General features: G+C 33.4%; 2 protein-coding genes across 2 annotated transcripts; one reads left to right on the forward strand and one right to left on the reverse strand.

The window, feature by feature from the left end:
* Positions 1–4,909: 4,909 nt before the first annotated feature.
* On the reverse strand, positions 4,910–8,487 carry LOC25488415 (hexosyltransferase GAUT11). Its single transcript, XM_024776315.2, has 2 exons — positions 8,036–8,487; positions 4,910–6,498 (listed from the first exon to the last, which is right to left on the reverse strand). The coding sequence occupies exons 1-2, from the start codon at positions 8,186–8,188 to the stop codon at positions 5,044–5,046; spliced, it is 1,608 nt and encodes a 535-aa protein (XP_024632083.1). The 5' UTR covers positions 8,189–8,487; the 3' UTR covers positions 4,910–5,043.
* A 10,283-nt stretch (positions 8,488–18,770) lies between these two features.
* LOC25488419 (truncated transcription factor CAULIFLOWER A) lies at positions 18,771–38,138 on the forward strand. The gene is made up of 8 exons (XM_013608636.3): positions 18,771–19,256; positions 35,025–35,103; positions 35,414–35,478; positions 35,582–35,681; positions 35,764–35,805; positions 37,180–37,221; positions 37,333–37,439; positions 37,859–38,138. Exons 1-8 carry the CDS (start codon positions 19,072–19,074, stop codon positions 37,947–37,949), a joined length of 711 nt encoding a protein of 236 aa, XP_013464090.2. The 5' UTR covers positions 18,771–19,071; the 3' UTR covers positions 37,950–38,138.
* The last annotated feature ends 25,857 nt before the right edge of the window (positions 38,139–63,995 follow it).

The following is a 63,995-nucleotide window of genomic DNA, read 5'->3' on the forward strand; positions in this document are numbered from 1 at the left end:
ACACACACATTAGTAGTGTTTAAATTGCGGTATTTAATTTTAAATACTTGATAATGATAAAAATAATAGTAATTATTATTTTTATTCGAGAATATCACTTTCTATAAATTTAACTTATGGTGGTTGTGATAAGAATAAGAATTTAATTAAATTTCTTATATTTCCTTCATTCAAATCCAATAGTTTGTTTCCTCGACTTGTGTGGATTTGTTTCTTTTGATCCTATCTACAAGTGTTGTTGACTTGATTAATGAATAAACTTCATTTTAATCTTATCCATTAGAGTAACTGTTGTCGCAATTTGTGCTAAAACAATTTGCCGGAAACTCTTTCTCTCTTCTCCCTTTCTTGACTTGTGTTGACGAATCTTTCTTCTCTTCATCTCCTTTTTTCTGTCCCTTCGGAATTAAGAGTGTTCTTAAGACCTTAGTCCCTTTTCGGTTTAATGTCCCTTCGGAATTAAGAATGGTCTTAAAACATAGTCCCTTCGATAATATATGTCCCTTCAGAATAAAGAGTACTTTTAAGATCATAGTACTTATTTGGAATAACAATGTCACGTCGGAATTAAGAATGATTTTAACGGTATATATAAAAAGTATTTCAATATTTTTCTATTTGAGGAGAAATGGTGGTATCACCATATTTGAGGGGTCGTAGTGCCATATTGATGTTTTGGAGAAATTAAAGTTAGAATGGTGGTAACACCATATTTGAGTGGTCTCAACACCATAACAGAGTGGTAATAATACCATATTAAAGTGGTTTCAATATTAAAGAGTGGTCTTAGTATCATATTTGAGGGTGTAATTCTCGAACGGTTTTCTACAGTGCATAGTTAACCGCACAGTTGTAGCTGGGCTTGTTTTATCCTGGAGGCGGCGTGGTTGATAGTCTGACTTGCACAAATTTGGGCAGTGTTACGAAACGTCTTAAAGAGAGCGACCTGGTCGTGACTCAACCTAGTAACAATTTCGGTAGATAATAGAATGAGTTTGGAAATCTAAATACAATAGTTTGGAAATCCAAAAACAACACATTACATTGAGAATACTCGTCTTACATGCGAGGGAGTGAGATGAGAAAAGAATTACATATATAGATATAAGCGAAAGGCATGACACGCATGTCGTATTTTAAAACAAAACAAAAGAAAAGAAAAGACTAAGGCCATTTCCATTCTTCATGCTATTTAATAACAGTAAACACACAAATATTATTATTAAAAATTGAATTAATTAATTAAACATTGATGACTGATCACACTATACAGAGTTAGTCGGGGGTTCTACTACCCGGTAAACAGAGGGTGGTTCTGGGGCAGCGCCCCTTGCAGGGACTTCCGGGGCATCCCTCGAGAGGCTAATTCTTAATGAACACTTCATCAAGAATCTGCACCGTTGTGTAGCCTAATAACATCAACTTTTTTTATGATTGAGTAAACCCTAGCCGCATCATATTTTCCATAACAATACAACTCTTTTATAGGTATGAACCCTAATGCGACGATCAAACATCAATAGTTTCAAGGATTGTTCATTCAGTATGAACAATCGATTTGTTGATGCTTCCCTAGTATTGGTTCGGAAGCTCAAGCTATCGATCATCCAAATTCACACCAATCTCTTTAAAACAATTGAACAAAATGATGCAATATATATATATATATATATATATATATATATATATATATATATATATATATATATATATATATATATATATATATATATTGGGTCCCTCTAATATGGTCCTTTTGGTTAAGGGTCCAACCATGGACCTCTCCCATTTACTGGCTATAGCCTGTTCAATTTATTCAACTTTTATTTATTTATTTATTTTCTGCTTCTATCATCTCGAAGAAATCTCAGGTCCAACTGGTACTACTACTAGTACTTTTCTAGTTTTGATAAACATGTTTCTTTGTTTAATAACTATTAATTAAACAATATAAACTTTTAACAGTGATAATCAAAACTTTGAATGTGTGGTTTGGAGAAAGGGATACAAGAAAATGAGGTTTTATCATTTTTATTTTTATTTATAAATAAATCAGCCGGTTACATTACTTAGTGTGGCAGGTAGAAATTAAAGATCCATGGCTGAACCTTTTTCTAGAGGGTGCATATTAGAGGCTCCCATATATATATATATATATATATATATATATATATATATATATATATATATATATATATATGTCGCATCAGAATCATAAGTCACATATATGAGATCGATCAACCAATTTTTATTAATTTTTATTATTGTTATTATCCAGATTCAAAATCATATTAAAACTGTTATAACATAGAAACCGACTCATGGTTTCGTAAGTAGCTCTGATACCACTGAAGAGAAATCATATATCAAAATAGAATAGGCAACAGATAAAAAAAAGGTAGCTTTTTTTTCAATGGATCCTTAAGAGTGAACATGATTAAGAATCAAAGTATTTCCTCTTGTAGTGTAGTTTCTTTAATGTCGAATTTCTCTGATCATTCACGAGCACCCCTCAATCGGCAGCGCCTCTACTCAGCCCACACGAACAATTTCCGTTACTCACAAACCGCGTAACATTAGATAAATATTTTTTATTTTTTTTGGTACAACATTAGATAAATATTATACCATATAATTTGACATCTCCTTATCTCTCTCTCTATATATATAGACGAGTTCATCATCATCTGTCACCGTTATATTGTCTGTTGTGTGTTGAAAATTATGGATCTAGTTTGAATTCTAGAAGTTATTGCAAAGTTCTTGCGGTCATAAAGGCCTTAATTAGCTTTCATGAAGTATGATAAAGAAAAGACTTAACTGGCATTGATGTTTAGCTCTCCAACCACTACCTCTCATGACTAATAAAAACTTATTAATATTGTTTAGGAAGGACATAGAACTGGCATTGCGTTAGATACTGGCTATATCTTAGACAATGTTGTAAAAAAGGCTCTTGATTTAATTCCATTCACGTGAACATATAATGCAATGCAAGACAGAATAACTATACATGCCATTTTAAGAGATTGTCTTGTTTCTAAAAAGAAGAATGTGTATCTATAAAAAAGAATGTGTCAAATGGATCCGTCGAAGTAAGAATTCTATTCATCAAAAGAAATAGATTTTTTTCTTTTTACAAAAACAAAACGATATTTATTCATTCAAATTGATAGAGTACATCATATACAAACATCGGTAAAAACATAAACGATGAATCTGCGAACAAACTCACATCACCCAAGTTAATAACATACAACGGCAAAATGCCTACAAATAATACGATAAAATCTAAGTCATCGAAATACCCATGTTTCCGGATTTGCAACGTTGACGCCCAGATCATTGATTGAATTTGTAATTGACTGATGTTGATCTTTCAATGGGAACTAAACGAACACCGCGACAAGACACAAAATCAAACGTCGCACAAGACGAATAACAACACAACGCTGCAATTAGACGGAAATTACAAAACACAAAAGGAAAAACTTGATATATCTTAAAACCATTTATTTAGATTGAAAGAAAAGAGGAAAAAAATCTGTAGAGGGTGATTTTAGTACAAAAAAAAAGACCTAAAACCACCATTCCTCGATGAACGAAGAAGAAAGAAAGTTAGAGAAAAGTTTGAGTTTTTCTCACTAGAAAATTAGGGTCGGCTGTGTGCTATAAATGCATGAGAAACTTATCAAAAGAAATAGATATCTATAATGTAGATGTGAAATGATATACATTTCTAAAATTAGTGACAAAAAGTATTTATAACCTAAAACTATACTAGTAATGAAGCTCTCAATTTTATTTTATTTTTGGAAAATATAGAAGATGCCTACTTGTTCCTTAGAATGGTTTAAATCCCCCATTGAGTATGGATAAATATTGTCTCACTGTTAATTAGTGTGAGATATAAAGTAAAGAGAGAAACGAGAAAGAAGCAAAAAATGAGAGTGATGATGACAAAGAAAAAAGACATGGGAAGGGAAAATGAACAAACTTGATTGTCCAATGTTATACCAAAATTACTTTTCCAATTAATTCTTGTTGAAATATTTATTAAAACAAGCTGAAAGTGCTTGTCTATCCAACTTATTTTATGGCTTCGTCCGTCTTTTTAATTTTGTAGTAGTTACTAATTAATGAGATTATGAGGTTATTTGATATATATTAATTTTATTTGTTTTTTCTATTTTAAAATATCTATATTAATTAAATTTATTTGAATTTCACTTTTAACATTCTATTCATATGTTTTTAAATTTGAAAAAAAAATGTTAAGGATAAATTCATAACAAAAAAAGGTTCAACAAAAATATGTCGTTAGTTTTTTTTTTTTTTTTTTTTTGTAAGCTAGTAAAAAGGTTAAAAAAAATGTTCGAATCCCCGGCCTCTATATATTAGATGTTATGTCACTACCAATTGAGTTATGCTTACGATGACTGCACTTAGTTTTTAAACTCCTTATACTATGGTTTGAATTTAAATTGATAGAGAAACGAGTTACTAAGTGTAAATTTGTCCAAATAAGTCCGACTAAAAATTATTTAACAAGTGATTAACTCATTTGTTTTTTTTTTTTTTGGTAATAGACGAAATGACAAAGCCATTATAAATTCACACACAAGTGGAGGGGCGGGGGTTCGAACCTCCGTGAAGGCGTCCGGCCTAACAATTTCGGTATTTTACCAGTTGAGCTAGGACTTCTCGACACTCATTTATTATCTTTATATAGCGACAAATTAACTCTTAAGTACCTGTTTAATTAATTTTCCATATAAACCTGAAACAATCTAAACATGTAGATTTAAACTTAATCTTCTCACTTACTTGGTGTTAAGACATAACACGGGGAAAAATTTCTATTTCAAGAAACTGTATGTGACTGCAAAATCAAAGCTAAAAAGGAAAGAAAAAAACAACAATGGCAAAAACTTTATTCTTTTCTATTTGAAGATATTGTGATTTCAAGTCAAAAATATCTACTTCTGACTCTACAATAATTTGTGATTGCATAATCTATAAGCAATCAAGAAATTGTGCATTTTAACCTATAGCACATATTTGAAAATAAGGGTGACTTTGATTTATGTACTTGTGCCATAGTGGCCTATACCTGCTTATAGATAATCTCAACCATGGTTTCATGTTCCCATTGAAGTGAATAACAGCCGCACTTTCAATGAGTCGATTATCGATATTGAGGTCATGCCCTAATCCTAAAACATGCCATCTCCGGTCAAGTGGTTCGGCCAAACCATAAAAACTAAGAAGTGCAGGAGGAAGTGTACCGAGCTTCCAGAGTGAGCCGTCGGCATTCTTCTCTTGCCAATAATGATATATTGCGGTCACATTTGCTTTCTTCCATTGAATCAAGTCAAAAACATTCATGCCTAACGACCACGCGCATGCCTGTGGATCAAACTTTGAGCTTATGATTGAATTTGAGAAGTTGAAATATTTGTAGTACCGGTGAAATGCTTCAAGACAGGTTTCGACTGCACCGATTACGTTTCCATGCAATTCAAGTGAGAAAAGTGGTGTTAGGTCTTTTTGGACAACAACATCATCATCAAGGAAAACAATCTTCTCAAGTTGTGGATAAATCTCCGGGATGTAGAACCGAAGATGGTTTAGTAATAACAAAAATTTGGAGTTCCGCAGTTTCGGTTCAGCATTTACATCTGGATATGCCCCAAAATAAAAGGCTCGAGATTCTGAATCGAGCAGCTGTTTGACAATCGGAGAATAAGATTCATTCAGCCAATGAAATTCTTCAACATTCTGGATCTCTATCGTTGCTCCTTTAAAGTCATTACTGAGAAACCATGCTTGCATCGTTCCATAGTTGACACCATCAGTTACGATATGAAAAACTAACTTTATTGGAAATTCAGCATTGAGAACTGTTGAGTTAACAACAACCGATGTTGCCAGTACATTATCCGAAAAGATGCAGAAATGATATAGATGCTGATCTGTGAGCCGGAGGGAGTTTCTCGTCTCATCCGAGAGTTTCTGCAGGGAAGGTTTCTTAAGCCAATCAGAAGTAAGTTTCACATGTAAGCAGTGAAGACTCTTCGGTAGTGCTTCAGCCGATATTTGAGCAAACACGTTGCTTTGAACTGTAGCTGCAATCGCTCTCTCTTCAAGTGCTTGAATCTGTGATTTCATTGTAACGATAGTTGTTGCAATGTCATAATGGATATCTTGCGCCTTGAAAATTAAAGTTGATAGGCTTCTTATAATCGGTTCGGCTTCTTCCTTGTTAACAGGCATTCCAGTCATGGCGGCTTTTGAAAGCAAAAGCTGACAACTTCTAATCTTTGAGCTAAGCTCCCATGCTAGGTGAAGATTATTGTGTTCTTTTGCAATAACCACATAAGCCTTAGCAAGAACCATTTCCTCTGTTAATTGCCTTGAAAAAGATGTCGCACTTAAAATTTCTTCAGTAAAATTCAGCCTATCCTTAGGAAAATGTTCATCCTTTGTATTCCTCTCCTGCAATATGTCACTTACTCGGTAAGTACACACGAGGCATATGAGACAAAAATAGTTTAACTGTAAAAAGCAATATCACCAAAAGCGTAACAAGTAACAACAGTCGTTATTTTTATATAAGCAATGTCACCTAAGCCGTTACGGCAATGTAAAATTTTTGTAGAATTTACAGTTACAATTGCTTTGAGATATCAGGATTATTTTCTCATTTATCACTATAAAGCCACGCACTTGACCATGATTCCTACGTCACTATTTACGCCTCGAATGACAAATAATCAACTTCAATTTTTGATCCAGAAACACGGATATAAAAGCAAATCAGTATAACTAACACCATATTCATGAAGATTTCAAGAATATACTTCAAATATTTCCATTGTTGTTGCAAGACTGAAAAGGGAAAAAACTATAGAAGAGCTGTAATAATGAGAGCAATGATGTAATGTAATAATAAACACAAAATCTTTACAGTTGCAACACAATCTAGAAAGGTATATTTTCTATGCTACAGAAGAAAATCAGAAACCATCGGCAGATTCTACAAGGAATTGCGAGCGGTATAACCATTTCGCAGAATGGGATGTTCAAGTGTAATGATGTGTGTTAGTGAACACCTAATAGCTGCAAAATGTAACACTTAGTTCCTGTTTCACATAGTAGTAACAAATCACTAAAGATAAAACTATTTTAACAAGAAATTTTTTTCCCTTCCCTCTCTGTATGAACTTAAACCCCTAATGTTAAAGAACATGATTGAAACTGGTTCGGATTCATAATGAAAAAGAAATTATAACTAACATGTACACAAAATCATAAATTTAAATGGAAATTTGTGTTAACAAGTGATAAGAAAAAATCTCATTTTAAACATGAAACAAAATTACAAAAGCCACTTATAACAAAAATTATAAGTTGAAATCTGAAAATTACAAAATCAATTACTTATAAACAATGCATCCCTCTCACATCAAATTGTTATTGAAAAGAGTAAAAAAAAAAAATTGGGAAACAACAGTTGGAAGTTACTCCATCCAGTCTTAAATATAGACGAAATGTCAGATGTATTTACTCCAAATTTGGACCAAGTACATTTGACCTTTTGCTTAAATATGAAGGAGTAACACAGATAAAAACAACAAATACAATTATAAAACAAAACCATCCTGATAAATGAATTGAAATTTAAAACAAAACTATACATAAGATGAATAACATTAATTGAAAGAAAAAAAAATGTAAAAAATATTTCTGCAAAAATAGACTATCCTGCAACACCATAAGTCATAACATACCATATCACATCTATAGTTCTAAATTGTGGTCTGCAACCGCAATCAAAGCCGCGATATAAAGGTTTTAGAGGTGTCTGCAACGATATTAGAACTACAATTGCGGTCGCATTTGCTACAATATTAAGATTTATGCAATTTAGAACCATGATCACATCCCCAATTAAAAATCACCAATCAAAAACCAAAAAATTCATCAAAAGAACGAAAAAAACAAAAAACAAAAAGGGAGAATGTAATGTTACCATAAGGGTATGTTGGACCCGATCTTGATGGTAATTATGTTGAACAAAAACCATAACCAAACCGACAACAGAAAATGCTCCAAGAAGAAAACAGATCCCATAAGACAACTTTCGTCGAATCGGGCGCCGAAACTCGGCAGCCCGACGCCCCATTTCCTCCTTCTTCCACCACAACAAAAACAACTACTCAGCTCAAAATTCAAAATCAACAAAAACCCATGATTTTTATTTCATCAATGAATCATATGAATATATCTTTGTCTTGTATATATATATAATAACCAATGCTCTTCACTCACTCTTTTACTCACTAGGCGTTACTTGTGAAAGAAGTGAGAGCAAAAAAACAAATATAATTAAATGATGATGAGATCATCAAACATGAATTTCTGTGAGTAAATAGTGACAGTAAAAATTGAGTATAGTAGAGAATAATGAAGCCGACAAATGGAGAAAAAAGGGAGAGTGTGGTTTTTTCTCTTTTCTTATACAATGAGAATTAATTAATGCGATGTAAGGACAAGTGTACACGTAGGATGACAAAGTAACCAAAAAAGGAAAAAGGTGAAACTTGAAGGTATTGATAATGTTTGTTTTGTATCCACCGTTGGATGAATGAGGAACTGGAAAATTGACAAGATTGTATGAAAAACAAAATGTTGATGGAAGGTATAGATATGTCAGATGGATTCGCTGGTATATGATCGCACGTTAGTCTCATAAGGTATTGAGAATTGTTCTTGACACATCTTGTTAGGCTTAGAAACACAAGTAAAATACGTAAATATCCTTCGGCAGTTAATTGTCGAGGCATCCTGAAGCCATAAAATGGTAAAACCTCTTGAGGCAGAACCTGTTACATGTGTTTTTACACATTGTAAAAACATTGTTTCAATGCCAAATCATAAAGTTAATCAAAGAAATTACCAACATAATTGAAATTGAAAATATGATACGGAAACGAACAATTGTCATAAAAATATGTCATTGAAACAAAGTAACAACAAATGTCATGAAAATACAACGAAACGGCCAAATGTCATGAAAATATACATCAAGTCCTAAAAATATATCCTAAACATAAAATACTACTACTCCTGGTCCTGCTGATGCTGCCTCCTCGGCCTCTGGCCTCGCCTCCTGGCCAATATCGGCGCGATCTGCTCCATAACATAGCACATGGCCTCAGTCCATTGCTTAGGGCTCATCACTTCCTGAGGAGTCCCTGAACCATCCCCCCTCCAACCTCTTCCCCTCTTTGGGATGTGCCCGTCTTGCCTCTCATTCCGGTGGCTTTGTGTCATCGCACGCCTACCACCAATTATCTTAGATGGATCAATCGGTAGCCTTTCATCAGACATATCTACACAAAAATGTAAAGTGTCAACATCATTTCCATAACCTAATCAAAAACATTAAACCTAAACATAACCTAAACTTTCACATTCAACCAATTTATCAAACATTCACAATCAACCTAAACATTATCAAAAACACTACCATTCAAATTCAAACGTAAATAATCAAATGCATTATCATACACATTCGGTGAAAATCAAAACCACATTCAACCTAATTCAATATGCACTTTATCATACTAAAATCAACATCATTTCCATAACCTAAACTAACTCAATAATCAATATAATTCTCATTGAGGCATTTTATCAAACACTTTGTGTGCAAAGTATCAAACATACTCAAATCGTGCTCTTTGCCACCATTCAAAACCACATTATACTCTAACATCATTCAAACATCAACTAAAGCAACTACATTCAATTATAAACTACATGCAATCATCAAAATTTCAATTCCTACATCAACCCTAACCACATGCAAACTACTCAATTTTTTAAAAAAACTTAACCCAAACAAACTAACATTAAGATTACATTGATTAATGTTACTTACTTGTGATAATGTGGAGATGATTGCTTGCAAATCATGAAAATGAAAATTGGAGGAATTTGAGAGAAGTTTGGTAGTTTTTGAGCGATGAAGAAACTGGAAAACTGATGTTTCTGTTTCTGCCTATGTTTAGTTCGCATCGGAAGTTAACTACCGAAGTCTTCCTCGGTAGTTAACTGCAGTCGGTTCTGTTTTTTCCTTGTCACTTAACTACCGAGGGGTATTGTCGTCTTTTACTCATGTTTCTCAGCCAAACAAAATGTGTCAACAACAGTTTTCTAAGGTATTTGGGTGGTGACATTTGTTAGTTTTCTAAGGTATTTAATACATTTTAAATGTGGAGAAGTGGGGTGTCCGAAGTTCGAACTGCGATCCTGTATAAAATATGCAATGTCCCTGCCGACTGAACTAAATTAACGGGGATGACATTTGTTAATTTTATGATGATTACTAGTGTTAAGACATATGTTAACTTGTTCGTCTTTCTGTTTTTATTTTCAAGAGAAGATAAAATGTTAAAAAACAATAAGATGAGAAGTAAGATTGGAAGAAATGATGTTACACTAAAATAAAATATTTTTTTATATAAGGTCAAAATAAGGTTTTTATATAGTGTACAATATTTTTTATTTTGATGTGGATTGATCCTTTTTTTTTAATGGTTTTTAAGTAATTTTTTAATTTATTATTTAAATAATATATTAATATGATAAAATTGTTTAAATAAAATCAAGCAATATACGTTCCGTTCCGTTTCCTTTCTCTCCTGTGAGCCGTCACACAAACCCTAGTTTCTTCTCCTTCATCCACCAAAGAGGGGTGATTTAGGGTCAATATTTGACCCAAAATCACCCCTCTAACTCATTTTTCTATTTCCCTTTTATTGAAATAAGTGATTTCACATCTATTTCGTTTTTTATTTTGTGATTTCTTCGTCTTCGTGCGACGTTGGTTGTTCGTCGTCTTTGTGCGACATTGTTTGTTTTTCTTGTTTCTCTCAGGTATTTGATCGCTTCAGATTGTCAGATCAGCTTCAATCCAGTGCAGATCCAATCAATGACTTTGGCGTCATCCACGTTGCAGATCCGGAAACATGGCTATTCCGGAGATTTAAATATAGTCATATGTGTAGGCATTTGTACTTTGCCGTTTTATGCTATTAACATGGATGTTGTGAGCCTGTTCACAAATTCAATTTGTCTTTGTACTTTTCCGTTTTATGCTATTCAATTTGTACTTTAGCATATTTGCATTATATCGATGTACTCTTTCAATTTGAATGAATGAATATCTTTTATTTTGTCAAAAAACAAAATCAAGCAATATGAACTTAAATGGTTAATGAGTTCCATTAAATGACGAATTATTCAGGAGAACTTGAGTTTGATTCCTGGATTGAAACAATTCTTGATCAGACCGTATTTACCCCTCTATCGAATTCCAGCTTACTAAGGCCCTTTCCCCTAGGAACCGGAGGTTAACACACTCAAAAACAAAATTGAATGTGAAATTCTGTATATGTTGGTATAGATAGATAAAAGCAATAAGAGGTTGTACATGTGAGTATAACTCAACTCAACGGGTAGGACATTGTATTATGCAGGGGCCGAAGTTCGAACATATATTTCTCCATTTATTTACCTTAACGTGTGAAATTCTAGCATAAGGCTAATTGACCAAGAAAAAAAATATTAACGAGCATACACTAAATAAAATTTGCACTAACGTTACTACAAAATACCCCCTTTAATAGCATTCATTTTTGCGTTTAATAGCGCTTTTGAAGTGCTAAGAAAGCCCCCGCCTATTAAAGGTCAGAACCCTATAATAGCACTTTTAAAACGCTATTAAATAGCAATGCTTCAATAGCTCTATCAGATAAGCGCTATTATAGCCTCATTCTGGTGCTATTAAAGTTGTTTTCTAAATTTTCTTACCCTGAAATTTTCTTACCCTGAAAATTTTTGAAATTTTTGCCATTGACAATCTTTCAGATATTGATTGGAGTACCTTGAGAACCCATCAAGCGCAGTTACTCAAAAGACTAGATATAGAGCCTTAAGCTATGTGATCGTTGGAAATGAATTGTTTAAGAAAACTACCGAAGGCATTTTACTTAAATGCATCAATGAAAATGAGGCTTATATAGCCGTTTCTAGGGTACATGGTGGAGCTTGTGGTTCCCATTAAGCGGGTCACAAAATGAAATGGTTAATATTTCGACAAGGTTTGTATTGGCCATCTATGTTGAAAGATTGCATTGAGTTTTCAAAAGGGTATCAAAAGTGCCAATAACATGCGAGATTTCAACGTGTGCCTGCAAGTGAATTACATTCCATAGTAAAACCTTGGCCGTTTAGAGGTTGGGCTTTGGACATAATTGGTGAAATTCATCATGCTTCATCTACAAGTCATCATTTTGTTCTAGTTGGAATAGATTGTTTCACTAAATAGATTGCAGCAATTCCTTTGTCTTGGGTTAGCCAAGATATTGTGATTAGTTTTATTCAAAATCATATCCATTATAGATTTGGAATTCCTTAAACTATCACTACGGACCAAGGATCAGTTTTTATTGGACAAAAAATGGTGGATTTCGCCAACCAAATAGGTTTTAAGTTGCTTACTTCGACACCATAATATGCTCAAGTTGAAGCTGCCAACAAAATTATCATTGATTTGATAAAGAAGCATACACATGCTCAACCAAAAATATGGCATAAAACTTTAAATTAGATATTGTGGGTTTGTCGAACATCCCCAAAAGATACAACAAACTCTAGACTATTTCGTCTAGCTTTCGGGGATGACACAGTTTTACCATTGGAAATCTACGTACAATCAGCTAGAGTACAAAGACAATTGGAAATTCCAACATGTTAGTATTGGAACATGATGTTGAATGAGTTGGTTGACTTAGATGAAGAAAGGATGACTGCATTGGACGTGCTTTTAAGACAAAAAGAACATGTTGCAAAGGCCCATAATAAAAAGGTAAAATCAAAATCTTTCAATATTAAAGATTTGGGTTGGAAAGTACTTTTGCCTATGTACAAAAGAGACAAAGTCTTGGGCAAGTGGTCTCTGAATTAGGAAGGCCCATTTGAAGTTAAGTGTTTTCAAATGGTGCTTATGAAATTGAAGAATTGGCTTCCAACAAAAGAATATTCAGGATGAATGGTAAGTATTTGAAAAAATACAGTCCTAATTTGTAGGAAGTCAAAATAACACTAGAGTAGTTCCGACGAGAGACAAAAAACTTGGCATTATATTTAAATTACAAATAGTGGCAAAAGACAAGTCTAAAGTCTTAGATATTGTCGAAGTATTGCAAGACAAGCATGAGAAAATAAAATGGAATTTTCATTAAATTAAAAGCAAGCTATCAGGACAAAGTACAATGTCGAGATATGGATGCAACCATTCGAACTAATTTGACACTTACAAAAGCTACTTTTGGCCCTAAAAAGGGAAAAACCGAATATCCCACTTTTTCTATGAAACGAAAGCAGACGAGAAACCAAATAATTTCAACGTTAATATGGCAGAAGAGACAGAGATCCATCATCGAATATTCGTCGTCTTCCCCTGTAAGGGGCCAAACGAGCCTAGACTTCCTCCTGTTTCCTTTACAAGTCCTGTCGGAGTCACAGGCGAGCCTAACTACCAAGCCTCGGGGATGAAATATGAAACGAAAGTGACCTCCGAGGTTCATGATAGCCCTCCTGCTGTGAGCCAACTGCCAACGCTTGAAAAGGTCGTGGAATACAGGGAAAAATTCATCCATCTGAAGCCCGCCTTTTACCATTATGCTCAGCATCATCAAGAAAGTCTTGGCCCCATCCGAGCTAAGGACAGCCGCTGCGCGCAGGATCCGTTTGATCGCCTCTACATCAGGAATGCCCACTATCAAAGAGTTGATGCATGAATGCACACTTTTCTATGCAAGGCTGAGGATCAGAAAGATTGAAATTATAGCTCCTTGGCAGGGCTCTAAGCACCTCATGAGTTCTGGAAAGTTGTTGATGACGGAAAGTTGTTGATGACTTTCTAGGTAATGAAAAGTTTAAGATCTCAAGGAGAACCGATCGACAAAAAGGGGACGCTGTAATGATGAGAAAGATGGGAAAACGTGCTAAAATGAAGATGAAAAGGATAGCAAAGGACGCGTGGCGTTTCGGGGTAAATGGAAAGGTCCCATTAATTTTTCAACTACAGAAGTAGTGGCCCACAAAATCTTAAGATCGTGCAGTGAAATAACATTTGAAAAGACCTATCTTGGAAGTCATAATTACCATGACGTCATTCGTTGGAGCATTTGGAAGGTTTTTCAAAAATGCCAATTATCTCCTTCGATTATATTCAGTCGAAAATGGCATTTTTGGGTGGCAATTTGTTAGGCTGTATTTTCAAAAGGCCAATTTAATGCAGTCAACATTAGTTGACTTTTTGTCTTTGCAGGAATCAAGTCTTTTCCTTCATCTTGAGGAGTTCGATGAGATTTGGACTTAGCGCGAAAGGATCTAAAAGCCTTAGAGTTCGACGAGACGTGAGTCATGAATGTAAGTCGTCAAAGTCAACCAACTTCCGTTGAGGCGGGAAAATTTTGGATTTCAAAAGGAAGCGGTTTCCTCAATAGAAACATGGGATACAAGAGGTTGTCGACATGGAAGAAGTGTTGATTGTGGAGTTAGGCTTTTTCCAGTTATCTTATTATGTATAAATAATAGTTTTCCATAGGGAAAACGGGTTGCAAATCACCTATACAGAATTATAAAACACTCGAAGTGACGGCGCGAGAGAAAAGAGTCATACATAATGTATGTAAAGGTTTTGTCGAACCTCCTTTATTTTTAATGCAATGTAGTTTATCTTTTCTTTAACTTTCTGCAATTTTAACTTAATGCCTTTACTTTGCTTTTAAAACCTTTTTCGGTCGAAAAACACCATACGGTCTCGTCTTGTTCGTAAAGAAACCTATGAACTTGATGAACGCTTCATGAAAAACAATGCACAACATGTCCTAGGATTTTGGGTTTGATCCTGCTTGTAATAACCAAAACCTACCCTTGTTGTTTACCAAAAACACCGGTAAACAAGGGGGAAGAGTTGGGGAATCTTCATTCTTTATCAACAGAAATTTTGTCTTTGTCTAAATTACAGTTCACTATCTAGTGCCAAAAATCTAGATTAAATTGGCTAAGGGAGGGATATGTAAACTCAAAATTTTTCCATGGAATCATGTCCTCTACGAGAAGGCCAGACACCATAATAGGGTTCAGGTCGAGGGTGTCGATGGCGTGATAAGTGATGTGTATGATCATTATCGAAGACACTTTCAGTCAATTATGGATCAACGCCCAAGTGTATAAGACCTCTCTTTTAAATTGATCTCAAGGGAAGCAAGAGTATTATTGACTACCATTTTTACTTAATAGGAAATTAAGTGTGCAATTTGAGAGTGTGATAGTTATGAAAGTCCAGGTCCGGATGGAATTAATTTGGTTTTTGTCAAAGATTTTTGGGATTTGTTAAAAGGCGAGATTTTGCCCTTTTTTGTTGTTTTTCACCAAATGGTAAATTAACTAAAGGGATTAATTGTACTTTTATTGCTTTGATCCATAAGGAGCGGCTGGAAGATTTTTATCCTATTTATTGGTTAATTGTTTGTATAAAATTATGTCTAAGGTGCTTCTTAATATGTTGAGAAAAGTGACTGGGACTGTCGTCAATGAGGCTCAATCAAATTTTGTGAAAGGTAGGAAGATTCTTGATGACATTCCTGTTGCGAATGAGATGGTGGATGATACGCGTAGAATTAAAAAAGAGTTGTTATTATTCAAGATAGATTTTGAAAAAGCTTATGATTCAGTGGATTGGAGGTGCGTAGATGATGTCATGGGAAGATGAATTTTTTGATTATGTAGCGGAGGTGGATTTTAGAATGTATTACTACAACAACTGCTTCAGTTCTTGTTAATGGTAGTCCAACAAATTAATTCAAATATGAAAGAGGTCTTCGTCAAGGAGACCCTCTATCTTCTTTTCGGTTTTTGATAGTCGCAGAAGGGGTAAATGTCATGATAAATGCGGCAGTGGAGAAAGGTTTGTTTATGGGCTATGGGGTGGGGTCACATAGCAATGTCAATGTGTCTCACACTCTCACTTAGAATTTTCTGATGATACATTGTTAGTAGGGATAAAAAAAACTAGGTGAATGTTCGAGTTATGAAGAGAGTTCTAATTATTTTTTAATTTTGTCTGGATTAAAAGTGAACTTTCATAAAAATATGTTGTTTGGAGTTAATGTCTATGATTCTTGGTTGTATGAGCCTGCCTTAGTTATGAGTTTTAAGCATGGTTGGTTGTGTTTCATTTATTTGGGTTTGCTTATTTGTGGTGATTCAAGGAAGCTCAATTTTTGGTATCCCCTAATTTATAGGATTAAAATAAGGTTATCAAGGTGCAAAAGTCGTAATTTATCTACAGGAGATCGTTTGATTCTTCTTAAGTCTGTTATCCTTCATTTCGGTCTACTTTCTTCCCTTCTTCAAGGCTCACTCAGGTATCATTTCTTCTCTTGAAGTTGTTTTTATGCTTTCTTCCTAGGGGGGTTGGAGGGTGTGAGGATTTTATGAAGATATCCTAGATTAAATTAGATACTATTTGTTTGAAAAAAGAAAACGGTGCCTTGGTGGTTAGGAGGATACATGAGTTTAATTTAGCTTTACTAGGTAAATAGTGTTGGAGGATGCTAGAGGAAACAATGAGTTTATGGTATAGGGTTTTATGTGATAAGTATGGGGAGGAAGGGGGTCGTTTGGGTGTACGGGGAGGTGGTGGATCTGTTTGGTGGCATACGGTGAATAACATTAGATAGGGAGTTGGGTTGGTAAATGGTGGTTGATGGTACGACAACATTATGTTGTAAGGTGGGCGATGGGACTTCTACGGTTTTTTGGAGTGATCCTTGGTTGGATTGAGTTCGTTTGAAGGTTAGGATTGGTAGGTTGTTTGAGTTAGCAGATAACAAGTTGGCGACAATATAGCTTATATGTTTGTTTTGGGGTGGGGTGTGAACGGAGAGGTGTGGAAGTGGTGTAGGAGTCTGTTTGTGTGGGAGGAGGAGATGGTAAGGGAGTGTGTTGAGAGGTTAAGCCCAATTGTTTTGCAGGTGTTTTTGGCTGATCGTTGGGTCTTGAAATTACATTCTTCTAATTATTATATAGTTAGTAGTGTATATAACAACTTCACTACAATGGATGAGGCTAGTTTTATGACTTTCACTCTAATGGTGTGGATAAAGGTTGTTCCTCTTAAAATATCCATATTCCCTTTGCGTTTGATTTTGAGTCGTATTTCGACAAAAGATAATTTGGTCAGATGACGTATTATTGCCAATACAATTAAGAATTGTTTGGGGAATTGTGGCATTATTGAAGACAATAATCATTTATTTTTCCAATGTGACTTTTATTGTCGAATTTGACCTATTATTTACGGCTGGTTATGATTTTATTCAAATGATTTGGATCATCTATCTCAATTTGAAGGGTTAGAGGGCTTTTTGAAAAAAGTTCAGCCTCGCCCTTAGTATTATTTGACTTTTTGTGATTTGGGTAATTTGAAAAGAATGAAACAAACATATTTTTCAACATAAGGAGGAGAGTTTGTCACACTGAAAGGATTAATCTTCAATCTTTTTACTGGTTGAAGTCGAAACATGTTATTTTTGACTTTAATTATCTGTCTTGACGGCTTAACCGCTTACCTTGTTTAACAGTTATTATGTAGCCCGCTTCTTTATTTTGCTCTCCAACACTTGTTATTATACTACCTCCGTTCCTAATTATAAGACCATTTTGAAGAAAAAAAATTGTCTCTTTTTATAAGACCCATTTACTATTTCCAACTACATTAATTATTTCTTTACATACATGCTCCAATTTATTATACATTTTTTTCTTCAATCACCAATAAATAACATGTTGAAAACATAAACCAACCCTCTCTTAAAGGATTAAATTGTAAAAACAATAGTAATTACAAACATATTTAATACAAATATCCACTATCTTAATTCCCATTATTTTTCCAAAAGGGTCCTATAATTAGGAACAGAGGTAGTACTTTTAACAAGTATGGTCTGGTAAACCTTATGCCGAGACTTGTTTTGGTTGTCTAATATATTCTCTTTTTGTGTGTTAAAAAAATAAAAATATTTTCGATGATATATAAAAATAATGAGACTCATTAACGCCATCATTTTCATTAATGAAATATTTATCATTTGTAATATTTTAATATATTTATAATCTACCACTTTATAATATTTAATAACAACTATTTTTATATTTTTATTATTAACATCATTTTCATCATTAATTTTTCTTCTTCTTATTTTTGAATGCAAATAACATTGCAAATGTTATAAGACGCATGACCTGTGCCGATCGTAATCATACCTTACACATTTATGCTACTGACATCATTTATATTAGAGTTGATTTACATGGAACATTCTTCGTATTAGAGCTGATTTACATGGATATTGAAATACAACATTGGAACATGTTCTTTAAGGAACAAAATATACATGTAAATTTTAAAAATCAAATTTAAGGTGCTCTGCTCAGTGTAATTGTCCTCTACCTATCATAGAATCTCTCTTTCTAAGAGATAAGTTTAAAACTTAATTTTGTCGGTTTTTTTCCTCTTTTTTTTTTTTGTTTTTTTTCTCGTTACATTGTAACACTAAAAAAAAAATCTAAGATATTAACGTTTAACGAGAAATAGTACGAGAAATTAAATAGGGAGGACAAGACAACCACGGATCGTCCTAGTAGTACTCTGTCCAATCCTAACTCGACAGCAAATATGTAGAAAACCACTCTGGTTTCACAAAACCACCTTTCTATATCCGTTTTTCAACTTTCACTTTTTGCTTTTATTTTCGTCGAATATGATATTGCCAACTAATGAATTCTCCGACTTTGTTTTCTTTCTAAGTCCTTTCCAATTAATAATCAATCAAGTTTTTCTAACCCCCCTCTATTCACATACTTAACATAGAAGTTTATAGAATTTAATAATTAAAAAAGAAAAAAATATACATAATATATATTATGGGGAGAGGAAGGGTGCAATTGAAGAAGATTGAGAACAAGATCAATAGGCAAGTAACTTTTTCAAAGAGAAGATCTGGTTTACTCAAGAAAGCTCATGAGATCTCTGTGCTTTGTGATGCTGAAGTTGCTCTTATTGTCTTCTCCAACAAAGGAAAGCTCTATGAGTATTCAAGCGACCCCTGGTACTTTATAATTATAACTTATTTCTTTACCATTTCTTACGTACTACAACTCTTTTCTTCTTTCTTCTTTCTCTAGGTTTCTTTAATTTGTTTACTATATATGTATATCTATGATAATATTGTGGTTGTGCTTGTGTTTTGTTTCTTTTCTAAAATCATCTAATTTTATATCTCTAATGGATCTACTTAAATTATGTATGTCTGATGTTCTAGATGTTCCATATGTTTTATGTTATGATTTGATGATTTTAGTGGGAGATGTAATTTTTATTAGTTTGTCCAATTTAATTATAATTATCTTCTCCAACAAATAATTTAATTATAATTATCTTTTTTTGCTTGTCAGCTGATGATTAGGTTTTTTTTTTTTATTTATTTATTTTTTTATAATAGCTGATGATTAGGTTTAAACCTTTATGTTAATGAGGTTGTAAATAAAATCTTCAAAAAACACCTAAGAAATTGGATTATACAAAAATGAATTATTGTGTAGTATATTTTTATTTTTCAATGAAGGAAACTTTAAATTTTAACATTAGAGAGGGAAAATGAGTGTAAATATCTTTATATTGTTATAAGGGGGGAGGGTGTGATTTTATCTGTGTTTTTCCCTTTTGCTAGAGCGATAATTGATATATATATATATATATATATATATATATATATATATATATATATATATATATAGAAAGTGTTGATTTTTAGCTTGATATACATACCAACCCAATCCTTACGATTGAGCGAGGAAGTGAAGAAGTGTCACATGTGATTTGCAGTGTATTGATACTTGACTACCGAGCGAGGAACTGAGGAAGTGTCACATGTGATTTGCGATGTATTGATACTTGAAAATCGGGAAAAAATTATCGGTGACATATGTTGGCCCCGTTTAATGTGACATATGACTTAGAATAAGTTTTTTTTTCTTCGAAATATTGAAATCAGTGTTGTTTCAACAAAAATAAGATAAAATATATACAATTGTGTTTTGAGGATTTAATATTACCATTCTTAGTTTTGTTATAGACATTATTTTATGAAGTCAGATTAGTCCACCAAAAATGACATCAGAGATAATTAAACCTAAAATCTTGAGAGAACCACATTTCATGGTCCCAAACCGATGCCACAAAACCAATTCAAGTGGGTTATGTGTCTTTATAGACTGACAATGATGTGTGGTCGTATCAATTGTGAGAACAAGTTATATCAAGAGTTTCTACTTGTAGAGATAGTAACATCAATCGTTATTAGAGTTTTGAAAGATTTTTAAGTCGTATCAATTGTAAAAACAAGTTATATCACGAGTTTCTACTTGTAGATAGCAGCATCAGTCGTTACTAGAGTTTTGAAAGATTTTTTTAAAATCAATAGAAATAAAACATATGGAACATTTTTCAACCCTAGAAACCATCATTCTGACTAACTATTATTTGTTCCAAATTCATATCAACAACTCAGCGTTTCTGATGTATTATCCTTTTGAGGGCATTTCATTGGATTGTTTGAGTGTGAGTTTTTAGTGTAAAGACACTATTCTTAATTTGTAGTTGAAAATATATTTTTTAGCACGAATTACACATGCAGTTTTTGATGTGAAAATCTTCACTATTTTATAACTTGTCGTGTGTCAAGAGAGAGAGAGAGAGAGAGAGAGAGTGAGTGATGAGAGTGAGTTGACATTGATTGGAGCAAAGAAGTTATACAATTGAGTAGTATTTTGTGATGGGTGTAGGGGCCGTTACTCCCGCATGGCCAAATAAAGCATTTTTGATTCGCTATTTGAGAGCAGCACCTTGTTCTGACATATTTTACCTCTTTCATAAATATGAGAAAATAGCACAGCAGAAAAAGTGATTGATCACTGTCAAAGTAATAGTTTCATGGACATAGATATAATGCCAATACAATATAGAAACAGCAGAAACTATATCAGACTTGTTGTTAGTGCTAGTTGTTGCTACCTGGTAGGCCAGTCAAAGTCCAAAGTCAATCTCTCTAGGTAACTAATTACAGTGATGGGATGTGAGTTCATTTTACTTGTTTTAATGTAATAAAAAATAATTGTGTGTTTCTTTTAAAAAAATATATAGTATACATATTTATAATGTTTATTTTATGTATAAATGCTTTTAAATATTTTATTAACTAATATATAAATTTATTCAACTCTAATCTATCTTAGAAGACTCTTAGTAGTATTAGTTAAAAATATAGTAAAAAAAAGTAAAAATATATCTAACAATTGACAATGAAATTTATATTTAAATATTTTTTCAAAGAGGGCATATATCTATACTATATATATATATATATATATATATATATATATATAGAATATATGATTTTGGGTAGAATTTTCACATTCAATTATACGTTTAAACAAATTTGCCGATAAAAATATAATATTATCGACAAATTCAAAAATTTATATTATATTTGTTATATTGTCGGTGTTATTGAAAAAGATAAGTAAAGTTTGTTACAACATTAAAATGCAAAATATATATACATATACTTTTTCTTCAAAAACAAAATTTCATTTTTTGAGAAAAAAATAAAATTTTATAAATATCAATGTTCATAATTTATGTGCATTAATTAACACAATAAAAAAAGAAGACAGACATGCACGGAATGCCCGTCTAATTTTTTAGAGTAAAACAAATAAAAAAAATATCAAATATCTTACCTTATTATTCTTTTAGATTTTGTACATACTTTGATTTAAATATTTTTCTTATATCTTAATTTAAGCATACTAAGCTACACCCCCAAAATAAGCATACTAATCTGCGTCAATTTTTTACATAGTTCACTATATTATTGTAAAATAAATTCAATAGGAGGTTATATAATTCAAAAAAAAAAAATTCAACATTCTCTATAATGTCATGGTAGATCTAAAAAAAAAAAGAATTAATCCCATTGGTCTATTAACTTGTTAATCTATTTAAAGATGTGTTACATTGATCATTTAAAAACATTGATTTTTTTTCACTGCGTCGCCTCTTCTCCCCAGTTTTTACGATGTAGACGACGGTGGGTGGTGGTGTGATGATGGATCAGCCGTCCACACCGCCTCTCGACCCTGATCTTTCGGTTGTGCCGTCGGAAGTAAGGGTTTCAAGGCTCAGATTGCGCCGCCGTGTCTGTTGTCTTTCGATTGCTGGATCTCTGGTTTGGGTCTCCTCGTCGCTTCAAGGTGATCCAGGTTAGGTTATGGGTAAGGAAGGTGGGTTTTCTCCCTCTTTGTGCTTTTAAAATCCGGTTTTGACCCGGATATAGACCACCGTTGGCGCCGCCGTGGTGCTGGGTTTTCATTGGTGTGCAAACCACTCTACCTTCTTTGATGGTGGTGATGGTTCTGGTTTCATGATTCATTCAATTCAGAATTATTGTTGAGTAGATGTGTCAGATTAGACGTTTTCCTCTCCGGCGGCAAGCTTCAGCTCGGATTCCTCAAGGTTGTCGTCGTTCTTCAAGGTCTGATAAGGGACGCGCTATTGTGCTGATTCAGATGTTCCTGGATGGTGGTTGCGATTCTGGGCTATAGCTTCCAGTATTCCTCCCCGCGCTGGAAGGAGGGTCTTATTTGGTCTATACTTTGGGGCTCAAAAGAGCATTAATCTTGATGTGCTTTGCAGGGAGAGGATGGTATGTGGATTGCTCCGTGTTGACGGTTGGTCCATTCACCGCGGTCTAGACCTCTACTTTAGAGGCTATTATTATCCACTTGTGTTGTTTTTAATTTTCATATTACCCGTTTGGGTAGACCTCTATTTTGTGGAAAAACTGGTTAGGTTTATTATGTCCCCAGTTTTTTTATGTATTTTTTTCCTTTTTTTAATAATATATTTATAAGCATTTGACAGATTAGAGTTGGGTCTCAACTTAGTTGCGAGCCACTCTTTTTTATGTCATTTGTTCTTGCCTTATAAAAAAAAAAATCATTTAAAAACGTCAGTATGAAATAAACTTATAAATTTGTTAGAAGATCCTATCAGCCTTGAAAAAAATACTAAGGTCATTACTAAATATAAGCATATGCCAGATAACAAGTTAGATTTGAGCCTTGGATATTTTGTTTGAATCGGATTTACACTTTACAAAGTCTAACTCGACATAACTTATTTTCACCTTTAAACTTTACCAAGCCTAACTCGCCGTAGTTCATTTTCACCTTTATTTGCAAGTATATTAAACTTTGGACTTATTGGAGATGTATTTTAACTACTTGTTTTTTTTTTTTTTGGGTTCATTAACTATACTTGAAATTTGTATTAAAACAGTCAGGGTTCCATTGTGACAACTTAACAACATATATGGATAGAATTGAAATGGGGAAAACGCAGAGCTTGAAAGAAAAGACATCTCATATGTATACGGCGTCTATCAAAATTGGTGCATTCATTAGATTCGATAGTGTGTCTTAATTTTGGATCTCATTTTGCACTAAAAAAAAGAAAGAAAAATAGGAACATGCTGAAGCTTAATTAATATAATTATATATTTTAAAGATAGAAAGACGGGGTTAGAAATATCAGATTCGATACCATGTATTGAAAGTTTCTATAGAACTACTAGAGCCAAAGATAGACTAAATTAATATAACTGCATGTAGTACATAGTGGCCGTGCTCCTTTACGTATATACTCGATGTGATGCAAAGTTCTCATGTGATAGTGGCTGAGTAGAAAATTACATGCATTCTCAAGTTGCAAGAAGCATGAGAAGCAAGTATATGTTGCACACTTGGTTGCGTAGGGAGTATGGTAATTGGCTTCCAGCTCATCAAAAATAAAATGTGTATGATTTAATCCTGTCTGATTTACTGATTGATGGAGTAAAGGAATGGGATTTTGATAAGATTGTTGAATTGTTTTCTACTGAAGGGGTACATGCTATTATTCAGACATCGTTGTTCCCATCAGTGCAAGAGGATAAAGTTGTGTGGCAAGAGGAGAGTAATGGGTTATATTCAGTAAGATCTGGGTACCGTATTGCTGCTTGGGAAGTTGTACCGTCGACTCATTACTATGTACAAGGAGAGTGGAATGCCATTTGGAAAGTTCAAGCTCCTCACAAAGCGCAAAACTTGTTGCGACGAATATGTCGGGGTTGTATTCTAACTCGGTCTAAATTGATCTAGCATCATGTGCCATGTACAAATAGATGTTCGTGGTGTGATGGCGAGGAGGAAACATATTGACATGCTTTTGTTGGGTGTGATGTAGCTAGGGAGAGTTGGTTTTCTTCTCGACTTTCTGATATGTTGTTACCGCGGCTAAGCTTATTTCAATCCATGCCGAAGCTTATTTTTGATATTTATCGAAAGGAGAGTGCTAATATGGGTGGCTGTATCGCGGTTCTGTTATGGCAGTTATGGGCAGCTAGTAATGATGTTGTTTGGAACTCTAGTCGTGTTACTGATGATCGCTTTATGTTAACTTCCGATTATAATGGCAAGTGTACCAATCGTTTTCATCAAGTAATAAAGTGATAAGTAGAGTATCGTATCCACAGGGATTGTCCTTTCGTCCGTAAAATTCTCATTACTTATTTTTGTGAGTTTTGATGGTATAAAAGTAAGTTGCAATTTTTATCTGTTTGCAACAGAGCGAATTTACCTGTTTTGGTTGCAAAATAGTAAGCAGCGGTTAGGATTCTTCGAATCCCCCTCTGTATATTAGTTGTTGGATAATACATAATCCAAATGTCGCGTTTATTAATCTTTTGGTGACTATAAAAGTGATAAGGTCGTTGGGAGTTTCCTAAATAGGTAGGGCACCACCTGACCCAATGGGTTTTATCCACTAGGTACCTAATTAGGCCTTTCCCTCCGATGGCTAAATGCACCTACTGATCGCACGGTGATCCTTATGTGCGGGGTCTTTCTAATTCAAAGGTAATTGAGACATAAACTTAAATTGGCTTTCTAGTGTTTACCAAGGCAATGAAGGTCAAGGTTCCCTTAGGTCTGCCTATTTTGGCTTTCCATTGTTTCCCAAGGCAATGAAGGCCAAGGTTCCCTTATGTCTGACCATCTATGAATCTTAGGACACTCATAGCATACTCTCTCTAAACTTACTTCGTAGTTTTACAAACGGGCAGCCCTAATCTACGTCTACCTTACTAAGGGTTTCAAGAGAATGGTCTTACTAGGTTATAGCTTTAAGTCAGACAGTTAGGTGCTTGCTTACCTAATTACTAACCTGTTAATTCCTAGCTTGGGTAATGCACCACACGACCTAATGAGTTCTAGCCACTGGGTACCTACGTCTAGGGTCAACAATTTCTATGCTATCTTTGGCTAATTAATAATCACTTACTTCCTTGACAGATAGTTATCAGTAAAGGGATATAAATATCAAGGTATAAGCATCCGGTCAGTGATAGTAGTATTAGGTCTTGTCACAACTTAAGTACCAAATATACGATTGCACCTCTCACAGAAATAAAGACTACAATCTAATAAAGCTCTATAGTTGACAAAAGCATAAAAAAAATAAAAAAAAAAATAACGACAAATTAAATTAAATGAATATCCAACAAAAATATACAGAGGTTCATCTTAGAACTCTAACCTAAATAGATTTAGTTACACATGGTAACTAAAAACAAATAACTAAAGATAAAAACATACCCAAGAAAATCAAGGAGAAGATAGAAACTCTCCGAAGCTCCAAAGTTTCCTTCCTCTTGATCTGCTCCAGTTCTGAACGAGAAATTCTGAATGAGGAAGGCCGGTATTTATAGTGAGAGTTTCTACCTGGGTTTGTGCTAAAAATGCGGGCTTTACCCAAAACAGAAGCAGGAAAAGATAGTTGTGGCCCGACTTTTTGCATGCATGGGGCGCATAGTGCATTCCCCCAATGCATGCCCTAGGCGCATGGGAAATTCCCTAGGCGCATGAAATGTGATTTTCATGCCCTAGGTGCATTTCAAATACCCTGGGCGCATTCTACCTTCCTTGCTGGCCCAATCTCTGATTTTATGTCGTTTTTAGGTCTTCGTCTTCAAATAACTTGCCTCGATACTTTCGGAACATAATTCCTCCCACTTGTAAGTCTTCTTAGGCCTCTTGAATCATTATTCTAGTCTCCTGAATCTTCACAATTCTTCGGATGTTCTTGATTTGCCGATTTGCATGATTTCTTCGTGAATTGCTTCAAGAACACCCTAAAATTGCTATGTTTCGGGAAAACTAGAATTACAGACTGAAATATAGAAAACATTACAAAATTCACGAAATCATAGGCAATCGTTCTAATACTCCTCCTTTTTGCTGCTATTTCCTACTAAAATAAACTGAAAAACATGCTAAGAATAACGTAAAATGACTTGCCATCACAACCCCAAAATTAAATTGTTGCTTGTCCTCAAGTAACAATAGAAAAACATAATTTATTCTTTGCATTTTTTTCAGGAAAAACATACCTTTTCGGGAGTTGTGTTTAGGAATCATTCATCACATTTATAGCAAAGCAACAACTAAATTTTTACCACTATACATTCAAGCTGGACCGGCCTTGTGAAAGTAACTTATATTATCAGAATTACTCTTTTCTATGAGACACATATGTATCTCCTAAAGCCAGTAGGGTTGGACATGGCATTTGCCCACTCTAGTCGTCACATGAATGTACCTTGCTATAAATTTGAAACAATTCTAAACAGACAGTCAAGTTAAAGTTATTCACACACTAAGAGGACTTTGAGGGTTATAACTTGGCTTAGGTTAAGGGTGGATATATTTTGGGAAAGTAGGCTAATAAAAGAACTTGGAGTTAGTTCACTAACGTAGGGTTTCCTACTAAAATGCACTGTCATCCTTCCTTCCTTGATTCAAACAAGATAGGTAAAACAGTAGAGCTATTTGTGTTTTTATTTTGAAAAAAACATACTTTTTTTAAGACACCTTTTTTGGCTCTTGATTTTTTTTTTCTATTTTTTTTTTGTAGATCCATGGTCATCTACATTTTATTTTCTGACAAATGTGTTCTACTGTTACCCCATCCCAAACTTAACATGTTGCTAGTTGCAAAGAGCAACCCCAAACTTAGTTTCAAGGTATATGCAGTCATACAAATATTTACCTATCTAACTCCAAGTGAAATCAAATAGGGTTCATGATTTGTAACTAATAAAGAAAATAATTTTTCGTCTGAAGGATCAAAGTGGTTCATAAAGGATAATAAGAATATAATAGGGTCGCTTGAAAGGCTTTAGGTACCAAAGAAAAATTGCCTCGTGTGTAATATAACTTAACTGATCGACCGCAAATTCAAGCAAAAATAACATTCATATGGAACACTCATAATATAAATTGGAAGTATTTAAGTATCTAACAACATATAATGGATATGGAAATATTTGGCTCTGAATCTCACCGGTTATGTTCGAAAAAGAGTAGGTGATTCTATAAGTACCTTCACTAGCAAGCCCTAGAAATTTACCTTCTGTTGCAGACAAAGGAAACTATTATCTTTAAATGTATGGATAAACTAGTATCTACCTTAGATGCTTTGAATGAATACCTAAGACTAAAACAAATTTAAGCATAAAAGGAAAGGTTGTAAATGTAATGCAAAATAAATAAATTTTTATAAGAAAATACTTGAGGGTTAGTAACTGAAAAAAAAAATGAAGTTAGTTAGAAAATAATCTCAGCTTAGCAGAAAATAAAATAATGGGTTGCCTCCCATTCAGCGCTTCTTTTACGTCTTGAGTCTGACAGGTCCCATAGGTTGCCTCCCATGCAGCGCTTCATTTAACGTCTATTAGCTTGACGCCTTGATCCTGTTAGGGTGGCTTATATGAAAGAAAGAACACATCATCCTTCTTCTTTCTCTTGTTAGGAAGGAACTTCATGAACTTTGTAAGAAGAATTAAGTGTTCCCATGCTCCAATCTTTACTTTTCTGGAATATGTGCTCATCCTCCTTAACTGACACTGAGACTCTTGCAGCAAGTGAGTCTTATTTTGAGTCTTTGGTATCACAAAGTTTGTTGAAGGTTCTTCTTCTTGCACTACTACGTCGTTCACCACTCCATATGGATTTTTGATTAATACTTCTGCAAGTGTTAGATTGACAGTTGATGTTTGTGCCAGAGTACTCTTGAGCTTTCCTATCAGTCATGTTGGAGTCAAATTTATGCCTTCACCCAGACCCCACCGAGCTTCTTTTACGGACAGCTTCCCAATAGAATTGAAACTTCCAGGGCCCTTCTTCTTTAGAGGTAACCGTCCTTGAAATAGTGCCTTACAACTTCTGTCAAATGTAGTCATGTCTTTTCTCTTCATCTTTTGGGAATACGACAACTGGATAAAGTTAGGGAGTCTGCAAGGGTTCTCACTTTCATCAAGAATTTGTCGTCTACTCATTCTTAAAATGGAATCTTTATCGTCAATAGGCTCGAATATTAGGGTATTCTTCTTCTCTTTGAACTGGGCTTGAAGTGTTGATTGCACTCCTAGCACTTCTTCCTTCTTAAGATTAGTTTCTGAGAAGTGGCCACATTGTTCTCCTTTCTTGATTTCAGTGTGAATGTATCCAAAATTTTCTTGTACTACAGTTTCAGGGGAGGATTTGTTCGGGGTACTTTTCTTTTTATCCTGCTCCTGTCCTGTTGTCCAAGTAGAAAGATGAATATGAGGTAGAGGGATTGAGTGTATAGTTTTAGAGATTGTTAGCTCGCTTTCATTGAGTCCGCTTGACTTGACACTTAAAGTGTTGTTCTACTCAAAATATTCTATGATGTTAATGTGAAGTTCACAAATCTCTTTATTTAAACAATCCATATCCTCAAAGTCTTTATTACATCGTCTCCTAATAGCATCTATTAAATCCTTGATACCTTCATTGAGTGCAACATATGCCATAGACATCGCTTTAGTCATTAATTCGTATCGGTGTTGTTCGTATTCTGATAAGTCAGAGTCAGACATCTGATACTTCTTGAGGTAGATTTCGTTGTAATGATTGAACTGGTTTGTTGAAGAATTTTCCATTATTCGTACCCCGAAACAATCACAAACAAAAATACTCAAGTAGCACTAATCTATAAGTAACTATAAATAATAATAATTATAGTTATATTTATAATGCTTACTATACCACTTCTTTATATATATATATATATATATATATAAACAAAAAAATAAATAACAGGAAAAAAAAAAGATAGAAAATAAGTAATTTAGACTGTTCAGTCTAAAATATAAACAATCCCCCGCAACGGCGTCAAAAATTTGATGATCACTTTCTGTTAACTTCTGATTATAATGACAAGTGTACTAGTTGTTTTCATCAAGTAATAAAGTGATAAGTAGAGTATCGTATCCACAGGGATTGTCCTTTCGTCCGAACAATTCTTGTTACTTATTTTTGTGAACTTTGACGGTTAAAAGTAAGTTGCAATTTTTATCTATTTGCAACAGCGTGAATTTACCTGTTTTGGTTGCAAAAAAGTAAGCAGCGGTTGGGATTCTTCGAATCCCCCTCTATATATTAGTTGTTGGATAATACGTAATCCAAATGTCGCGTTTATTAATCTTTTGGTGACTATAAATGTGATAAGGTCGTTCAGAGTTTCCTAAATAGGTAGGGCAACACATGACCTAATGGGTTTTAGCCACTGTTACCTAATTAGGCATTTCCCTTCGATGGCTAACTGCACCTGTTGATCACACGTTGAACCGTACGTGCGGGGTCTTGCTAATTTAAAGGTAATTGAGACATAAACTTAAATTGGGTTTCCAGTGTTTCCCAAGGCAATGAATGCCAAGGTTCCCTTAGGTCTGTCCATCTATGAATCTTAGGACACTCTTAACATACTCTCTCTAAGATTACTTAGTAGTTCTACAAACGGGCAGCCCTAATCTACGTCTACCTTACTAAGGCTTTCAAGAAAATGGTCTTATTAGGTTATAACTTTAAGTCGGAAAGTTAGGTGCTTGTTTCCTTAATTACTAACCAATTAATTCCTAGCTTTAGTAATGCACCACACGACCCAATGGGTTCTAATTGAGACATAAACTTAAATTGGCTTTTCAGTGTTTCCCAAGGGAATGAAAGCCAAGGTTCCCTTATGTCTGCCCATCTATGAATCTTAGGATACTCATAGCATACTCTCTCTAAGCTTACTTAGTAGTTCTATAAACGGGCAGCCCTAATCTACGTCTACCTTACTAAGGGTTTTAAGAGAATGGTCTTACTAGGTTATAGATTTATGTCGGACAGTTAGGTGCTTGTTTCCTTAATAACTAACCAACTAATTCCTAGCTTCAGTAATGCACCACACGACCCAATGGGTTCTAATTAAGACATAAATTTAAATTGGCTTTCCAGTGTTTCCCAAGGCAATGAAGGCCAAGGTTCCCTTATGTCTTCCCATCTATGAATCTTAGGATACTCATAGCATACTCTCTCTAAGCTTAGTTAGTAGTTCTACAGACAGGCAGCCCTAATCTACATCTACCTTACTAAGGGTTTCAAGAGAATGGTCTTACTAGGTTATAGCTTTAATTCAGACAGTTAGGTGCTTGTTTCCCTAATTACTAACCTGTTAATTCCTAGCTTCGGTAATGCACCACACGACCCAATGGGTTCTAGTCACTAGGTACCTACGTCGAGGGTCAAAAATTCCTATGGTATCTTTGGCTAATTAATAATCACTTACTTTCTTGACAGATAGTTATCAGTAAAGGGATATAAATATCAAGGTATAAGCATCCGGTTAGTGATAGCAATATTAGGTCTTGTCACATCTTAAATACCAAATCTAGAGTTGCACCTCACATAGAAATAAAGACTATAATCTAATAAAACTCTATAGTGGACAAAAACATAAATAAAATAAATAACAACAAATTAAATTAAATAAATATCCAACAAATATATACAGAGGTTCATCTTAGAACTCTAACCTAAATAGATTTAGTTACATATGGTAACTAAAAACAAATTACTAAAGATAAAAACATACCCTAGAAAATCAAGGAGAAGATAAAAACTCTCTGAAGCTCCAAAGTTGCCTTCCTCTTGAACTTCTCCAGTTCTGAACGAGAAATTCTGAATGAGGAAGGCTGATATTTATAGTGAGAGTTTCTATCTGGGTTTGGGCTAAAAGTGCAGGCTTTACCCAAAACAGAAGTAGGAAAAGACAGTTGCGCCCTTTTGCATGCACGGGGCGCATAGTGCTATCCCCAATGCATGCCCTAGGCGCATAAAATGTGATTTCCATGCCCTAGGTGCATTTCAAATGCCCTGGGCGCACTCTGCCTTCCTTCGGGGCCAAATCTTCGATTTTCTATCGTTTTTAGGTCTTCGTCTTCAAATAACTTGCCTCGGGACTTTGGAAACAGAATTCCTCCCACTTATAAGTCTTTTGAGGCCTCTTGAATCTTTATTCTTGTCTCTTGAATCTTCACAATTCTTCTAATGTTCTTGATTTGCCGATTTGCATGATTTCTTCGTGAATTACTTCAAAACCCCCCTAAAATTGCTATGTTTCGGGAAAACTAGAATTACAGACTCAAATATAGAAAACATTACAAAAGTCCAGAAATCATAGGCAATCGCTCTAATACTCCTCCTTTTTACTGTTATTTCCTACTAAAATAAACTGAAAAACATGCTAAGAATAACGTAAGATGACCTGTCATCAGATACACTGTTGGGAATCGGGAAGTTGGCGTTGAGCAACTGGCAGAAATGGAAACTTGCCCAAGAAATGAACATTATGGGGAGGAGTACAACTCCTCCCTTGCCCGCACAGATTCGATGGGAAAAGCCCAATCATGGATGGTTGAGGTGTAATGTTGATATTGTGTTCCATAGCTCCGAAGGGATTTCGACTATAGGTTGTTGCTTTAGAAATGTCGAAGGGGTGTTTGTTGCTGGCCATTCGACGCATAAATCTTCTCTTATATCAGTCCTTGAAGGTGCGGCTATGACGTTGCAGGAAGCAATTCAAGTTGCGATTGCAAAACGATGGGATAAGGTCGTATTTGAGACGGATTCTCTTACTCTAGTAGATCGAATTTCAGACTGAAGTAGTGGTATATCAGAGTTTAATGTTATAGTCTCTTCTATTAATTCTATGCTAGCTTTATTTTCCAACTCTGAGGTGAAATTTGTTAGGCGTCTAGCGAACATGGATGCTCATACAAATTCTAAGGCGGCATGTTCTTGGCCTAGTCGCCATGTTTTTGAGATTTGCCCCCCTTGTATTGAATCTTTTCAAATTAATGATATCAGTTTAGTTTGCTTTGGTCAAAAAAAGTACATGTTGCACACTTGGTATATTACATGGAAGATAAATGACTTGTTGCATGTAAGAAAACTTGGTTTGCTTCTCCTATAAATAGCAAGATCATCTATACCATTTGTTCATCCCAACCAAGTAGTAACAAAATAACAATTATTATAGCTTGTTGAGAATGAGAAAAAAAATAGTTTCTCCTAAGTTTCTCGTAGTGCTAGTTTGTATTCTTTCACTTAGTAGAATTTCTTCTACTATTGTCGTTGTTTTTTCCCCTTATTTGGCAAGGAATTTCCACTTAAATATTGTGTGTTTAATATCTTTTCCTTTATCGTATTTTATTTTAATTGTGTGATAATATTTTGTTATTTTAGTACCCAACAATCATATCTGAGTTGTTCATTCGTTGTCGTTGTTCCGCTGAAGTAAACTAGCAAGGTGACAAATTCGTAAGAAAATTCTTAGTATGCTATGTGATTGCAGTATAGTCTAATATTCCACTTTAAAAATGAATTCTTACTACTATGGTCTTGTTGAAAAAAAAAAAATTATTTAGTGTAAAATCATGTCAGCGAAATTTGAGATAAAGAGGTTCAGCATAAGAAATTTTTCCCTGGTAAGGGTGATTTTGTGAAAAGACATTTGCCTAGATGCAAAAGAATGTAGACAAAGGTTGTCAAAATCGGTACTTTACATCAGGTCGAAAGGGAATAGAAAAATCGGGTCTCGTAAAATCGCAATCAAAATTAAAGGATTTTACTGAACTACTTTTGTAGAATCGATATAAAAAATTGTAAAATTGCAATCAAAATCGATAGATTTTACCAAAACAGAAATAATGCTAAATATATGTTATATATTGTATATAGTCATAAATGACTCAGTTTAAAGTCCACAAAATACTTATAAATAAATGACTAAAAAAATGGACAAAATTCTACAAAACCCTTTAAAATCCTGCGATTTTGTATGAAATCGTTAAATCGCAGTCAAAATCGATGGATTTTGCTTATTTTCGGATTCTCCTATGGATTTAAGTCGTTGAAGGTGAAGAAAATTGCAAATTCTTGAATTTTAGGATTTAAATCGGGATTTTAACAACAGTACTGCAGACCTTCAGATATCACTGGTTAAAAATGGAAAGAAATATATGATAATGTTATTGCCACTACGGAAGAATCTTTGTTGAGATAAGGTAGAGGATCCATCAAAAAGAATCTGAATCTTAACTACAGAAAACTGCTCATTTAATCTAGTAAAAAACTGAATAATCTAGTCTTCAATGCGATAATGTCTTCTAGCATGAATGGATTCACAACGACAAGGATGCTCACAAGTGTAATTAGGGATAGGTATATGAGAATTCAATATATCCTAGAAGGGTCTCATTTCAGTGAAATACTCCAAAACATATCTTGATCCTTGTTTGAGATTGTTAATAGTAGATCTTAAAGAAGCAATACAAATACAATGTACCTTAGCAAATCATTCCTTAAGAAGATCAGGAATGGGAACAGTGTCATCAATGAATGCCAATTTGTTCTTGGCTCCGAATGCATGTTGCATAGGGTGACTCCGTGCGGTATTTCAAACCATTAAGCTTTAGGGAAATGGTGAGAGAATTCGGTCCTTCACGAGGATGGACGTAAAAAATTGAATCAGTGTCAGACTTTGAAATGTTGAATTTGTCAAGGAACCATGGTAGAAGATGAATGAATGTATTCTGTATCTTAGAAGTTGCAATGAAGAAAGGAGAACCTGAAAAACTTGAGAAGACAAGAATTGAATGAATTCAGATGAATTCGTCAAAGAACAGAGATAAACTAACTAAATCGCATTAGAACACAATTGAATCAACAAAAAAAAACATGAAGAATCACAGAGAAATCCTCAAGAAATGAGGATTGAAAGAAAGCTTGCAAAACAAGAAATGATGAAAAAGGTAAAGAAAGAAGAGAAAATCGTGAAGAAAACACGATCAATCAAAACAGAGAAAGACAAAGATGAAGATGATGAATCTTCATATATAGAAAGACTATAGCAAAGCATGAAGCTTGAGAAGACGCATCAATGGAGGAAACGTGTAACTAAATCGTAACTAACTTTCACTCTTGTAGAGAATGTTACTTATACCATATTATTATTTTTTTTGCTTTCGCACCGGTTTCCGACCCACCAAAGGTGGACGACTAATCCGGCTCGTGCGTAGAGGCATGCGCACTGGCCAAGCGTTGTTCCCCCTAGGAATCGAACCCAGTATTCCCCAGATACGTCCTTGGAATGAGCTCCTTGCCACTGGAGAACTTACTTTATAAACCCTTAGATCAAAAAGTTTATTTATAAGTAGGAGGAATACCTTACTTTATAAACCCTTATTTTAAGGAGTTATAAACCGGTTATGTATGGTTGCATATGATTCAATCCACATTTTAATTAGGAGGCATACCTTACCAACAATGTGTACAATCTTAGCTAACTTTTTATTTTCTTTTGTCAACAGTATGGAAAAAATTCTAGAACGCTATGAAAGGTATTCATATGCAGAGAGGCAGCATGTTGCAAATGATCAGCCACAAAATGTAGGTCATCAACTCCTATATCAGTCAATTTTTGACTCATTTTATTGGTTTATTTGTTATTAATAATTAATTGGTGTTAATCGGAGATTATCCATTTTAGAGAATTTTACTTATTTATTTATTTTTATATTTGTAAAATCTCGGTATCCAGCCCAAAGACGGACTAATTCAACTGATTTACTAATTTGTTCATATGATCAATTCTGTGTTATTCTTCCTCATTGACAATAATTTATTAATATTCTAGAAAAGTATTACAAAATTCTGCATCTTATTAGAATATTAACTTAATTGTTTACTATTCTGTTAGGAAAATTGGATTATAGAACATGCAAGGTTGAAGACAAGGTTGGAAGTCATTCAGAAAAATCAAAGGTATATAAGTTTTGTTGTAAACAAGGGATTGCACCATCTAATCTAATTAAAGGAATATATGTAACAAATGTTTTACCTTAAATAATAATTATTTATTTTGAAGGAATTTTATGGGTGAAGAACTTGATGGCCTAAGTATGAAAGAGCTTCAGCATTTGGAGCATCAACTTGATTCTGCTCTCAAACAGATTAGATCAAGGAAGGTAATTAAAATAATGTAAATTTTTCCAATAAAGTTTAAACTGAGAATGTAACTTATTTTGATTCTTTAACTGTAACTTGCAGAACCAACTCATGTATGAATCCATTTCAGAGCTCAGTAAAAAAGTAAGTCTAGTTACTTTCATTTTGAATTCGAAATTCAGTTTGACTACGCTTCAATAAAATGGACCTTAAGCGTATTCGGTATTCGGTATAAGTTTGAGAATGTACCCTTTAATCATATGCATTCTCATTCCTTTTTTTGCAACACTTTCATTCTCAAAAGTTCAAAATCTTGGGTTAGTGATTGAAAATGTGTGTGTATATGTGTGCGCGCGCGACAATATTAATATAGAATTGTCCAAACATTATTGAATTAAGTTGGAAGCTTGTTGATCCTTCTTTCTTCTTATATTTGACAACGTCTCCTTCTGAATTGGACATGTGCTTTATTCAACTTGTGGTTTCTATGAAAAAATCCATTAAAAATCTGGTTATATGAAAAGTAATATTTTGTTTTCCTATTTCTGATTGTATAGTAGTATTTTTCTTCTTCTTGGCTTCTTCTCAATGGATCTGGAACATGTGTGAACATGTACTCTCTTTAGGTGATTGCTCTTTTGACCCCTTATTTGCTCAACCTATCGGCACATAACTCTTGATAGGCATTTTTTTCTTTTAGTAAGAACGAATGTCGTGCAGCCCGGTCCATGTTAAATTTTGTATGCACATGCCTAATAAGAGTCCGGGTTTGGTGCGATGTTGATAGATGATTGCACAATAGGCACCTAAAAATTGCTCATTTGGCTAAAAAAATCAGATCCGGAGTTACAACCCGATTGAGGTGAGATATTGAGCAGGTATTGTATGCGTAATTGCACACAAATTCTTTAATTAGCATTGTATACACTTTTGTTTATCTGATGTGAGACTAATATTATTTTTATTTTTTTTGAGCTTGCAACAATAAACAATACCCAACAATAAGGTTATATATAATCAATATAATTTAGTTATTTAATTTTATTTTTTTTGCAATCCATTCATAAATTAGTTATTTCAAAGGAATCACTAATTGTGTTATTTGTGTAATTATAAAAATATATAGTTTTAGAATAACCTGCTCAAGTTTGAGCTGTGCTGTGCTCTCTGGGTTCACAGCAGGTTTATTGGTTTATTTTTTCGTTCTGCTATCTTTAGTAGCACTGCTGTCTTAGGGAGTGCTGGGAGTATTTTTCTGCCTGGGGCTTTTTTTCTATCTAACCTGGGTGGGAAGTCTTTTCTGTTTGTGAGGCCTGTTTGTGTTTTCTGGTCTGCTGTTTGCGCGTGTTCCGCCTATGTACGGCACCCTATTTGTTATGTCTGATAGTGTCATGGTAATTTTAAATTCAAATTCAAATTTATACTTTTGTTATATAAACCCTTAAAACATTCACTAGATCATCTATCACAATAAAATTTGTTATTGTCTATCACCAATTAATTTTTTATTCAATGCAGGATAAGGCCCTCCAAGAAAAAAACAAATTGCTTACAACAAAGGTTATACTAATGTATTTCTTTTTTTGGTTAATTATAGCTCTTTGTAGACCGTAGTTTGCTATAAATCTTAATTGAAATTAATTTGACATGATCACTTTGAATGAAAATTAGATAAAGGAGAAAGAGAAGGCACTGGCCCAACTTGAGCAGCAAAATGAGGATATGAATCTAGCCTCCACAGTTCTTGTACCTCAATCATTGGAGACATTGAATATTGGGTTAGTGTATTTTACCTATATACGGACACAGAGACGGACATCGTATCTGACACGAACACTGACACGTCGACACTAATAATAATTTCAAGAAATGATATAATTCATGTGTCAGTGTTGTGTCGGTGTCATGCACGGACTCGTATCCGACACCAGAACACACGTAATTCTAGAAGTATATGTGCCTCATAGTATTTTAGTTTCAATGTCCCTTGAAGTCTCATATCCTTTTATTTTGCTGCCTTGACATTTCATGACAGTATTATAAACAAATTTCATGTTTTCCGTTCTAATTACATGTTGCTAATTCAAATTTTCTAGCAGTAAACCATGATTTTTGGGTTGTAATATGTATCATGAACAAATATTTGTATGAAAAAAATATATATTATAATACTTAGATGCTCAATTACTTGATGCAGAAGTTCCCTTGAAGATAGAGATGATGGAGGAAATAATGAAGAAAGTCAAACCCATGGCAACGCCCATCTTCCACCTTGGATGCTTAATTAGTCCTATTAATGAGTTAAAACTATTACATATATTCAACATTTCCTCTTAAATATATATATAAACATGGGTGGTTAGCGATAAAGACTAATTACATATATATACAAAAACTATATATATGAATATGGCTTCAGGGGTAGACTGTAATATAAATATTGCTGAAACTTAATAAATAGTGATATACATATGATTGTATCATATCTATATATTGACTTACTTATGTAATTTTAGACTATAGTTTTGCAGTTTTATTTATTTTTTTAACATAATGTTCATACTTAACTACAATGTGAGGATTCGTGGTCATATAAACCACCTTGAATGGTGTCATACAAAATTTACCAATCTATCCGACTACGATTCGTTCATGTTATATGAGCTTGTCGAAATCAAAGATTGTCGTTTTGGAAATGCAAAACATACTAAGCAGAGGTTTTTTTTTTTACAATATTAGCAAGATCTCCTTTGAATTAGACCGTTGTCTAGCTTCATATCTCGAAGATGCGTCTGTGTTTCAAGCTCTCGGCCGCCGAATGAGCAATAATGGTGTCATTATTGTGGAGGTTGAATCGTTTTTTTAACATTGAATAGTTCAATGTTTAAACTATTCAATGTTAAAAAACGCTTCCATTTCCAAAATAATGGTGACTCCATTATTGGGGAAGACTTTTGATAGCATTCTCAATCAGGTAGTAGATCCGTTTCTTTCTCTCCATTAATAGACAGAGATTGTTGCATTTGCATCTCTCTGAATTCTCACTATTTCAGATGAGGCGGTTCTATGCTATTAAGCACGGACACCGACACCGACACGTATAATAATTTGAGAAAATGATATAATTCAGTGTAATCATAGGTGTCGTGTCGGTGTCAGTGTCAGACACCAACGTGTGTCCGACATGGATACACACCTAATCCAAAAAGTGTCCGTGGTTCATAGGTTCTATGTGATTGTAAAATAAAGGTCATGATTTATTAAGAGAAAGAATAAGTGCTGAAAAACAAATTATTGTTTTAATACTTTTCTGTTCTTGGTATGTGTTGTTGGTGATCTAAAACTCATTTGTTTAATAGAATATAGATAGTAAAGCGAACTAATAAAGAAAATGCCAAATGAGTTTTGGTCCTTGTGATTTTGGCATAAATCCTGTTTTTAATTTCAGCAGAATTGGAGAGGAAAAGCCATCAAATTTAAAGGAGACTCTTAGAAATCTCAATTTTACGAGGTTGCAGTTCAACCTAATAAACAATGCAATTTAGTATAGCAAAAATTGGTTATGAATCACTTAGCAATATATTTTATTATAATGCAACCCTACAGTGTGTATGAGAAAAGATCTTGTTGGTTTTGGCTTTGAGTCAAAACATTGAAGTTTTGGATAGCGTAGCAATATAGCCTCTCGATTTCTGCATCTATGTTGTTGATGTTTCATAGTTTGTTTCCCAATCTATTTTGGTTGAGTTGGATTATGCCATTGATTCCTTCGGTTCCTTTTCTGTGTACCTGCTGCTCTCTCATATTCTTGCTGCCATTTGGTCTTTTGTCGGGTTAACCATCGGAGTTTTACTTTGCAGTTTGCGGAGAACAAGCTGTGGATTCTAACTAGCTCTTGGTGATAGTATTGATTACTTTCTAAAGATTTGTGTTCCTTGAATGATATGCCAAGGAGTCTACAACTCTTTGCATACCCTTATGTTAATTCCATAAGTCGCAGATACAACTCTTAATCCCTCATTTTTTTCGATTCTTTTAGATATGGAATCAACCGAATAAATATCCACTCTTATTCGCAGATGCAGATCCTTACCCTGGAAAAATTTGACAATTAACGAAGCTAAACCCATAATTCAGCAGCTAAAGATTTGACAATTAGTGTCTGTATACATAAATAGGTTACAACTTGCACCGGAAAACAGGTGAAGCCTTCCTACAGCAACAACCCGACTGGATGGTCGTGATCAAAGCCAATGTAGATGACTTCCCTATCAGAAGTCTGAAGAAGATTAGTAATTAGATATGAACTTGATCTTCGAACATTACCATCGCACATACAGTGTGTAGTGCATTTGACACAACTCGAGAAACAAAACAAAAATCTCAAAATAGTGAAAGAGATGCAGTGTCATATGATATGAGTTCACTATGGTTAGACAAAGTAAGCTGCATCTTTCTACATCCATCTATTTTCTTGTTTTAATATTTTTAAAAATATCAAAACTTGCGATTAGAGATTTTTCTTCTCTTTTTGAAGAGTTCTACAAAACTATGAACAACGAAAGAGAGACCACCCTTGTTTATACTGAACATGAATGGTGTGAGAGATTTGTGTAGGGCTGATGTCGAGAGACTTCACCGCAGCCGTGTGGAAACGACGGAACTGCAAGATATCCACCGTTTGAGGAGGAAGGTAAAAACCAATGAAGTCAAAATGTAAAAACCAATAATATCTAAATGTGAAAGCCAATGAAGTCAAGATGTAATCAAGTAGTAAAACAAAATCGTGAGGACAATGTTTAGACTCTTGGAAGGGTTTATCACCATCTTTCCAGAACCATGTAGACCAAAAAGTGTCCTCCACTAAATGTATAGAGAAAAGTTATGCCATAGAATTAAAAATAGTGTGATAGAGGAAGAGGAATGTTTTTAACTTCGTAACAAAATGTTAATACCCTAGCAACCTGAATCAACGTATGTCTAAAGTAGGATAGGGCAATACTTTTAAAATATTCATGAAACATGGTTGAAATTTATGGAGTGGGTTTGATAAAGACTTTAAATCTTTCCCAGTGCTAACACAATTTACAGAAACTAATACACATATGCTTTATATTATTTCTCAAGCCATTAGAACCTGTCACAAAATATAAAATTAAGAAAATCAAAGGCAAATCAATAGAAGAAATAAGAACAAAACTTTGATAGCACATCAATGTCTTATGTAGGACAAAGACATCTCAAACAGAGTGAAAGAATGTTTACACATTCTAATCATCACATTAGTCATATCTCTTGTTCATACTTTGAGATATTTTAAGATTGATTTAATAATATTTCTTTTGACAATCATGAAAAATTTCCTCACTAACAATATTGAATGAAAATGTGGTATCATTTTTATATGTGTGGTAGCTCTTGTCCAATAGATTGATCCAACCAATATTGGCTCCCTCATAAAGTCCAACGATTGCAGCATAGCCCAGTTCGACTTTGTGAGGAAGTACGAGTGGTTTCTAGTGGTAGATTTCAGATGTGAAAAGTATCATACTTGTGGGTGAAATGGTAATGTGTCAAATGTGAGTTAAAGTTCTACATTGGATGCAAGAACATATGTTGAAAAACATATAAGTGATATGAACTATATACATAATACCTTAATGTTTATGGTGAAGATATGGTGTCAAACTATTTGTGTGGATTCTCTTAGGCTAATGCGTTTAAAAAAATATATAATTTGTAGTCACACCTCAAAAACACAACCAATGTTAACTAAAATTAAATGATAATACCGAAATTGCTCTTGTTCATATAAACCAAAATTCCGTAGAATATGTAAATTAAGTTCACATAATTTACATTAAGTGGTTTACGTAGGCTATGTAAACTAAGTTTACGAGCACTAAAACGGCACTTTCTATGAATGAGATAAACAAATGAAAGAATTTGGATATAATGGAAAATTTATTTTATTTTAAGTCTATTTGGTCACATCGGGATGTAACCGGTATTTATAAGGGTGTAATTAGGAAGTTTCAAAGAAAAATGAAGATAGTCCATAAGGGTGTATTAGATGACCCTAGAGTGGGAATACCAATGCTAGATATTTGGGCTTGAACTTCCTAATTGTCCGCAAGAAAATTGTTCTATAGGCAAATAGATTTGCTCTCATACACCCCAAACTGACGAAAATATATCCAACGATAGTTAACTGTCGTTCGCTGGTCCATCACAGTCAAATGTCATTTTGGATCATACATTATTAACTAAATGTATGGATGTAGATATTAACACAAGGTAACCAAGAACTAAGTGTATTGGATGCATCGAGCAAGTGTAGTTGACATTCTTCTTGCATTCTAAAAATTGTTACACATCTTTAAAAAAAAAAAAAAAAAAAAAAAAAAAAAAGCTTAAATGCACTTTTGATCCTCTATGTTTGCCGTCGTAGCAATTTTGACCCCCTAACAAAAACAATGCAATTTTGACCCCCTAATTTTCCCAACTATGCTGAGAAGCCACCACATGTCCCAAAAAATGTGCCAAAATCGCAACTTTTTGGTAAAGATAATTTCCCTAATCATGGCAAAATTAGGGGGGTCAAAATTGTATTTTTTTTGTTAGGGGGCCAAAATTGCTACGACCAAAAGTGCATTTAAGCCAAAAAAAAATTCACATCAGATCATTTAACATAAATTAAAGAAAAGTTATAAACATAAGAAAAGAGAATAACAACTTTACCAAATTAACTTCGTTGACTATTGGTTGATTATCATTATTACAACCGTAGAGTGAAATATATTAAATTATGAGTGACACATATAATATTAATTAGATGTTATAATTAAATAAAAATAGTTAATCATTATAAAAAATAGTTAATATTACATATTTTTTTAATCAGATACCATCTGCGAGTCGACATTAATTCATCGAATCGAATAAGACTTCAATGGATAACATAATTTTTTCTCAATAGATTTAAGATTGTTGCACTCTTAAAACTGATTTAGAAGTCATGATCTATAATTACGCGTGAAAAGATCCTTATAATCTTATCTAAGTGTATATGAGTTGTAGTATTGAAAACTCAACTCAAACATAACAAACAATTATTACGAGACAGTTGTTTTAGTAAATTTGACAAATGTTATGGTATAGAGGATATAAAATATGATCGAAATTGCTTTGTGATGTCATAGAAGAAGCCTAGCCGACACTGAAAAACAGAGAAACAGAACAAATTAATTATAACGAGCAATATAGTTTCTCCTTTGTAGGGGTCTGATAGAGTGATTTCCTTTTCCATATCAAGTTTTGAGAATGATTAATGAATCATACTCAGTACCCGGTAGGTGAGAGCTAACAAACATATATAGTGGTCACTCAGTCCAGAACTACTGATCTAGGCTAAAATTATTTGACAGACCATTTAATAAATGTGTCATATATTGCTACAAAATTCTTTGTGGTTAAATAAACTAGTTAAAAATATTTTGATTCTACTCTAGTCAAGAGGAGCGTTATAGGAAGACTCTTTTTCTAACACTAATCAACGGTCATATTGATCTTTCGCAACACAAGCAAACCTAGATTGCAGTTATGTAAACCTTAAATAGAAGTATTCTCTCTTTCTTTTTCAAAGAGCCTAAACCTTAAATAGAAGTGTTCTCTCTTTTTTTTCAAAGAGCCGAAACCCTAAATAAAAGTATCGTGAGTTTGAAATTACGCTCTGGTATATCAAATGTTTTCACAACTTTTACCATCAAACTATGAGTAAAATACTTGATATACATACTTGTGGAAAGAATTATACTTGATATACATACTTGTGGAAAAGGTATGTGACCTTCTTATGCATGATCAAATAAGTCAAATAAGTCAGCTAAATAGGGTTGTGAAAGTGGGGATACTTAAAAGTGGTCCCATTGTCTTAGCAACAAAAATAAAGACAAGGCAATATTTGTGGACAATTCTCCTAACTTTGCGTCTAAAACCAAAACAAATAGAGATAGAGGTGTTGTCTTAGTCAAGACCATATATATGAATTCCGCCCCCTACTTTTGAATCAATTATGACATCAATGAAACAACACAAATCTGAACTACAACCACCTCCATCTGGGTTGGCCTCATGTGATAACACTAAATGTTATGGACCCATTTTCAATCTTTCACTATATGGTCCCCTTTCATAAATGTGTGTCTTTTTTATCTTCTCCTTGTTTTGTTACATTCTTGAAGGTGACATATGCATGTATCAATAGTTTAAGTTAGTGACTAAACAAAAGTCTTTTGGGCTCCAGTGGCAAGGAGCTCCTTCCAAGTACGTATTTGGGGAATACTGGGTTCGATTCTTAGGGAAAACAACATTTGGCTAGTGCACATGCCTCTACGCACGAGCCGGATTAGTCGTCCATCTTTGATGGATCGTAAATCGGTGCAAAAGCCAAAAAAAAAAGTCTTTTGAGCATCTTTTTCACACGCACTAACAATTGTTATTAGTATACGTTGTAGATCTTGTGTTGTCTTGTATTATTTTCCTGCCCCCCCTTATTCTCACGTAGCTACTTGCTTGGTGGTATCCACATCCCTTGTTCCCTCCTCACCCATCAGGCCCCAATTTGGATCTATTTTTAGTGTTTATGAAAGCACATTTTTTTGTACCTTTTTTTATTTATTACATTCTTCACAAGTTAAAGCCAAGAAATATGTAAAGATTTGGCCATATAAATAAAAGTCTTGTGTGTAGTATTTCTTGGACTAATAGTTAGTGGATTTTCCTATAGCTGGAGTTACCTTTACTATTCAGTATCTGTAATTATCGATTATAGTAGAATTCTTTTCAGTGGCTCTGCATGTGGATTAGTCAGCATAATGCTGGATACCACCTTAAATTAAGATTTTGAACATGAGATAATAAATATGCATTTTAACCATTTTCCTTCTTGTATGAGAAGAGGAGTGCTATGCATCGCGAGCAATTATCTCACGGTTGCATAGCGAAATAAGTTTAACCACAGTTTTTTCTGGCTCGAATACACGCTAGGTGGGGTAAATGGTTAGCCAATTAAAACACTTGAAAGCCGGAATGTATAGGATCGGGATGATTTCGCGTGAAATTTTTCGCTGCATACATCATTTTCCTTATGAGAAATACCATAAAGAATAGGTATTTATCAAAGTTAATTGAAATATGACTTCAATACAATAAATATGATTGCTCTTAATTGAAGTCTATAACTCAACGGAGAGGATATAGACTTCAATACTTGGTTGATCATAGGGAGTACTAGTTAACAATGCAACTAATAAGGAGTAAGCTTTACTCTCAAAAGAGTATAAAAATAAGTTGTACTAGTTAACAATCCAACTAATAGAGATTAGGATTCACTCATGTTAGAAAAAACTTGAGGAAATAATGTGTAAGATCTAGACCTTTAATATATAAAATGAGAGATTTTTTGGATTTAAAAAAAATGGAGAAAAGTTTATTAATGGTTAAGGACTATCAAGGCTTACTATTTGTGTTTCACTTGTGTCAACAAATAGTTAATCAACCATATGATGTTTAATCATTGATGCCAATACATTCTAGAATCCTTCTGGTGTGTTTCCAAATGTTCAAAACTACTTTTGTACCAATACTAAATTCGTGTTTCACATTATGTCAACATACTAGAGAGTAATTATTCATCGAAAAATAGTGTGTATGGTATCTGACGCATTGTATACTCAGCAGACAATATATATTTAATGGTCCTTGCTTTTTTTTTTAAGACATACGTGATTAGTATATGGGTCTTACTAAGGGAACTTTGTTAAATGTTAAGATTTAAAAATGGAAATAATTGATAATTTTGATGTAAAAAATAGTTCATTTTTTATATTTTAATATGTTGAATATGCAAATCCCAACATAAAATAAATTAAGGGCACTTATTTGTATTCTCCTTAGTATTCAGGAGATGATCGTTTTTCTAGTGACAAACATACTTTGTGTCCTACTTTTTTTTGGTAGTGTTTGTGTCCTACTTTAATGTTATCATATATGAGGCATTAGACACTTTTATTCTTAATGATGAACACTCTTAGTATCCACGTCCTCAAAACGGGTAGTATAATATCCATTCCCACCCCGTAGAATAAATAGGCTACCCGCAAATATCTTTTTCGGTTTTTTTTTGTAGAAAGAAAAATATATTTTTAATTACCTAAAAAACTTCAACTTTTAAATATCCATACATAACATATTCCATTCAAATTTCATATTCCATACCATAATCCAAACAAAAACCATGATTCTTACATAATCCCAAACAAATTCATCATACCATAATGCATATAATTCTTACATAATCCATACACATTCTTGAAGCAAAATAAAATGATAAAAACATCCAAAATCCAAATAAACATCCAAAAAGCATAGACACCTCAAAATAAATTCTAGAAAAGACTAAAATCCAAATAAACATGGATAAAGTAGGGTTTTTTTTAGACACTAAACTCATATATATATACTTCCCCGGTCACATTTATAAGCAAAAAAAAAACATTTTTTAGATTCATTCAATACTTAATGTATTTGCTCAATATATAAATAAAATACATTATGTATTCAATGAACTTACAAAATACATTTTTGTTTATAAATATGACCGGAGGGAGTATATATATATATATATATATAGATATAGATATTTTAATAATTTACTAAATTTATTAATATGTATGGATACCCGGACAATACTTTTATCTTCACCATAATGTAATCCACTGGATTTTTTATGCTTCGGTTTTTAATGATAGCAATTGATGTGAATTTGTATGTTTAATTCCTTGAGTTTTGGCCTGGTCCTTCCAAGATGTATTTTTCCACTTTTTACTTTTATTTTAACATATTTATTTTAACGTAACATGGTTGCTATTATTTCTAATATTATTTATCAGTTATTTTTACATTTCAATTTTAAGATGAAATTTGTTAAGAGACAAGTGAACATGGTTGCTCATACTTTAGTTAGGAAGACCTGTTCTTAGGTTAGTCACCGTATTTTTTATTCTTATCCTTCTTATATTGAACATTGGTTGATTAATGATAATAGTTAAATTTATTTTGATAAAAAAAAATTATTTTAACGTAACAAATAATATTTTAACGTGTTTATTTCCTTAACAAATACCTTAACCTTTAAGATACTTGTTAACAAGATTATTTTAGAATGATAACATAGTTGTGATGTCTTTACTATGTGTCACTGTGGGTCATATTGTTTACATCACAAATTGCTACAAGCAAGCTTTATTTGTCCTAACTGCTTATAACTTGTCCTAATTCAAAATTACTAGTGAATCTCGTTGAATATAGGATTATCAAATATATATATATATATATATATATATATATATATATATATATGACATAAAATAACTGACATTTTGCATGACATATATAACATGACCAACAAAAGAATTGGAACCAAGTTTAAGGACCACTGACGGCGTAGTGATTGATCAAAGTACACGATCTCTGTTACAACAACCATTTTGTTTTTGTTTACAAGTTAACAAACCATTTTGCTAAGCGTAATAAATAATCCTTATTAAATGTTTAATTATGGCATGGTTACGTTATTACTGTATCGTAATATAATAACACGGACTTGGATCTTCTCCGATGAGAATTTTACTGGATGCTCTGCAGTGTAGATGCTGAATCTTTTTTTTTTTGTCAAGTAATTTAGTGGTTAGAGAAATTCATCTTAAAGATGAATAAGTGGAGTATCTGAGTTCGAACCCCAATCTCTGCACATATTGTGCATTATCCCTTACCAAATGAATTAAGCTCATGGGGACTAGATCTAAACCTTTAATTACCCTTTTAATAATTATAAATGACTTTTGAACCATATACTAATAATAGTCCAACTAGTGCATTGCATATGAAACATATGGGTTCACCGTTAAATTCAAACCTTAATAATTTTAGGGTTAATTAAGTTTTTGGTCCCTATAAATATCTGCAGTTTTGTTTTTAGTCCCTATAAAAATAAATCACAGTTTTTAGTCCCTACAAAATTTTCCATTAATGTTTTTAGTCCCTGTTAAATTAAAATTTGTTTAATTATGCTTAAAATTTTAAATTTTTTAATGATTTTTTACATACTTGTTTAAAACATTATAAAAAGTTCCGCCAAAATAAATTAGCTCAAAATTTTATTTTTAGGTCCAAATTTTTGTTAGTTTTATCTTGAATTTTTGGCGTTTTAAAAAAATTATATTTAATTCATTACATGTTAAAAAATTCTAATTTTTTTATAAAAGAGATTATTATAATGTTCTTAACATGTATGGAAAAAATATTTCAAAAATTTAGAAGTTTAAGCATAATTAAACAAATTTTAATTTAACAGGGACTAAAAATACTAACAGAAAATTTTGTAGGGACTAAAAAGTGTGATTTATTTTTATAAGGACTAAAAAAAAAAAACTGCAGATATTTATGGGGACCAAAAACTTAATTAACCCAGAATTTTATTAGAAAGAAAAAGAAAAAAAAAAACCTTAATAATTTTGGATTCTGTGTGAGATGGTTGGAGAAAAACCATTCATGCGTTGCAATTTCCCAACATAGAATTGATTTGCTTCTCCGAGAAAGTCTTGGTTGGGCACAAGCCTAACATCTTAATTTTTGGCACGCACATAAAAGCAAGAAAAAGTTAATAGAAAATAAAATTATACTCCCTCCGTCCCAATTGTATGTCGCTTTAGGAAAAAATTGTCCCAATTATATGTCGCTTTAAAATATCAATGCAACATTAATGTTACTTTTTCTATTATAACCTTAATTATTTATTACTTTCTCTTCTTTCAATTCTTTCATTTATCTTTCTCATATTATTTATTAAGGATAATTTTGTAAAACAACTCATAATATCTCTTTTCCACATAATATTAATTGCATTTCTTAATATGTGTGAAATGTCCAAAACTTCATACAATTTTCCACACAATAAATAATCTTTAAATCAATTGATGTGACTAAATACTTTTTATTTAATTTTGTTAATTTTACGTGAGTATGTGCCCAAAATTGAGGTATTAGGTATTTGTCCAAGCAAGACTTTCTCTTGCTTCTCCTGCTTTTGCATTACACGGCATGTACTTTTTTTAGCCGTGACAGGGCAGTATGATATGATAGTAAGCATATAACCGTGCAGAGAAACCCTAAAAAAAAATTGATTAATATCTTTTACTGTGGGATTTATTTTTATAAGGACTAAAAAAACTGCAGATATTTATGGGGACCAAAAACTTAATTAACCCAGAATTTTATTAGAAAGAAAAAGAAAAAAAAAACCTTAATAATTTTGGATTCTGTGTGAGATGGTTGGAGAAAAACCATTCATGCGTTGCAATTTCCCAACATAGAATTGATTTGCTTCTCCGAGAAAGTCTTGGTTGGGCACAAGCCTAACATCTTAATTTTTGGCACGCACACAAAAGCAAGAAAAAGTTAATAGAAAATAAAATTATACTCCCTCCGTCCCAATTGTATGTCACTTTAGGAAAAAATTGTCCCAATTATATGTCGCTTTAAAATATCAATGCAACATTAATGTTACTTTTTCTATTATAACCTTAATTATTTATTACTTTCTCTTCTTTCAATTCTTTCATTTATCTTTCTCATATTATTTATTAAGGATAATTTTGTAAAACAACTCATAATATCTCTTTTCCACATAATATTAATTGCATTTCTTAATATGTGTGAAATGTCCAAAACTTCATACAATTTTCCACACAATAAATAATCCTTAAATCAATTGATGTGACTAAATACTTTTTATTTAATTTTGTTAATTTTACGTGAGTATGTGCCCAAAATTGAGGTATTAGGTATTTGTCCAAGCAAGACTTTCTCTTGCTTCTCCTGCATTTGCATTACACGGCATGTACTTTTTTTAGCCGTGACAGGGCAGTATGATATGATAGTAAGCATATAACCGTGCAGAGAAACCCTAAAAAAAAATTGATTAATATCTTTTACTGTGGGATTTATTTTTATAAGGACTAAAAAAACTGCAGATATTTATGGAGACCAAAAACTTAATTAACCCAGAATTTTATTAGAAAGAAAAAGAAAAAAAAAACCTTAATAATTTTGGATTCTGTGTGAGATGGTTGGAGAAAAACCATTCATGCGTTGCAATTTCCCAACATAGAATTGATTTGCTTCTCCGAGAAAGTCTTGGTTGGGCACAAGCCTAACATCTTAATTTTTGGCACGCACACAAAAGCAAGAAAAAGTTAATAGAAAATAAAATTATACTCCCTCCGTCCCAATTGTATGTCGCTTTAGGAAAAAATTGTCCCAATTATATGTCGCTTTAAAATATCAATGCAACATTAATGTTACTTTTTCTATTATAACCTTAATTATTTATTACTTTCTCTTCTTTCAATTCTTTCATTTATCTTTCTCATATTATTTATTAAGGATAATTTTGTAAAACAACTCATAATATCTCTTTTCCACATAATATTAATTGCATTTCTTAATATGTGTGAAATGTCCAAAACTTCATACAATTTTCCACACAATAAATAATCCTTAAATCAATTGATGTGACTAAATACTTTTTATTTAATTTTGTTAATTTTACGTGAGTATGTGCCCAAAATTGAGGTATTAGGTATTTGTCCAAGCAAGACTTTCTCTTGCTTCTCCTGCTTTTGCATTACACGGCATGTACTTTTTTTAGCGGTGACAGGGCAGTATGATATGATAGTAAGCATATAACCGTGCAGAGAAACCCTAAAAAAAATTTGATTAATATCTTTTACTGTGGGATTTATTTTTATAAGGACTAAAAAAATTGCAGATATTTATGGGGACCAAAAACTTAATTAACCCAGAATTTTATTAGAAAGAAAAAGAAAAAAAAAACCTTAATAATTTTGGATTCTGTGTGAGATGGTTGGAGAAAAACCATTCATGCGTTGCAATTTCCCAACATAGAATTGATTTGCTTCTCCGAGAAAGTCTTGGTTGGGCACAAGCCTAACATCTTAATTTTTGGCACGCACACAAAAGCAAGAAAAAGTTAATAGAAAATAAAATTATACTCCCTCCGTCCCAATTGTATGTCGCTTTAGGAAAAAATTGTCCCAATTATATGTCGCTTTAAAATATCAATGCAACATTAATGTTACTTTTTCTATTATAACCTTAATTATTTATTACTTTCTCTTCTTTCAATTCTTTCATTTATCTTTCTCATATTATTTATTAAGGATAATTTTGTAAAACAACTCATAATATCTCTTTTCCACATAATATTAATTGCATTTCTTAATATGTGTGAAATGTCCAAAACTTCATACAATTTTCCACACAATAAATAATCCTTAAATCAATTGATGTGACTAAATACTTTTTATTTAATTTTGTTAATTTTACGTGAGTATGTGCCCAAAATTGAGGTATTAGGTATTTGTCCAAGCAAGACTTTCTCTTGCTTCTCCTGCTTTTGCATTACACGGCATGTACTTTTTTTAGCGGTGGCAGGGCAGTATGATATGATAGTAAGCATATAACCGTGCAGAGAAACCCTAAAAAAAATTTGATTAATATCTTTTACTGTGGGATTTATTTTTATAAGGACTAAAAAAATTGCAGATATTTATGGGGACCAAAAACTTAATTAACCCAGAATTTTATTAGAAAGAAAAAGAAAAAAAAAACCTTAATAATTTTGGATTCTGTGTGAGATGGTTGGAGAAAAACCATTCATGCGTTGCAATTTCCCAACATAGAATTGATTTGCTTCTCCGAGAAAGTCTTGGTTGGGCAAAAGCCTAACATCTTAATTTTTGGCACGCACACAAAAGCAAGAAAAAGTTAATAGAAAATAAAATTATACTCCCTCCGTCCCAATTGTATGTCGCTTTAGAAAAAAATTGTCTCAATTATATGTCGCTTTAAAATATCAATGCAACATTAATGTTACTTTTTCTATTATAACCTTAATTATTTATTACTTTCTCTTCTTTCAATTCTTTCATTTATCTTTCTCATATTATTTATTAAGGATAATTTTGTAAAACAACTCATAATATCTCTTTTCCACACAATATTAATTGCATTTCTTAATATGTGTGAAATGTCCAAAACTTCATACAATTTTCCACACAATAAATAATCCTTAAATCAATTGATGTGACTAAATACTTTTTATTTAATTTTGTTAATTTTACGTGAGTATGTGCCCAAAATTGAGGTATTAGGTATTTGTCCAAGCAAGACTTTCTCTTGCTTCTCCTGCTTTTGCATTACACGGCATGTACTTTTTTTAGCGGTGACAGGGCAGTATGATATGATAGTAAGCATATAACCGTGCAGAGAAACCCTAAAAAAAAATTGATTAATATCTTTTACTGTGGGATTTATTTTTATAAGGACTAAAAAAACTGCAGATATTTATGGGGACCAAAAACTTAATTAACCCAGAATTTTATTAGAAAAAAAAAGAAAAAAAAAACCTTAATAATTTTGGATTCTGTGTGAGATGGTTGGAGAAAAACCATTCATGCGTTGCAATTTCCCAACATAGAATTGATTTGCTTCTCCGAGAAAGTCTTGGTTGGGCACAAGCCTAACATCTTAATTTTTGGCACGCACACAAAAGCAAGAAAAAGTTAATAGAAAATAAAATTATACTCCCTCCGTCCCAATTGTATGTCGCTTTAGAGAAAAATTGTCTCAATTATATGTCGCTTTAAAATATCAATGCAACATTAATGTTACTTTTTCTATTATAACCTTAATTATTTATTACTTTCTCTTCTTTCAATTCTTTCATTTATCTTTCTCATATTATTTATTAAGGATAATTTTGTAAAACAACTCATAATATCTCTTTTCCACACAATATTAATTGCATTTCTTAATATGTGTGAAATGTCCAAAACTTCATACAATTTTCCACACAATAAATAATCCTTAAATCAATTGATGTGACTAAATACTTTTTATTTAATTTTGTTAATTTTACGTGAGTATGTGCCAAAAATTGAGGTATTAGGTATTTGTCCAAGCAAGACTTTCTCTTGCTTCTCCTGCTTTTGCATTACACGGCATGTACTTTTTTTAGCCGTGACAGGGCAGTATGATATGATAGTAAGCATATAACCGTGCAGAGAAACCCTAAAAAAAAATTGATTAATATCTTTTACTGTGGGATTTATTTTTATAAGGACTAAAAAAACTGCAGATATTTATGGGGACCAAAAACTTAATTAACCCAGAATTTTATTAGAAAGAAAAAGAAAAAAAAAACCTTAATAATTTTGGATTCTGTGTGAGATGGTTGGAGAAAAACCATTCATGCGTTGCAATTTCCCAACATAGAATTGATTTGCTTCTCCGAGAAAGTCTTGGTTGGGCACAAGCCTAACATCTTAATTTTTGGCACGCACACAAAAGCAAGAAAAAGTTAATAGAAAATAAAATTATACTCCCTCCGTCCCAATTGTATGTCGCTTTAGAAAAAAATTGTCCCAATTATATGTCGCTTTAAAATATAAATGCAACATTAATGTTACTTTTTCTATTATAACCTTAATTATTTATTACTTTCTCTTCTTTCAATTCTTTCATTTATCTTTCTCATATTATTTATTAAGGATAATTTTGTAAAACAACTCATAATATCTCTTTTCCACACAATATTAATTGCATTTCTTAATATGTGTGAAATGTCCAAAACTTCATACAATTTTCCACACAATAAATAATCCTTAAATCAATTGATGTGACTAAATACTTTTTATTTAATTTTGTTAATTTTACGTGAGTATGTGCCCAAAATTGAGGTATTAGGTATTTGTCCAAGCAAGACTTTCTCTTGCTTCTCCTGCTTTTGCATTACACGGCATGTACTTTTTTTAGCGGTGACAGGGCAGTATGATATGATAGTAAGCATATAACCGTGCAGAGAAGCCCTAAAAAAAAATTGATTAATATCTTTTACTGTTTTAAAGGATACATTTCAATCTGAACATAAAAAAAATATTGAAATAGAAAACGAATAAATAGCTTAGTCTATTTTTTGTTTGTTTGAGGAATTAGCTTAATCTCTTAAGTGTATGAGATTAATATATATTTTTTTATATATGTTTATGCTAAATAACGGCAGAACGTTTCTGTGAAATTGAAGACCCAACTCTTATAATAAAGATAGATCTCTAATAAAGAAATACAATTTTTTTTAAAAGAGCAAAAACAACTTTATAATGTTTGTTGCTAGAGTTTTGCTATTTTATCAAGTATGGACCAAAAATTACAAGTGCTCTAAAAAATATAAGAAAAAAAATTTATATTGTATTTTTATTTGTAAACATGTAGGAATTAAAAAATTAAATAAAGAAAAATAACAATAATCATGGGTGAGTTGAACCTGTGACCCAAATATGGCAATGCGAGTAGTATATACTCATATTAAAAATTGCTCTTCTTCCAACAAAAAAACGCTCACTCCCATACAAACTGACCAAAATACTCCCCACGTGTGTTAACTCACATTCGGTAAGATGAAGTATAACCTACATGAGTTAACTCACGTTGGGCTTATAACCAATGTTTTTAAAACCGGACCGAAGATCAAACCGATGAGAGCTTCGGTTCAAGACTCAACCGGTCGAACCACAATTGAACCGGATAATTAATAAATATTTTTATTTAATTAAATAGAAACAACAAATAGGTAATTAAATCCCCTAAAACACAAATAGGTAATTAATTAAGAAAAAAGAGCAAAATTAGATCCATTTTAGCAATTACTACCTCCGTTCTTTCTTGATTGTTACATTTTGACATTTTACACAAACCAAGACAATCAAAAATTGATACTACTTTTGATACAATAAGCTAGACTTTTACTATAATGACCTTATTCATTTAATATCTCATTTCATATATATCTCTCCGCAATAAATAACTAAGGATAATATTGATAAAACAACATTTAATGTTGCATTAACTTTGAAAGTGACAGTTAAATAGAAACAAAAATTTTCTCCAAAAGTGACACTTAAAAAGAAACGGAGGGAGAAATATGTAAGGCTGGTAGTAAAAGTTTTAAACTAAGCCTAATAAGCCCATTACACAACCTGTTAAAAACAAAACACAACTCCTAAATCCCTATTTCACAACACAGGTGCATCGCCGTATTCTTCTTTTCACAAGACAAACATATTTCTCCTTCTTCTTTATTAAATCCATGGTCTTTGCTTCGTAACAAAGGATGTAGATCTTACGTATCTCACACTTTTCTTGCTACCTTACTTCCTCTTCTTCTGTTATTCTTCTGTAATTTTTTATTGAAAGAAAATCCGTGAAAGGGAAAAAAATGGATGTTTTTAGCTTGATGTATGGAACCAGACGGTTGTTCAAACCCGGATCCGATTCAACAGTTTTTTGGTTCAAACCGGTTTTCCCATTATTTTACCGGTTCATTTGGACTACGGTTTTCATTGCTTGTCCAGACCAGCACTGACTCCGGTCCGGTCCGATTTTAAAAACATTGATTATATCCTACATGTTAACTCACGTGGATGTACCAATGTAGCGAACGTGACTTAAGTCACGTTGGGTTTAACACCTACGTGACTTAAGTCACATGGATGATATTTTCGAAAGTTTGTATGAGAGTGAGCATATTTTTATGGGAGAAGAGCAATTGTCATTCATATTTCACATGCATTATATACAACAACAACAAAAAATTGGGACCCAAATTTTTGAAATCCAGAGCTGTTTGCATCTCCCATGAACGGGCTTAAGTCACATGCATTATATACTCTTTTTTCTTTTTAGAGGAAGAGCATAATCTTATAATATAAAAAAAATGAATTTCACATTTCATCGGAAAACATTGTAAAATGATGGCTTAATTCGATATTTGGTCCCCTAACTAATTTGTTGTTTTTATTTTGGTCCCATAAGTTCTAAAATCAACGATTTGGTCCCTTTGCTTTTGCTCCGTCAGTCAAGATGGTCCCTTCCGTCAAATGCTTCTCTTTCCCGTCAGTTCTTGCACACGTGGACGATCCTATGTGGCTACACCGTGGCACGTATATAAGGCATTGCTCATATCAGAAAACCCAAAATTAGGGTTCTTTGAAATTCAATCGCGCCTCTCTCTCTCTCTCTCTCTCTCTCTCTCTCTCTCTCTCTCTCTCTCTCTATTTCACTCTCTCTCTGAAATCCAGAATTAAAACCCCAAATTCGAATTCCTTCAATTCGAATCTGAAGCAATCCTTTGGGTCAATCGTCTATGCGTTCTTCCTTCAATTCAAACCCCAAAGTCGAAGCAATCCTGTTGTATTCGAATTTGAGAAATATCAAATCATCTGGGTGAATCAGCTATGTCTGTAGGTTCGAATTTGAGAAAGAGCAATTTCGGAATGCAGGTGTGGAGAAGAAACAGTTGTTAGAACTGTTACAGATACCTACAATCCAAACTGTGGAAAAAAGTTCTTGGGTTGCAGAAACTACAAAAATCAATATGACAAGGGTTGTAGTTTCTTCAAGTTAGTTGATGAAGAGTTATGTGATGACAAGGATTTGAAGATTGCAAAGTTGGAGAAAAAGAATACAAAATTGAAGAATCAATTGGGGAAGACTAGATCTTGGCTTAAGATCTCAATTATTTTAGGATTATTATGTTTTGGAGTTTGCCTAGTGTTAGGAACAATGCAATTATGCAAACCTAAAGGAAACTTCAGTAATGTTTATTTGAAATAGGAAGATTGTTAGAAATTTGTATTGCTAGATTGAGGCAAGTTTAAATGATGACATGTACTTTTGGTTGGTTGTGTACCATGAACAAGTTTGAAATGAATGAATTATGTTGATTTGCCTTTAAATTGTTGTTTTCAAATGTGATTTGAATTGAAGTTGTTGCTTAAAATGTTGTGTAATTTGATATGAAATGATGAAAATGTTTGTAAAAAGTAGCTTTGTATTGAACACCAAATTTGGTGGTTGAAAATGAAAGATGTTTTGGACTGTTGCGTAATACCAAATTATGCACTTATAATTCAGATGAAATTAGTAAGACTTAAACATGTAACAATACAATCAGTAGCAGGAACAGATGTAAATCAAATTGCAATATTTCATAAAGTACTTAGTCATTACTAAACCATATCAGTGACATGAGTACATCAAAATATATGCACTTAGGCATCAAAATAAAGCTTAAACCATATCAGACACCCAAGTACTAGGTCATTACTAAACTTAAGCATAATAGGTTCTAGATTGTATCATGCACTTAGGCATTACAACAAAATATATGCACTTAGGCATTACAACATACTATATGCACTTAGGCATTCCAATACAAAACAAGTTTTAACAGACACTTCTATTGTTGGCTTAAAGTTGAACCCTTGCCTCTAGCAGTTCCCTTCTTCTTTTTTGGCTTTCCTGGTTGTGTTGCTGAAACATGTTGCTTGCCCTTCCTTTTCCTGGTATTTGAAGATGGTGCAGTTGCAGGTTGTGGAGGCTGCACTGATCTTCCTTGGCTTGAAGATGGTGCAGTTGCAGGTGTTGGCAGAGGGTGGTCTGAAGTTCTTCCATTAGGTACATTTGCAGGTTGTGCTGGATTCTGCCCTGTTGTGCCTTCAGATGTTGGTGGAGGTGGTGGAAGCTTGCAGGTGGACTTGTTATGTCCACTATGTTTACATCTACTGCACTTTATACCCCACTTAGCCCTCTTCATCTGATTAGCATCAAGCATTTCATTAGCATCCCTGTTTCTCTTCTTCTTTGGCCTACCTGCTTGCCTTTTGATTGGTGGTGGCTGAAGATCAGCATATGCTGTTTTTTCCCATAAACACTGCCCATTAGCTGGATAGATGACACTGTTGTAGCATGCTGCATACCTTTCTTTCTTGAAACAGTCTGGAACAAAATCATTGATGTTCATGTCCTGGCTCTTCATGCAGGAAATGGCATGACAACATGGTAAACCTGTCAACAACCATCTCCTACAATCACATTCCCTCCCAAGTAGATTGACAGAGTACTTCAGCAGCCATTTTCATCTTCAGCTAGCGAAAACGACCTTTTTCTTCCTCTTTGATTCTTCAGCAACTCTTTCTTCTTCTTCTTCTTCGCTTTATCTCTCTCTCTAAAACCTTTTCATCTTTCTAAAACCACCTTCAGTTTCTCTCTCTATGTCCAAAAACGTGTTATATACGTGCCATGTGTGCAAGAACTAACAGGAAAGAGAATCATTTGACGGAAGGGACCATATATATGGGACCATATTGACTGATGGAGCAAAAGCAAAGGGACCAAATCGTTGATTTTAGAATTTATGGGACCAAAATGAAAACAACAAATTAGTTAGGCGACCAAATATCGAATTACGCCTAAAATGATCAATTGTATTGGTTACTTTAATTAATAACAATTCTTCTGTATTGTATTGGTTACTTTAATTACTAGCAATTCTTCTCTTCTCCAATTTTTCATTTTAAAAAAGAAGAGATATATACATAATATGCTATATGTAGCGAAAATTTTCTCACGAATGTATAGCGAAAATTGATTCACATCAAATACTAGCATTCCCTTCTTTGGTGGTGGTCGGAGTTTGAACCCCAGATCTTGCATATTTTATGCACTGTCCTTACCAACTGAGCTAAGTTTACGAGAACATTCCCTTCAAAAACATATATGTCAGCTTTCAATTTTTTCTTACGCAAACTATCATTCAATTTTTTTAAAGTTATTTTTTATTTTGGATTTAATTTGTATATATTTACAAAGCAATTATTTTACACATGCATGTAATCAAATCACTTATGATGCTATTATCTTAGATAAGTTCTTATAATTTAGTTAGTAAGCATTGTCATAATTATTTTACACATGCATATAATAATGTTTGTTTGTCGACTAATGAATATAAAAACATATGAATGCATATGTAATTATACATCGATAGTGCATATTATTTAAACTATAAGTTACTAAAGTATTTTGAAATATATCTATTAGTGTATATTATTTAAACTATAAGTTCCTAAAGTATTTTGAAATATATCTATTTGACGTGATTTAATTGATTGCATGTGTAAAAAATATTAAATCATCAATACTTAAATAAAATTTAAATCTCTTTGTCTCCGTGAGTTTAACTTAGTTAATAAGGACATTGCAAAATTTATGCAGGGGCTCGGGTTCGAATTCCGACACCCCATTTAATTATGTGAGCTCCAGCCACTAGGCTACTAGACAAAAAAAAAAAAATTAAATCTATTTTGTTGAGTGTATTTTTATTTCTTATTAAAATAAAAAAGTCATGGGTTGGTAACCTCTTTGCCTCTTCTCGTGAAATTATATGTCGTGAGATTTAGCATTTCCGATGTAGATAAATTGATTTTATATAAACTAATGTTTAGACGGTCCCAAACATAGTGTGGATGTTGAGTGAAAGAAGATACAACAAACAACCCCTAGCAGGGGCGGAGCCACCCCCCAGCCCAGGCTCAGCTCCAACTTTCTTTGTAGCAAGCCCAACCATTACTAGAACTTTTAGCTTTTCCTGCGGATTTATCTGCGGATTGTTTTGTAAATTCCGCAGGAAATACATTTCCTGCAGATTTTGCCAAGGATTTAGGTTCCCAGGTGAGGTAATACCATAGGATTTTAGGATCCACAGGAAATGTGAAATTATCCCCAGGAAATGTGAAATTATCTGCAGGAAATATGAAATTATTTGCAGAAAGGAAGTAACGTTTTGCGATAAAAAAATTTCCCAAGCTCTATAAAATTCCTGGCTCCGCCTCTAACCCCTAGCTTTTCACCTTCAATGAAGCTTTCTAAAAATAAAATCGATTGAACCACCGTTAGTTCCAAGACGGAGAGGTCGACCACAAAAACAAAGAAGACATTGAGATTGTAACCATTGAAATTAGTATAAAGAGTGATAAAAAAATCCAAGATTAATAATTAATATAACAAAAAAATGTAATCTTCATAAACTCACCTTCAAACGAAGCAATCGAACTTGATTCAGCTTCTTCACATAGTTAAGTTATTGGATAAGAGAGGTGGGAGACAATTTCTATACAAGATGAAGGCCTCTGATGATTGAAACTAAATTTGGTAACAATTGGTTGTTTAGGGTTATGATTGAAGATGAGACTGATTTTTTATACTAAGAGTAATTGAATATCCAAGGTTAATCTTCAAACGAAGTAATCGAGCTTGATTTATCAAACCAAAATAGGTTTTCTACAATACCTTTGATGTCTTGATGATAACAAGGTATAAAAGGACAATTGGATATGTTAATGTGTGTTCAAGTATATATGTAGGACAATAGAATTAAATTCTGACTCTTAGGTCAAGTTCTAATCATGAAATATGAAGACTCTTAATGCATAACGTAGCATATGAAGCAAAGGAGAAGCTTATATGACTTTGCAAAAGATTTGGAGGAAGGTCAACCAGAAAGTCAACATTTTTTTTAATCAGAAACGTTTAGAAGCATCTGAAGAACTAAAGACTCTGAAGGTGACGTCAAAAACTGAAGACTCTAAACTAGTTTCGTTATCTTCTGAAGGAATATCACTATCAGACTTAGAGTAGTATAATTTGTCTTCTTCTGACCACGTGTAGAAACAAACAAAGAAATTCAAAAACAAAGAGAATGCAACAAATCATTCTATTTGAAGAAAATGAATTTCGAATGACTACTCAACGACATTAACCATTTGGGGCAACATCTGAAAATCTCTAATCAAGCTTACGAATGACTCATTTGATGCGCTGACACTCTTCAACAACGGATCTTAGATTTTCTCCTATATAAGGACATGAGCAGTTGAAGAATTGTATAACACTCTGAATTTTTACAAGTTCCCTTACTCTGTCAAAATCAATAGCGCACAAACACTCAGCGAATTTCTTACAAACTTTCATATCATAGAAATTCTTAAGTCTTAGAGTCCATCTGAATTTTATTGCATTACACCTCTGATTTTATATGTTTGACTCAAGAGCAAAATCGACTTGTATCATGGTCATAGGCTTAAATTTTTGGGACGTAATTAAATTAAAGAGTTGACCAACATCCAAGTAATCAAGAGCAAGATGTGGGGGCACACACCTAAGGAAAGAAAGAGATGACCAACATCCAAGCAACCAGGATAAATTATGCGACCTTTCAATGATGCAATCAATTTGTAATCTTTTTGTCACAATTCAGAAACCTTTGGACCCTTCATCTTTCTGAATGGAGGCCCGGCTCGCGTCGTTCCAACAACCGGCGGGGAGCACCTCAGTATACGATTGTGCACAGTAACTAGGAGTCCTTTTTTTTTTTTTTACACCTAAGGCAAACTTCAATTCACCAAACCAAGGTTCATCTCGTGTAGTGATTGTGGACTCGTACAAGGATATTGAGTAGATGGTTGATGTTTCAGACTCGACCCTATCTTTCGTAGCATGCATTCCCATCGGTGTCGCAACTGATTCGGTAAGCTACGTGTCAGGTGCACGGAGAACTGCCTTAGGTCCCCCAAACTGACTGATTCGTGGCAACCTTCTGGCCGCCCAACAACCTATAACGCTAGTCACTACTCCCACTGAGGCTAGGAAGTAAGCCCCACAACCCAAAGCGGCGAAGAACAAATAGAATTTGCTATAAAAGCCGGCTAACGGGGGTATTCCTACCTAAAATGGTTTAAATATTGGCCTGCATAGGTCAAACTTTGTTTCTCCTTTGTTGGAATTGGTATTACAATCTGAACTTTCAAGGGGTTATAAAATTCCTAAGTTCACCAAATTTGCAGGGGATACTAGTGAGTCCACTGTCGAACATATCGCAAGATATTTGATGGAGGCAGGAGACCTAGCAAATGATGAGAATTTGACGTTGAAATTCTTCCCCAATTCTCTAACAAAGAATGCCTTCACATGGTTTACTACTCTTGCACCTCATTCGATCCAATATTGGATTGAATTGGAAAGGCTATTCCATGAGCAATTCTACATGGGCTAATCAAAGATCAGTCTAAAAGAATTGGCGAGTGGTAAGAGAAGTTTCATTGAATCCATTGATGATTACCTCAATAGATTCAGATTGTTAAAGGCAAGATGTTTCACTCAAGTGCCTAAACATGAGTTAGTCGAAATGACCACTGGTGGCCTAGATTATTCCATTCGGAAGAAATTAGATACTCAACACTTGAGAGACATGGCTCAATTGGCCGATAGAGTTCAACATTTCGAAAGACTAAAGGCTGAAAAAGCCAGAACTCAGAAATACTTCAGGAAAGAAAAGGTTGCTTTTGTCGCATCAGAAAAAACCAACCAAGAATTCGACATAGCTTTTGGCGATGTCGAATTAAAGGAGGTTAATATTGTTGAGTTGAAACCAGGGCTCCCTTATACGTGTAAATTGTTAAGGCCCTCCGATGGGAATAATCCTGTCAAAATAAGCAATGAAAGATATGTCCCCAAGACATATACATTCGACGTAACCAAATGTCACCAGATTTATGATCTCTTAGTTGTTTATGGTCAAGTGGTAGCAGCTAAGGATGTAAAAATCCCACCACTAGAACAACGTCATAAAAGAGGTTTTTGTAAGTATCGTAACTTCTTCGGACATAACACCTCTCGATGTTATGAAGGTAGACTAACGTTTGGAAACAAGCCAAAGAATCAAATGCAAGTAAACTCTGATCCCTTGAAAGATGCGAGTATGATGTACAATGACATTACATGCTGCAATATGGTTGAAGCAATTATTGATGCTGTCGAGAACCTGTCTATCAAAGTAGAAGTCAAAGCAGAAATTGAAGTTGCAGAATGTCAAATGGTGGACATCACTAAAGATGCAGAACACGTCAAAGAGATTGCTCCAAAACCTCAGTTCGACGAGAAGTTAAACACAACCTATCCTACAACTGAAGAAGAATTGATTGACTTCCTCATTCGATGCAAGCTGAAGAATTCTGAGGTGATGCTCTGCCCTAGATGTAGTGTTGTGTTTGACAAAGAGGCAAGTAAAGGCCTCGAAGTCCTATCCCAAAACCTAAGAAGAAGGGGAAATGGTCTGGTGATCATAGACATAAGTTTTCATTTACAAAGAGCTATATTCCTTTCATTAATAACTCTTCGACCACCAATTATGTCAATCAAATTGGTCAAGGAAAAGCTTTAGTCCCTTATGCACCTAACCAAAAATGGGTTCAGTCGACCCATAAGAATGTGCAACATGGGAAGAACAATATGGTGACAAGAAACACCAGTGTTGTGGATAATAACAAAAATGGTGTTCCCTTTGAATCGAGGAAGTTTGTTTATAGCAACAGTTGCAAAGGAAAGAATCACATGACAAGAAATCAATGGAGGAGGTACCGGAGGTCCAAGAAAGACATTTCTACAAGCCTTGAAGATGAAACTGTTGACCCAAATGGTGATCAGAGAACGGTCGTATCAAAAAGAAGACCAACAAAAGAGAGGTTATATCTTCCTTTAATCGAAGAAGATCCTAATGAGGATAATGAGTTAGGATCAAGATTTACAGATTCAGAACCAGACTTAGATGTCATATGTAATTTGGTTTCCATCTTACCAGCCGAATATGATATGATATCTGAGGTTGATGTTGCAAATGAAGAGTTCGAAGCAAAGGCATGGGAGAGTACCAACCCATGTGCTATTTTGTGAATGATGGCTCTGAAGATAATCGTAAAGCCATATTTGAACAGCTAGATGATTCGATGAAGAGTCATCTCAAACCTTTGTTCATCCAATCCAAAGTGGATGAGGTTATTATTAACAAAGTGTTGGTCGACGGTGGTGATGTTGTTAATCTGATGCCTCAATCCTTACTCAAAAAGGTTGGAAAGACCGACAAAAATTTGAAGCCTCATAATCTAATTATGTCGAGTTATGAAGGAAAGGGTGGTCATTTCCTTGGTGCACTCAGAGTATGCTTAACGGAGGGAACCATGGTTAGACCAACTTTGTTCATGGTGGTCCCATCGAAAGCTAACTTCAACTTATTGTTGGGGAGGGAATGGATTCATGGGATAGGCGTTGTTCCCACATCCATGCATCAAAGAATCTTAATTTGGAGAGATGATGGTACGGTCGAAAACATTGAGGATGACCATGGCTATTTTCTTGCTGAAGTAAATCAAATCACAAGGAAAACTTTTGACAAGAATTTAGCAAATATTGCTCCATGTTCATCTGCAAAATCTAATGGTAAAAATCAAGCAGATGCAAGT

Source organism: Medicago truncatula, chromosome 2 (genome assembly GCF_003473485.1).
Source record: "Medicago truncatula cultivar Jemalong A17 chromosome 2, MtrunA17r5.0-ANR, whole genome shotgun sequence".
NCBI lineage: Eukaryota > Viridiplantae > Streptophyta > Magnoliopsida > Fabales > Fabaceae > Medicago > Medicago truncatula.

Bases quoted from the DNA above. Each gene is read 5' to 3' on its own strand.
- LOC25488415 (XM_024776315.2), bottom strand. From the start codon at position 8,188: ATGGGGCGTCGGGCTGCCGAGTTTCGGCGCCCGATTCGACGAAAGTTG. The intron at 6,499-8,035 runs GTAACATTACAT...GACATATTGCAG, and splicing joins GGGTCCAACATACCCTTATG to GAGAGGAATACAAAGGATGA.
- LOC25488419 (XM_013608636.3), top strand. From the start codon at position 19,072: ATGGGGAGAGGAAGGGTGCAATTGAAGAAGATTGAGAACAAGATCAAT. The intron at 35,682-35,763 runs GTAATTAAAATA...TGTAACTTGCAG, and splicing joins AACAGATTAGATCAAGGAAG to AACCAACTCATGTATGAATC. The intron at 35,806-37,179 runs GTAAGTCTAGTT...TATTCAATGCAG, and splicing joins TTTCAGAGCTCAGTAAAAAA to GATAAGGCCCTCCAAGAAAA.